This window comes from Bubalus kerabau, chromosome 6 (assembly GCF_029407905.1).
Source record: "Bubalus kerabau isolate K-KA32 ecotype Philippines breed swamp buffalo chromosome 6, PCC_UOA_SB_1v2, whole genome shotgun sequence".
NCBI classification, from domain to species: Eukaryota; Metazoa; Chordata; class Mammalia; order Artiodactyla; family Bovidae; genus Bubalus; species Bubalus kerabau.
In genome coordinates, this window is record NC_073629.1 from 17809133 (window position 1) to 17877493 (window position 68361).

General features: G+C 43.0%; 1 protein-coding gene across 1 annotated transcript; it reads right to left on the reverse strand.

Moving 5' to 3' along the window:
• Window positions 1-36567: 36567 nt before the first annotated feature.
• Window positions 36568-37733, reverse strand: LORICRIN (loricrin cornified envelope precursor protein). The gene has a single exon (XM_055586830.1). The coding sequence runs from the start codon at window positions 37731-37733 to the stop codon at window positions 36783-36785; it is 951 nt and encodes a 316-aa protein (XP_055442805.1). The 3' UTR covers window positions 36568-36782.
• Window positions 37734-68361: the final 30628 nt, after the last annotated feature.

A 68361-nucleotide genomic window follows, 5' to 3' on the forward strand; every position in this document is an offset into this window, starting at 1 on the left:
GATGCATATGAAAGGAATGGATTCTGTGAGCCCAGAGGACAGAATCTTTCCATATAGAATGCTAAATTCCTTAACTTGATACCTGATATTTGATGTTCAGACTGCCTGCTCCCTTTGTAGCAAACTTACATATAGTCAGACTTCCCCCCTGCCTCCTTGGAGCAGTTTTCTCAGAGCTACGGAGATGCTGTCTCCCAGGATTGGAGTCCTAAACATCCCACAAAATAAAATAACTCTCTACTTTCACGTTGTGACTATATTTTTTTTAGTCAACAGAGGGGAGCTGGGGCATCTCTTACGCACCCTCAGCACTCTGGTCACATGTCCCTTCTTCTGAGAGTCCATCTCTCGAGGCCCCCAAATTAGTAATCTCTTCTCTTCTTCTTTGGCACTCTGTCCTTATTTATTTCATGTGTTTCTCTTTGTGTAGGTGCATATCTTATTATCTGCCTTTCTTCCCCACCAGATTACAAGGGCTGCGAGAGTGGAGATCGTGCTCACTGCGTCCGTGTCTGTCTGCTCCTGGTGCACAGTAGTGTTACCACGTCCATGCGCTCTCTGCTTGCCGCACAATAGGCAATGAATCTGAGAGACGAGGTGTTGCGGCAAGGAAGGGACTTTAAGTGTGCAGCTGGCAGATTGAGAAGACGGCAGGCTAGCACCTCAAAATAACCATCTTATTGGGATCTGAATGCCAGCTTCTTTTATAGATCAGAGAGATAGAAACAAAGAGGAACGAAAGTCAAAAGGCAGAATACAGAGGGAGATGCAGTGGGGAAATAAAGTGAAAGGGTCTTCAGTCTTGCAAAACATCTCCAAGGGAATGTCCAGCCTTCAGATGGGGTGTGTTAGTCTCTTCTATTCACAGGTGGGCAGGGACAAACTATCTGTCCATAAGATGAAGAAAGGCACTTTAGTTTACAGTCAAGCAGAGGGGCAGGGTCCTCCAGGCAAGCCATTGAGTATAAATATAATAATAAAAGCAAGTCAAAGAAACAGTTTCCAACATGGAGTCAGAATTGACTTTCTCCCTGCAACAGGTGCTCAGGAAACACGCAGACACGTGGAATCCCAAGGTCCGGGGGGACAGGAAGTGTGGTTGTCTATTGACTTGTCTTACAGCAGGTAGCCAGTGTAGCTGGTTTCTCGCAGGCCCCACTGAGCTCTCACTGGTTCATCACATCAGGGTGGGGATGCAGAGTGTGAAGATGGAGGGACCAGGAGGCAACTTGCCTGGGATCAAACCAGATTGCAGTAGACCCTGGAAACAGATACCCATACCTGGCTGATAGAGAGGGCTGGGTTCTCAGTAATATTCAGTGGTCCTTTCTCCGGACTCTGCTAGGTACCTGATACACGTGATTTCATTTAATCCCCAAGACAGGTTAGTAGGATAGGAGCCGTCATTCCTATTTGACAGCTGAAGGAGCTGAGGCTCAGCTTGGAGAGACTGTCACTTTCTTAAGATTACACATCTAATGCATGGTGCTGCTGAGCTGAGTTTCTGTTCCTTTGTCTGCACAAATCAGGCTATCCTCTGGTTGCTCACACTATTTTTACAGCTAGTGACTAGAAGTGGACAGAACACCCAAGGATCCCTTGACTCAGGGTTCACTGGAGAAGTTACTTCCCTTGATCTAACAATATTCTTCAGTTAATAAGGTGATACATGTAAAACTATATAAATGATGTAGTTCTGAATTCATGTTGTAGCAACATCAATAATAATAGCATTGCAGTCCAAGATTGTATTACCTTTCGGTCACATTGACAGCCCCACTGGCCCAGTGGGTTGTTCCATCATAACTGCTGTTAACCCATCTCTCACCCCATTATTCCCTCAGCAGGCACATTTTTTCAACCTAAATGCAGGACTCTAGCCTGTTTTGATTTAGTGTGTTATTAATAGTGTTTCTTCATAGTAAAATTCTGTTGAAATCTTTTTGAATTTTAATGTTATCATCCTTCGTGAGTCATCACTTACTTCTTAATCATCAGCATTTTTATTCAAATCCTTCAGTATCATTCCCCAAACACCCACATATATTGGGCAATGAGCCCCAGGCTCTCCTACATACAGTGCCCCATTTGAACCTGTGAGGGGGGCACTGTGATCCCCATTTCACAGATGAGTGACTGAGAAGACATGCTCCAGAACTGTTGCAGGAAAGGGGACCCCTTCCAGGGCCCAAAACTGGGCTCTTGTCTAAGACTCGGAAATGAATTGTCCAAGGAGACACATGTGCTGACAAAGAAAGAGATTTTATTGGGAAAGGGCACCCGGGTGGAGAGTAGTAGGGTAAGGGGACCCAGGAGAACTGCTCTGCCGTGTGGCTTGCAGTCTCTGGTTTTATGGTGATGGGATTAGTTTCCGGGTGGTCTTTGGCCAATCATTCTAACTCAGAATCTTTCCTGGTGGTGCAGGCATCGCTCAGCCAAGATGGATGCTAGCGAGAGGGATTCTGGGAAGTGGATGGACAGGCAGTGTCTGCTTTAGACCTTTCCTGAACTCTTCCGGTTGGTGGTGGCTTATTAGTTCCACATTCCTTATCAGGATCTCCTGTCATAAAACAACTCATGTAGATGGTTACTATGGTGCCTGGCCAGGGTGGGCGGTTTCAATCAGTATGCTTCTCCTAACAACTCTGCGCCCCCCCCCCCTCCCCGCCCCCAAGAATGATGTGTGCACCACCAGGAAAGACTCTGAATTATAGTAACTGGCCAAAGACCACCCAAAAACTAATGCCATTACCATAAAACCCGAGACTTGAGCCATGCGGCAGAGCAGTTCTTCTGGGTCCCCTTACCCTACTGCTCTCCACCCGGGTGCCCTTCCCAATAAAATCTCTTGCTTTGTCAGCACGTGTCTCCTCGGACAATTCTTTTCCAAGTGTTAGAGGAGAGCCCAGTTTCAGGCCCTGGAAGGGGTCCCCTTTCCTGCAACAGAACTAAACTGAGTGCCCACTTGCATGCACCACCCCTGCCTTGTATGGTCTTTCCAGGAATCCACCTCCACTGGCTGCAAGTCTCTGCTGTTCATTACGACAACCACATACACGATGACAGATACTCTCGTTCAATCTCTGCTGGAGGGAGAGAGGAATTATGGCTGAAATGTGTGAATGTGTGTGTATGTGGGGGGTGTGTGTGTATGTGTGGTGTGCAGACACTATTGTTCATTGCTATCATTAGCCTATTTTCATTTTTGAGCACCCACAGGCATTATTTCAAAAACCACCAATATTCTCATGCATCCCAAATTTGGAATTTTTATTCTTGTTTTTCACTCAAGGCAAGCATATGCCTGAACTCCGTTCTTAATTAGCTTCCTTCTCTTAGTGCTTTTGTGTGCATGTGATGGGGTTCACATTGCAAGTACCATGGCTCCTTAATTCTTCAAGTTAACTATGGGCACGCTTGCCTGTTACTGAAGCAGGCACATGGGCATAGCATTTATTTATATAATAAGCTAAACATGACATGTACAAGGACTTTTCTGATGAGTGCATGGCATGTAGAGGGTTGATGGAGCTTCATGATCTGTACACTTCTAGTGTTTGAGGAAGTTAAAGGCAGGCTGTTGCTTAAAAATCACAGGAAATCTTGGCTTAGATTCTAGTTCCTGTGAATCCACAATACTTATTTAATCATCTTGGTTTTCTACTCTGTCAAGTTTAGGTAATAATGAAATTTTCTAGATTAGTATTTAAAGGAAAACGAGAGGGAGAAGTTGCAATGTTACACATAAGCTGAAGTATAAAATACTCATTCTTTACCAGTGGTAAAGAATCCGCCTGCAATGCAGGAAACGCAGGTTTGATCCCTGGATCAGGAAGATCCCCTGGAGAAGGAAATGGCAACCCACTCCAGTATTCTTGCCTGGAAAATCCCATGGACAGAGGAGCCTGGTGGGCTACAGTCCACAGGGTTGCAAAAGAGTCAGACACGACTTAGTGACTAATCTCATCTCTCACACTGAGCAAGCTAAAGGCAACCAATATTGCCTTCCTGCCACCCCCACCCTCAGCTTAGGGAGGTCTTCATTAGGAGATAGGTGGGAACAAGGTAAGGGAGGAGACCCACCAGGGAACTGATGTGAGGTGGTCATGGGGTATGGACCTCAGGGCCTAACGCTGTCTGAAATGTCCTCCCCGCCCTCTCCATTCCACCCCTCCATCAAGTTCTATTCATCCTTCAGTTCCCAGTCTAAATATCATGGCTTCAGAGAGAAACTCTCCCCCACCCCCGCTCCCCATGAGCTATACACTCATTCAGAAACTTGCCTTTTCCCAGCACTGCACGATTCAGAACTGAATCTTTAATTCTATTGTTATTTGATTTATACCCATCTTCCTCAATGGATGTTAGCTTTATGAGGGCAGGGACCTCCCTGGTGTACCCCTGGCACATAATAGTAGCCTAATAAATACTTGGGGACTGAATGAATGTCCTCAGTATCTTTTTTTGTGACTGTGGGGTTGAATCAGGTGACCTGGGCATTTTTCAGATCTGAGATGTTTTGGGGTCTAAGGGTCCCATAAGGGCTCTAATTCCAGAGGCTCTTGGCGGGGGAAGGTGCATGAGGAAACAGCAACAGAAGGGAACTGGAGTTCTGCTCTGGTTGGGCCAGTAGGTGACTCCCTGGGGCTGGGGCATGGGGAGTCCCTGGTGGATGTGTAGTTGGTGCATCTTGGCCAGAGCTGAATGTCTGGACCTGCTGGGTGAGGAGGCATGTTGCCCAGCTGGCACAGGTGCAGGAAGGAAGGGAAAAGGGCTGGAAATGCAAGTGCTGGCTGCAGAGGTGTGTTGGGTGTTGGAGTCCTGGTACTTCTGGTTCTAAGACCAATCTTGGCACATCAGGATGTGGAGTGGCAAGACAGCATGTCCTGAGACTTGAAGGTCGGAGAGGAGCCCCACCCAAGCTCCTGGAGGGGTTTCCAGCACTGCCTTGAGACAGTTTCTTACTTGCTCTTGGTCAGCTTCTGCTCCCCCTGTCGTCACAAATACTCCCATGTTTCACTTCCTTCCCCAGGCTTCCGTCCCCTCTTACTCTCAGCAGAGAAAGCTGGGGCCCATCCTGCAAGACATCTTTCAACTTCCTGTGACCTCGAAAAAAATGTTCTTGCAGCCACATTCCCACCTGCTGTGCCTCACATTTTTTCTTCCTTCACATCAGCCTCAGAAGGTGCTGAGTCCCTACTGCTATCAAGATCCAGCTCTCTGCTTCTCCTCTGTCTCCTCCTGTTAATGCTCTTTTGGAATCCTTCTTTTAACTCATCACCTATAACTCCAGAATTTATAATTTATAGACTAAACACCTTTCCTTAAGACTAGGTTCAAATTCTAACTGCGTGTATCTCCACTTGAATCTCTAGTAGCATCGACAACTTTGATGTCTAGATCTGAACTCTCTGCTCTTTCCTCTGAAACTGTTCCCACTGCTATCTCCCCCAGCTCAGCAAGTCAATGTCCTGTTTCTAGCTGCCATGGCCGAAGATTCTCGGGGCCATCACTGACTCCTTTCTTTCTCTCATTTCCCTCATCTGATTGGTTCTCCCTTCAAAATATATTTAGGATTACAATTCTAAATTCAGCCACTTCTCAGCACGTCCCTGGTTTACACTCTGGTTCTAGTCAGCATCCCCTATCACTTGAAATGCTATCGTAGCCTTCTAATTGGTTTCCCTTATCCTGCTGCTCCCCAGTATGCATGCTTAGTCTCTTCAGTCGTATCTGACTCTTTGCAACACTTACAGACTGTAGCCTGCCAGGCTCTCCTGTCCATGGGATTCTCCAGCAATAATACTGGAGTGGGTTGCTGTGCCCTCCTCCAGGGGATCTTCCCAACCCAGGGATTCAACCTGTGTTCCCTGCACTACAGGCAGATTCTTTACTGCTGAGCCACTGGGGAAGCCCGTCCCCTAGCCCTGGAGTCTATTCTTAACACAGGAGCCAGAGAGAACCTGTTAAGATACAACCAGGTCAGATCTGTCTCTCCTCTACTCAAGACTCTCTGATGGTTTCTCTCCCATGTCACTCAAAGTAAGAGCCAACGTCCTTTTACTATGACCTGAAAGGTCCTACTTAACTTCACTCCTAGTTTTGCCTCTGACTGCATCTCCTACTCTTTCTCCCCTTTCTCACTGCACTCCAGCCTTGCTCGCCTGCTTTCACACCCAGCAGACACTCCCTTCAGGAGTGTTTCATAGTCCAACTTTAGGCTGTTTCATACATTTGTGATATAGTTCAGTTCAATTCAGTTCAGTCACTCAGTCATGTCTGACTCTTTGTGACCCCATGAATTGCAGCATGCCAGGCCACTCCAGTGTTCTTGCCTGGAGAATCCCAGGGACGGGGGAGCCTGGTGGGCTGCCGTCTATGGGGTCGCACAGAGTCAGACACGACTGAAGCGACTTAGCAGCAGCAGGCCTCCCTATACATCACCAACTTCCAGAGTTCACTCAGACTCATGTCCATCAAGTCGGTGATGCCATCCAGCCATCTCATCCTCTGTCGTCCCCTTCTCCTCCTGCCCCCAATCCCTCCCAGCATCAGAGTCTTTTCCAATGAGTCAACTCTTTGCATGAGGTGGCCAAAGTACTGGAGCTTCAGCTTTAGCATCAGTCCTTCCAAAGAACACCGTTAGGTTAAAGAAAATACATGTGTTCTATCTTGGAATTGTGCCTAAATGATTAAATAAAAAAAAAAAAGGTTTGCATGCATTTAGGATCATTCTTTGTGCTGAACAATTCAATGAATTTTGCCAAATGCACAGTCATAATTTATAAATGCAGAGTCATGCAGAGTTGTTTCACTTCCCTGAAAATCCTTTGTAGTTAACCTACTCAACTCCTCTTCCAAAACCCTGGACCCAGGGCAACCACTGATCTTTTTACTGTCTCTGTAGTTTTGCCTTTTTCAGAATGTCATATGAGTGGAAGCATACAGGATATAGCTCTTGCACACTGGCTCCTTTCCCTTATTAATATACGTTTAAGGGTCACTCATGTCTTCTCTTGGCTTGATAGCCCATTTCTTTTTAATTGCTGAATAATATTCCATTGTATGGACATACCACATTTTGTTTAACTATTCACCTATTGAAGGATATCTTGGTTGCTTCTAGTTTTTGCTGATTACGAGCAAAACTGCTATAAATATTTCCATGAAAGTTTTTGTCTGGATATGTTTTCAAATCAGTTGGATAGATCCCTAGATGAATGAGTGCCAGAAAATATGATAAGCCCAAGCTTAACTTTGTGAGTGAGTGAGTGAGTGAAAGTGACTCAGTCATGTCCGACTCTTTGCAACCCCATGGACTACACAGTCCATGGAATTCTCCAGGCCAGAATACTGGAGTGGGTAGCCTTTTCCTTCTCCAGGGGATCTTCCCAACCCAGGGATCAAACCCAACTCTCCTGCATTGCAGGCAGATTCTTTACCAGCTGAGCCACAAGGGAAGGCTTAACTTTGTGAGAAACTGCCAAACCGTCTTCCAGAAGAGCTATATCATTTTGTGTTCCTAATACACTGAACAATGAGTGAAACTTCCCATTGCCCCACATCCTCACCAGTTTAGTTTTTTGAATTCTAGGAATTCCATTAGATGTGTAGTGATATCTTGTTATTATTTTAGCTTGTCATTCCCTAATGACAAATGATAGCATCTTTTCATATGCTTATTCATCACTTGCATCTCTTTTTTAGCACATGCAATGTCTGTTTAGGTATTTTGCCCATTTAAAAATTGGATTGCTTAGTTTTCTTGTTGAGTTTTAAGAGTTCTTTGCTTATTTTGGGTACAAGTCCTTTATTAGATATATGGTTTGCAAATGTTTTCTCCTAGTGGGGGATTTGTCTTTTCATTCTCTTATCCTTGTCATTCACAGAGTGCTAAGTCACTCAGTCATGTTCAATTCTTTGTATGGGCTGTAGCCCCCCAGGCTTCTCTGTCCATGGGATTCTCCAGGCAAGAATACTGGAGTGGGTTGCCATGCCTTTCTCGAGGGGATCTTCCCGACCCAGGGATTGAACCTTAGGTCTCCTGCACCGGCAAGCAGGTTCTTTACCACTAGAGCCACCTGGGAAGCCCATTTCTTAGAGGAGACATTTTTAATTTTAATGAAGTCCAGTTTTTAACTTTCCTTCTGTGAATTGTGCTTTGGATGTCATGTCTAAATAAATTGCCAAACCCAAGGTCACATGGATTGTTTTCTTTATTTTCTTCCAGATGGTTTATAGCTTCACATTTTACATTTAGGTCTAGGATTCATATTGAGTTATTTTTGTGAAAGCTGTAAAGTCTGTGTCTAGGTTAGGTTTTTTTTTTTTTTTTTGCTATCTAATGGTTCCAGCACAATTTCTTTAAAAGATTATCTCTTGTCTCTTGTTCATTGAATTGTCTTTATTCCTTTGTTAAAAGTAAGCTGACTATACCTGTGTGGGTCTACTTCCAGGCTCTCTCTTCTGTTCTATTGATCTATGTATCCATTCATTTGCAAGTACCGCAGTCTTGATTGCCGTGGCTTTATAACAAGTCTTGAAGTTAGGTAGTGTAAGTCTTCCAACTTCATTCATCTTCACTATTATGTTGGCTATTCTGGGTCATCTGCTTTTCTGTTTAAACTTTAGAATCAGTTTGGCAATACTTCTAAACTAGCTTGCTGAATTTTGATTGGGATTGCATTAAATCTATAGATCAAGTTGGGAAGAATGGACATCTTAACAATATTTTAATCTACAAACACAGAATATCTCTCCATTTATTGAAGTCATTTTTTTGATTTATTTCATCAGAGTTGTGCAGTTTTCTGCATGTACATCCTATGCCTATGTAGTTAGATTTATACTTAAATGATTTATCAGTTTTGCTGCTATTGTAAATTGTATAATTCAATTTTCATTTCATTTCTGGTATATAGGAAAGCAATTAATTTTTGTATATTAGCCTTATATCCTGTGCCTATGCTATGCTTATTTATTTATTTTCTTGGGTCAATTCTTTGGAATTTTCTACATAGACAGTCCCACCATTTGTGAACACAGACCTTTTTTTTTTTTTCTCTGTGTTTGAAGGAAACATTGTATTTCTGACTTTGAAGCACATATTGACAGCATTCTACACCAACGGCTCAATGTGGCATCGGGGGAGACTTATTTTTTTGTCATTTGCAGGGGTTGGTCCTAAGAACAGAAATCAAAGCTCTTATGAAAGGGGAGGTATGAAAGGTGGCATTTCTGAGAGATCAGCCCTACAATGGTGTAATTTCAATGTTTTCATTGAAATTTTACCTTGGGAGTAACAGAGAAACATCAAGGGGCTTACAGGCCATGTGTGTTTTCTTGTTCACTTGATTGATAGTTGGAATTGTATTCTGAAATCCAGGTTTGCAGATTATAACAAACTTTCCTTGGCAGAGAAAACCCAAAGTGACAGGCGCCCCAGTGAGGGGGCGCGCTTCTGCTGCTGTCCTCTTGCTTCGCTGACTGCCTCTGATCATCCTCCCCCACAGGGCCCTGTCCTCCGGCTGCTTGGAGTGTCAGCACTCTCCAGAGTTCTGTCCTTGTCCTTCTTGTCGGTCTCCTCTCTTGGTGCACAGACCAGCTCACCTGTTGTCATAGTTTTAATCTCTTATCTATTGAGAAAGCCTAATTCTGTGGGTCCAGCCACTATCCTTTGCTGAGCCCCAGGTGCACACATGCAGTGACCGGTGTGGCCGCTGTCCCGTGCGCCTAAGTCACACATGCAGTGGCCGGTGTGGCCGCTGTCCCGTGCGCCTATGCCCAGCCTTTTACAAGCTGGAAAACTCCTTATCACTTTTCCCTCCTCTTTTCCGCCCACATCCACCGTGGGAGGCAGTATTGTTACTGGTTCAATACTTATACGCTGGACAGAGCTGGAGCCAAGTCTAAGCCTCTGTTCCCAGATCTGCAAAATAGAATATGCTAGTGCACGACTTCTAAGCTACTGTGAGGACTGAATGGGATAATGCAGATGGAGTGCTAATATCAACCAAGAGCATAAGAAGCCTCAGCAAATATGAACTATTATTTACAAGCAATGAACTGGAAGTCTTCTGGTTTTGAGCTCAGAAACGTCCCCTGATTCTACTCCCTTTCTTTCTCATGCCAAGGCCTGAGGTAATGTCATCATTGCTCACCCAAGTACTTCATGAGTCATATTATTGGCTATTCATTTCTCATCCTACGGATGATATAACCTTTCTTAAAAACAAAAGGAAAGCAAAGGAACAAAAAACTCTCTGTTAGGCCTTGCTGTTTCCTTTTACCCACAGGATACAGTCGAAACTTCTTGTTCTGGCATACCAGGCCCTTCTCTCTGCATGCTTAGCTCCCCTAGTCCACATCTACTCCCTTCCTCATTCCCTTGTTTCTCTCCTGACTCAGCCAATGTAACTGTTCCCTGAACTTACCAGACCCTTCAGGTCAGTGCCTTTAACTGTGCTTTGAATGTGCTGTTCTGTCTCTTTGGACATTCTTCCTGTTGCTCTTCTGCCTGGTAACATAAATGTTCTTAAAAACCCAGCACAAACATCACATCCTCTGTTCATCCCTCCTCAGTCATCCAAGACAGAAATTCCCTCATCTGACACCCTGGGAGCTATTGTTTTTTGAGTTGTGTTGGATTTTGACTTATTTCTCTAATTTCCCTGTGAGCTTTTGAGGACAGACTACATTCTGTTATATTTCATAATACAGCCTCAATTTTTAAGGGATCAATAAACATTTGCAGCATGATTAATGAACTAAAAGCATTGTTGGTCGACTTGATTGTATTCCCACTGGAAGTTGAACTTAGAAAGGGCTAAGACCTGTGTGCCATTCATTTCTGTGTCTTCCGTGTCTAGCTGAGTTCCTGAATGTCATAGTTGCTTAATAGCTTGTGTGAGTGAGTGGGAAAATGAAAGCTGAATGTCACCATGGATAAAGACACAGGGCAACCCTCAGAGTAAAACTGCTTGGCTGATACTTTGTGGGTGGGGGCTCAGTCTGTGTTAGTCCCTAGCTAGCGACTCTCATGGGGGTTCCTTGGAATAGAATTGTCTTCTTCTATGGGAAACAGCTTTCTGGCTTTTCTTTCGGCTTCCTATTTCTGCACCTACCATCCCCTCCTCTAACATTATGGGTTTTCCCTTGAGTTTAAGGTGATGCCCACAGTTAAACAACAATAACAATAGAAATAAAAGTAAACCTGGTGATTTCGGATAGCTTAGCTAATCTCTCCAGGCTTTAACTTCATTTGTGTCTATAAGATGGCTGTGAGAAATTTGCTCTGTTTTCCACAATGATGGAGTGACAACCTTCTTAGCAAAAGGAAATTGTTTTTTGGTCTTAGTACACACACACACACACACACACACACATAATTTATTTAAAATTTATTTATTTTAATTGCAGGATAATTACTTTACAATATTGTGATGGTTTTTGCCATACATCAGTATGAATCAGTCTTAGGCATACATGGTTCCCCTCCATCCTGTAACCCCCCTCCCACCTCCCTCCCTAGAGGCTGTCACAGAGCACCAGCTTTGGATGCTCTGGCTCTTACATCAAACTACCCTTGGCTATCTATTTTAACAAAAGTCCGTTTAGTCAAGGCTATGGTTTTTCCTATGGTCATGTATGGATATGAGAGTTGGACTGTGAAGAAAGCTGAGTGCCGAAGAATTGATGCTTTTGAACTGTGGTGTTGGAGAAGACTCTTGAGAGTCCCTTGGACTGCAAGGAGATCCAACCAGTCCATTCTGAAGGAGATCAGCCCTGGGATTTCTTTGGAGGGAATGATGCTAAAGCTGAAACTCCAGTACTTTGGCCACCTCATGCGAAGAGTTGACTCATTGGAAAAGACTCTGATGCTGGGAGGGATTAGGGGCAGGAGGAGAAGGGGATGACAGAGGATGAGATGGCTGGATGGCATCACCGACTCGATGGATGTGAGTCTGAGTGAACTCCGGGAGATGATGATGGACAGGGAGGCCTGGCGTGCCGCGATTCATGGGGTCGTGAAGAGTCGGACACGACTGAACGGCGGAACTGAACTGAACGTATCTTTTAATCCTATTCTCTCAAATCATCCCACCCTCTCCTTCTCCCACTGAACTCAAAAGTCTCAGCTAATGTATTTCTATTTCTCTTAATATTTTGATATTTTCTTAAAAGACCAAGTGGCCTCAGAAAGTAGGTAACCAAGTGGCTCTCAGTAAGTGCCAGTGAAGAACCCAAAGTGGCTCGGCTGGAAAGGGCACAGATCTGCAGACTCAAGCCTGGCTGACTTCAAAGCCAGTGCATTTTCCTCAGTATAATATCCTCTAGTCTTAGGTACACTGTAGGGGACACTGTACCCCCAGGTCCTTTTTTTATGTGTGTGGAAAATGTGACTGATCCCACTGAGCCTTTGTCAGAGAATGCTAATCACCCATGAGGCTACCTGTGCAACCCTGAGACTGAATGAGGCAAATACTTGCTAGAGTGGGAAGGAGACCTCAAACTTTGGGGTTGTTGTTTAGTCGCTAGGGCTTCTTTAGTGACCTAGCTCTTTTGTGACCCCCATGGACTGTAGCCCGCCAGAGGCTCCAAGAGGAAGATAATGTGCAGTACCACCATTCACCAGCAGGGGGCAGGCGAGCCCCACAGCTGTGGGATCCACAGGGGCCATGTGAGGTGGACTTTGTTGCCCTGTTTTACAGAGACTGAGATAGGTTGAGTGGTCTGTCCTTGCATAGGTCACATAGGTTACATAGCCTTGCATATCCTGAGTCCCCAAATCGAATAATTTTTGCTGCACATCTTGGGCTGTTTCTGGCACATCATACTGGCTCTTTGGTAGATCTGACAATTTTACAAATGTGTATATGACATTTCCACATGCAGGTGGTGCTGGTGGTAAAGAACTGGTCTGCTAATGTAGGAGACGTAAAGAGATATGGGTTTGATCCCTGGGTTAGGAAGATCCCCTGAAGTAGGAAATGGCAACCCACTCCAGTATTCTTGCCTGGGAAATCCCATGGACAGGGGAGTCTGGCGGGCTACAGTCCATGGGGTCACAAAGAGTCGGACTCAACTTACTCATTTACCTGTCCAATCCACCAAAGAAGTGGCCCTATTTGACATTCCCAGTGATCAGGAGCTTATTACCTCCAAATGCTTTCTTCAGTAGTGGATGGAACAGATTTGTAGGGAACTTTCTGATGTTGCTTCTCCTGAAAGCTGTAGAATTTATGGAAGGTTTTATTTATTCATTTATCAAATAATCTCAGATATTTACTAAGTAGTTACAAAGTCCATGTCTTAGTCAATTTGAGCTGCCATAAAAAAATAGCACAGACTGGGTGAGTTAGCCAACAGATTTTTTTTCTCACAGTTTTGGAGGCTGGAAGTCTGAGATTGTGGTGCTGTTGCAGGACGGGGCACCCCTTCCAGGGCTCAAGAGTGGGCTAACACTCAAAAATGAATTGTCCAAGGAGACAGACTTTATTGGGAAGGGGGCCCAGGTGGAGAGCATTAGGGTAAAGGAACTCAGAAGGACTGTTCTGCCACATGGCTCACAGCCTTGCGTTTTATGGTAATGGGATTAGTTTCTGGGTTATCTTTGACCAATCATTCTGACTCAGAGTCCTTCCTGGTGGTGCACAGATTGCTCAGCCAAGATGGATGCCAGCGACAAGGATTCTGGGAGGTGGTTGGACACATGCTGTCTCCTTTGACCTTTCCTGAACTCTTCTGGTTAGTGATGACTTATTAGTTCTGTGTTCCTTACCAGGACCTCCTGTAATAGAATAACTCACACAAATGGTTACTACTGTGCCTGGGCAAGGTGGGTGGGTTTCAGTCAGTGTACTTCCCCTAACAGTGCCACCACGATCAGGTTCTGGGGAGAACTCTCTTCCTGGCTTTCAGACAGCTGCCTTCTTGCTGTGTCCTCTCATGGTAGAGAGAGGGAGAGAGAGCCCACCGCTTCTTATAAGGGCACTAATCCCATCACAAAGGCCCCATCCTCATGACCTCATCTAAACTTAATTATTTCCCAAAGGTCCCATCTCCAAATACTGTCACATTGGGAGTTAGGGCTTCAACATTTGAATTTGGGGAGGAGGACTTAATTAAGTCCATAGCTGTTCAGATACCAATTAGTATAAAGTTATATCCTGTAACATTGTGATTTATAAGATATATGTGTTTGTTCTTCCTCTCTGATTCTGACACAGAGCTCCTAAAAGCTTCAGAATTTCCTGTGATGAGAGCTTTAAAAGTGTTTTTGCTATATTAATTAGGGGACTTGCAGAAAGCACCTAAGTTTGGGGTTTGCTTGCCAGTGGAGCAAACCATGTGATTAGAGAGTTAAAAATTTCAGTTCTGCCCCCATCTCTAGGGAGGGTAGAGGGGCTGGAAAATGAGTTCAGTCACCAATGGCCAATGTTTAATCAATCAAGCCTGTGTAATAAAGTGTCCATTACACATTTGATATTTCTAAAAATAGAACTACCACAAGATCCACCAATTTCACTTCTGAGTATATATCCAGAGAAAACATAATTAAGAAAGATACGTGCACTCTGATACATGCACATCACTATTTACAATAGCCAAGATATGAAGTAACTTAAATGTCCATTGACAGAGAAATGGATAAAGATGTGGTACATATATATAATGGAATATTACTTAGCCATAAAATAGTATGAAATGATGTCATTTTCAGCAACATGGATAGAATTAGAGATTATCATACTAAGTGAAATGTCAAAGACAAATATCATATGCTATCATTCATGAGTGAAATCTAATAAAAATTATACAGATGAACTTATTTACAAAACAGAAACAGACTTACAGATTACAAAAAGAAATTTATGGTTAATAAAGGGGAAAAAAGATGCTTACTCCTTGGAAGGAAAGTTATGACCAACCTAGATAGCATATTCAAAAGCAGAGACATTACTTTGCCAAAAAAGGTCCGTCTAGTCAAGGCTATGGTTTTTCCTGTGGTCATGTATGGATGTGAGAGTTGGACTGTGAAGAAGGCTGAGTGCCGAAGAATTGATGCTTTTGAACTGTGGTGTTGGAGAAGACTCTTGAGAGTCCCTGGGACTGCAAGGAGATCCAACCAGTCCATTCTGAAGGAGATCAGCCCTGGGATTTCTTTGGAAGGAATGATGCTAAAGCTGAAACTCCAGTACTTTATCCACCTCATGTGAAGAGTTGACTCATTGGGAAAGACTCTGATGCTGGGAGGGATTGGAGGCAGGAGGAGAAGGGGACGACAGAGGATGAGATGGCTGGATGGCATCACTGACTCGATGGACGTGAGTCTGAGTGAACTCTGGAAGATGGTGATGGACAGGGAGGCCTGGAGTGCTGTGATTCATGGGGTTGCAAAGAGTCGGACACGACTGAGCGACTGAACTGAACTGAATTGAACTAAAGGGGAAGCATGAGAGGGAAGAATAAATGAGGAGCTTGAGATTAACATACATACACCACTATGTACAAAATAGATAACCTCCCAGGGCATATTATATAGCACAGGTAACTCTCCTCAGTATTCTATAATAACCTACATGGCTAAAGAATCTGAAAAATAATGACTGTATGTATAACTGAATCACTTTGTTGAACACCTGAAACCACCACAGCACTATAAATCAATCCTATTGTTGTTCTTAAGTTGCTAAGTCCCGTCTGACTTTTTTGCAACCCCATGTACTATATAGCCCAGCAGGCTCCTTTGTCCATGGGATTTCCTAGGAAGTATACTGGTTGTCGTTGTTCAGTTGCTCAGTCGTGTCCGACTCTTTACAACCCTATGGACTGCAGCACGCCAGGTTTCCCTGTCCTTCACCATCTCTTGGAGCTTGCTCAAACTCATGTCTATTGAGTCCGTGGTGCCACCCAACCACCTCATCCTCTGTTGTCCCCTTCTTCTACAACCTTCAATCTTTCTCAGCATCAGGGTCTTTTCTAATGAGTCGGCTCTTTGCATCCGGTGGCCAGAGTATTGGAGGTTCAGCATCAGCATCAGTCCTTCCAAAGAACATTTAGGGTTGATTTCCTTTAGGATCTCCTTGCAGTCCAAGGTACTCTCAAGAGTCTTCTCCAGCACCGCAGTTCAAAAGCATTAATTTTTTGGTGCTCAGCCTTCTTTATGGTACAACTCTCACATCCATACATGACTACTGGAAAAACCATTGCTTTGACTATGTGGACCATCATCAGCAAAGTAATGTCTCTGCTTTTTAATGCACTGTCTAGGTTTGTCACAGCTTTTCTTCCAAGAAGCAAGCATCTTTTAATTTCATAGCTGCAGTCACCATCTGCAGCTATTTGGGAGTCCAAGAAAATAAAGTCTGTCACTGTTCCCATTGTTTCCCCATCTATTGACCATGAAGTGATAGGACCAGGTACCATGATCTTTGTTTTTTGAATGTTGAGTTTTAAACCAGCTTTTTCACTTTCCTCTTTCACCTTCATCAAGAGGATATTTAATTTCTCTTCACTTTCTGCCATAAGGGTGGTGTTATCTGCATATCTGAGGTTGTTCATATTTCTCCTGGCAATCTTGATTCCAGCTTATGCTTCATCCAGCCCAGAATTTCACATGATGTACTCTGCATATGAATTAAATAAGCAGGGTGACAATATACAGCCCTGATGTACTTCTTTCCCAATTTGGAACCAGTCCGTTGTTCCATGTCTGGTTCTAACTGCTGTTTCTTGACCTGCACACAGGTTTCTCAAGAGCCAGGTAAGGTGGTCTGGTATTCCCATCTCTTGGAGAATTTTCCACAGTTTGTTGTGGTCCACACAGTCAAGGGCTTTGGCATAATCAATGAAGCAGAAGTAGATGTTTTTCTGGAATTCCCTTGCTTTTTCTATGAGCCAACAGATGTTGGGAATTTGATCTCTGGTTCCATTTTCCTTTTATAAATCCAGCTTGAACATCTAGGAGTTTTCCATTCACATACTGTTGAAGCCTGGCTTGGAGAATTTTGAGCATTACTTTGCTAGCATGTGAAATGAGTGCAATTGTGTGGTAGTTTAAACAGTTTTTGGCATTGCTCTTCTTTGGGATGGAATGAAAACTGACCTTTTCTAGTCCTGTGGTCCCTGCTGAGTTTTTCAAATTTGCTGACATATTTACCGCAGCACTTTAACAACATCATCTTTTAAGATTTTAAATACTCAACTGGAATTCCATCACCTCTACTAGCTTTGTTCATAATGATGTTTCCTAAAGTCCACTTGCCTTCGCACTCTGAGATGTCTGGCTGTAGGCGAGTGATTGCACCATCGTGGTTATTTGAGTCATTAAGATCCTTTTGTATAGTTCTTCTGTGTATTCTTGCCACCTCTTCTTTATATCTTCTGCTTCTGTTAGGTCCATACCATTTCTGTCCTTTATTGTGCCGATCTTTGCATGAAATGTTCCCTTGGTATCTTTAATTTTCTTGAAGAGATTTCTAGTCTTGCTCATTCTAAGAATACTGGAGTGGGTTGCCATTTCCTTCTCAAGGTCATCTTTCTGACCCAGGGGTTGAATCCATCTCTCCTGCATTGCCAGGTAGATTCTTTATCACTGAGCTATCAGGGAAGTAAATCAATTATACTCCAATAAAATAAAATCCCCAGAAGTACTGGGCTTTGGAGAACTTCTGGGTGGGTGAACATGTGGGGATTTCAGAGAGTGGCACCCTGGAGAGGGCACGGGAGCTCTGTACCCTTTCCCCATACCTTGCCCGTGCATCTCCTCTATCTGGCTCTTCTGAGTTACGCCTTTTTGAATCAACCTGTAATCTAGTAAATAAAATGCTTCTCTGAGTTCTGGGAGCCACTCTAGCAAATTATTAGTAATTGAATCCAACTGGAGGTCTTTGGAACCTCCAATCTATAGCATAGGCAACAATCTGCGTGTGTGACTGGCATCTGAAGTGGTGGTAGTATGTCAGTCTTATAGGACTGACTCTTAACCAGTGAGCTCTGATGCTATTTCCCGATAGATGGTGTCAGAAGCTTCCCTGGTGGCTCAGATGGTAAAGAATCTGCCTGCAATGTGGGAGATCTGAGTACAATCCCTGGGTTGGAAAGATCCCCTGGAGAAGGGAACGGCTACCCACTCCAGTATTCTGGCCTGGAGAATTCCATGGACTGTTTAGTCCATGGGGTCGCAAAGAGTCGGACACAATTGAGTGACTTTGACTTTCACACACTCACAGTGTCAGAATTGAGTTGAATTGTTAGGACACTCTGGTGTCACAGAATCACTTGGTGGTGTTGGAAAACTCACACATCAGAATTGATGTCAGATATTAACTCCCTTCTGTTCTTTGTATGAATTTGAACTTTCCACCATATGCGTTTGGACATTTTCTGCCATGCTGTTGGTTGGAAATTGAATTAGTCAGGATAGACTTCACTAGCTAACAAAGCCCTCCAAATTACAGGTCTTAATGCAACAAAGATTGACTTGTCACTCATGGCAAGTCTGGTATCGGTCAGTGTGGATTCTTACTAATCTGTCAGTCAGGGTTATTCTAAGTGATAATCCAACACTAATATGTGACTGTTGAATACAGCAAACATATCAATAGGCAAGCAATGCAGACTGGTAAGTGCTACCATGGAGGTATATGAAGCCCTAAGGTAACATAGGTGAGGGATTGGAGCATTGAGAAAGTCAACCTAGAAGAATAGGAAGTAACTAGGTGAAGGATGAGAAGGGTTCATATGAAACCATCAAGAAAAACCATTGAGTATCTTGGAATGGGTAGCATTTGACATGATTGGGGAGCAAAGAGTGTGAGTGGGATTAGTGTGAGATGGGGCAAGCAGGTGAAAGGTGTGGGTGGCCTTCTGAGAGAAGCTGAAGAGTTGGGATTAAAGGAAGGGATAGCTCACAATAGAAATGAAAACACACGTTTCAACTCTTTTGATAAATTAATATTTTTTGAGCACCAACAATGAGCTGGGCACTTGTACCTACATTATTTCATATTGGAGTTTCCTCTATGTTTGAGTGATTATCTGCATTTTGTGATTGAAAAGGAGCTTTGGGGAAATTAAGTGCAGTTCTCTCACACCACATTGAGAATGCTTTTTGCTGTGTCTCACCCCCTGGCCACCAAGATACAAAACACTAGATTAACCAACATCCCTGCCCTATGAAGGTCAAATCTTAGAACAAGCCATTGTCAGAGATGGAGGCACTCTGAGGTAAAATCAACTGTGTTTTTTTAAAGAATGCACCTTGGATCATCTTGAGTGTGAAAATTAACAGAGAAACTTAAATTAAAATAAAGTTATGAGACCAGAAGCGGGAGCTCCTAGGCCTTACAGCAACAGTGGCACCCCACTGGAAAAAGAAAAACTTCCTCTTCTTGCCTGGCAACAGTTCAGCCAATGAGAGACTGTCATAGCTTAGCCAATGAAAAGTCACTATATTTTAAACTCTCAGTTCCTCCAATGGATTCTTTTCTGCTACAGCCCTCCCAAATTCCTTTCCCCCCTCTAGAAAAGCATTTTCCTCTTCTTGCCATGTGGGGACATGCACGTAGCTTGCTGTGGTTGCAACCTCCACATGACAATTCTTTGCTGATCCTGAATAAACCAATTTTTCCTGGGCAAATAATTGGCTTTCTATTTAAGTCAATACATATCAGCAATACTGTGGGTAATCTTTAAAATTTAAATTCCTAGGTTCCACTCCAGAGTCTCTGAGAGGTAAAGGTTGAAAATCTGTATTTATTATTATCACTGTGGTTAAGTTTTGATGAACGTGAAAGAGGAGAGTGGAAAAAGCTGGCTTAAAACTCAACATTCAAAAAACGAAGATCATGGCATCTGGTACCATCACTTCATGGCAAATAGATGACAGACTTTGAAACAATGCAAACAGTGATAGACTTAACTTTCTTGGGCTCCAAAATCACTGCAGCTAGTGAAATCAACTGCAACCATGAAATCAAAAGACGCTTGCTCCTTGGAAGAAAAGCTGTGACAAACCTAGACAGCATATTAGAAAGCAGAGACATTACTTTGCCGACAAAAGTCCTTATAGTCAAAGCTATGATTTTTCCAGTAGTCATGTATGGATGTGAGAATTGGATCATAAAGAAAGCTGAGTGCCAAAGAATTGATGCTTTTGAACTGTGGTGTTGGAGAAAGCTCTTGAGAGTCCCTTGGACTGCAAGGAGATCCAACCAATCAGTCCTAAATGAAATCAACAATTCATTGGAAGGACTGATTCTGAAACTGAAGCACCTATACTTTGGCCACATGATGTGAAGAGTTGATTCATTAGAAAAGACCTTGATGCTGAGAAAGACTGAAGGCAGGAGGAGAAGGAGATGACAGAGGATGAGACAGTTGGATGGCATCACCAACTCAGTGGACATGAGTCTCAGCATACTATGGGAGATGGTGATGGACAGAGAAGCCTGGCATGCTGCAATCTATGGGGTCACAAAGAGTAGGACATGGCTGAGTGACTGAACAACAAAGTTTTATGTGCACACAAAGAGTTAGAAGTGCAGATCTAGTTCATCGCTTCTTTTTTACACTTGAGAAATTTAGTTCAGAGATGATACTGAATAACTTGTATAAGCACACGCAGCTTTCTCTTGAATTTGCACTGGGATTTGGATCTTAAGTCATCCAAGCCAGTGCTCTAGGTCCAAATGCAGCCTTGAGGAGTGACCTTAGATAAATGAGTTAGACTACTTTGGACTTCAGTGTCATTTATAAAATGGCAATAGTTTCCACTTTGTGTACATCACAGGAGTCAAAGAAGGATATAGCTGTGAAGTGCTTTGTACATTTTGTCTTTGTTATTGCATTGTTGTGCGTATGAAATCAGAGCTCTGAATATGGAGCAAAAGACCAGGAGAAGAGTAGCCAAAAAAGTAAAATCATTCATAATAGATAAATCTGGAAAAGAAAAGAAACTGACCAGAAAGGCTAATCTTTGGCATTATGAATGTGTGCATGACCTTCTTTTAATTGTAGTCAATTAAGTCAGATTTTCCTTTCAGCAAAGAATGGGGGCAAAATAGATGGAGTCAGAGGTCATTGCTTCAGAAGAGATGTGTGGTATTAGTATTAGTATTAGCATGTTCTACTAGTGTTCCAAAAATTTCCAGATGTATAAAAATTCTTATAGTTTATTGAAAGAAGGACCCATATGTGAATGCATTTTGTAAAGCTAGGTTATTCTTGACATCAAAACCAGAAATAGGCAATAAAACAAAATTGCAAGCCAGTTTCTTTAGTGTATACAGATACAAAAATGCTAAAGAAAATTATTAGTATTCTAAATGCACAAAAATGATATGCAATAACCTGATTTTCACTCCAGGAATACAAATTCCTGTTCATGAATATAGAGAACTCTTATGATTCAACTAGAAAAAGGCAGTCAACCTAGTAGAAAAATGGGCAAAATATATGAGTAGGCATTTTGTAACAGAAAATGTCACTGGCCAATAAATATATGAAGAAACTTAGTCTTATTAGTTATTATGCTGATAATCAGCTAACTATATAATTTGAGACATCTAAAAAGCAACAGCAGAATTAACCTAAAGTTAAAACCTTAAGATATGCATAAATTGGACTTCCCAGGTGGCCCTTGTGGTAAAGAAGCCTGCCTGCCAAGATAAGAGCTGCAGGAGACTCAGGTTTGATCCCTGGGTCGGGAAGATCCCCTGGAGGAGGACACGGATACCCACTCCAGTATTCTTGCCTGGAGAATCCCATGGACAGAGGAGCTTAGAAGCCCATGGTCCACAGGATTACAAAGAGTCAGACATGACTAAAGTGACTTAGCATGCATGCCTGAATTAGTAACAGTTAAAATATCTGACAATATCAAGTACTGATAAGGACGTGGAAAAACTGGAACTCTTATGTAGCACTGCTGCTGCTGCTGCTAAGTCGCTTCAGTCGTGTCCAACTCTGTGCAACCACATAGACGGCAGCCCACCAGGCTCCCCGTCCCTGGGATTCCCCAGGCAAGAACACTGGAGTGGGTTGCCATTGCCTTCTCCAATGCATGAAAGTGAAAAGTGAAAAGTGAAAGTGAAGTTGCTCAGTCATGTCCAACTCTTCCTGACCCCATGGACTGTAGCCTACCAGGCTCCTCCGTCCATGGGATTTTCCAGGCAAGACGACTGGAGTGGGTTGCCATTTCCTTCTCGTAATGGAGATTTAAATGGTAACAACCACTTTGAAGAACAAATGGCATTGGTAAGAATAAAGTTGAAGAGGTATGTAGTCTAAAATTTGGCAATTCTGCCAATTCTAGAAAAACTCTTACACATGTAACAAATAAATATATAATAAAATGTTACAGTAGCATTCTAAAACTTGAAAATAATTCAATATCATCAACAATACCGTGAATAAATAAAATATACTATGCTATAGCCAAATGTAGACTACTAAACCCCTGGAGGAGGGGGCTTACTCCAGTGTTGGAGTCCAGTGATGGCAGCTCACTCCAGTGTTCTTGCCTTGAGAATCCCCATGGACAGAGGAGCCTAACAGACTACAGTCCATGGGGTCACAGAGTCAGACACGACTGAGTGACTAAGCACAGCACAACACAGAATACTATACAGCAGTGAAAATCAATGAAAATTAGTTTTATGCTTCAAAATCGGTGTATCTCAAAACTTAATATTGAGTGAAATAAGCATATCATAGAAGATAACAAAGTATGAATCCATTTATGTAAACATAAAAATGTGGTCAAAATGAAACATATGATTTAGGTATATATTACACATATTGTCAATATTTACTGAAATGATTTTCATAAGTGCAAAGTGAAGTGGAATTAGAGGTTGTTACTGGAAAGAGGTACCCAACAGATTTCCAAACTACTGGTTATTATCTATTTCTTAAGATGTGTGTTGAGTAGATTTTAATTGTTGAGCTTTTTGTTTCATTATTACTTTAAGACTGTAACTACACAATACTACCCCTCGAATATGTGAGACATTTAACAATTCTTAGAGAATGAAACACAAATAAGTATTTTTCCCACAAAAATAACTATAATGCAAGGAAAACAGCTTCATAAAATTAAGGTGATCTGCTAATAATGTAATTGCCTGCCAGAACAAAAGTTAACAGTCTTCTAGAGAAAGAAAGTAAAACCCAAAGTCCCAACATTACTAGACGTAGCTCCATGCACAGCCCCCTAAAAAAGTAGATCAAGAATTAACCAGCAGGTAGAGTTAGCAGACTTTAAAGCAGTTAACAATATGATAAAGAATTGATAGGAAAAAATGGTCAAAATGGGTAATTAGATGTAAATTCTCAGCAGTAAGATGGACTCCTTACAAAAGAAACAAATGGACATTCTAAAATAAAAAGTACAATATTTAAATGAAAAAATCCAGCAGATCAGCTTTACTGAATTCAGCAGGAGAATCAGGGAACTTAAAGATCAATAGAAGGAGAAGGAAATGGCTACCACTCCAGTATTCTTGCCTTGGAAATTCCATGGGCAGAGGAGCCTGGCAGGCTATAGTCCATGGGGTCTCAAAAAGTAATCACGACTGAGTGACTAAAAAAAAAAAAATCAATAGAAATTACTCAAACTGAAATAGATGAAGGAGAGAGAATGAATAAAACATAACAGAGTGCTTAAGACCTGTGGGATTAGCCAACAAATATGTAGAGGCCCAGAAAGAAGGGAAAAGAGGCAAATGTTAGCTGAAGCAATGGCTGCTATCTTTAAAAATAAAAATGAAAGATATTTTGTTTGTAGGGATAAGAGCCATTTAAAAAAGGATTGCCCAATTACTTCTTTTACCTTACATTTCTATTAACTCCTCTAATGATATACGAATAGATGGATTTGGTAATACTAATAAAAAACAATCCTTATGGACATCAATAGTATCTAAATATGCATGACCAAATATAAATATCAAAATTAATGACAAAAGATTTTCTGGTCTTCTTGATACTGGATCTGATATTACTATTATTTCCAAATATTTATGGCCCAAATCTTGGCCTATACAGAGAATTTCTTGCCAATTTGCAGGAGTTTCTCAAACCAAAGTACAAGAGGTTTATCAAAGTGTCCAAATATATCCACGTGAGGGACAAGAAGGCCAGCCTGCAACATTATGACCTTACGTGATAGATGCACCCTTTAATTTAATAGGAAGAGATTTACTTATGCAATGGCAAACTCAAATATATACTCCACATTTTCCCTAGGGGCCACTGCTCATTTAACAAATGATACAATTATTAAAATAACTTGGAAAAATGACGAGCCTATTTGGACAAAGCAGTGACCCCTTACAAAAGAGAAATTAGAAGCTACTAAAGAACTTATAGATACACAATTGAAATTAAAACATACTGAGAAATCTTATTCCCCTTAAAATTCTCCCATTTTTGTAATAAAAAAAAAAAAGGAAATCTAGCAAATGGCATCTTTTTTTTATTTTTTATTTTTTTAAAATTTTATTTTATTTTTAAACTTTACAATATTGTATTGGTTTTGCCAAATATCAAAATGAATCCGCCACAGGTATACATGTGTTCCCCATCCTGAACCCTCCTCCCTCCTCCCTCCCCATACCATCCCTCTGGGTCGTCCCAGTACACTAGCCCCAAGCATCCAGTATCGTGCATCGAACCTGGACTGGCGACTCGTTCCATATATGATATTACACGTATTTCAATGCCATTCTCCCAAATCATCCCACCCTCTCCCTCTCCTACAGAGTCCAAAAGACTGTTCTATACATCAGTATCTCTTTTGCTGTCTCATATACAGGGTTATTGTTACCATCTTTCTAAATTCCATATATATGCATTAGTACACTGTATTGGTGTTTTTCTTTCTGGCTTACTTCACTCTGTATAATAGGCTCCAGTTTCATCCACCTCATTAGAACTGATTCAAATGTATTCTTTTTAATGGCTGAGTAATACTCCATTGTGTATATGTACCACAGCTTTCTTATCCATTCATCTGCTGATGGACATCTAGGTTGCTTCCATGTCTTGGCTATTATAAACAGTGCTGCGATGAACATTGGGGTACACGTGTCTCTTTCAATTCTGGTTTCCTTGGTGTGTATGCCCAGCAGTGGGATTGCTGGATCATAAGTCAGTTCTATTTCCAGTTTTTTAAGGAATCTCCACACTGTTCTCCATAGTGGCTGTACTAGTTTGCATTCCCACCAACAGTGTAAGAGGGTTCCCTTTTCTCCACACCCTCTCCAGCATTTATTGCTTGTAGACTTTTGGATTGCAGCCATTCTGACTGGCGTGAAATGGTACCTCATAGTGGTTTTGATTTGCATTTCTCTGATAATGAATGATGTTGAGCATCTTTTCATGTGTTTGTTAGCCATCTGTATGTTTTCTTTGGAGAAATGTCTATTTAGTTCTTTGGCCCATTTTTTGATTGGGTCATTTATTTTTCTGGAATTGAGCTGTAGGAGTTGCTTGTATATTTTTGAGATTAGTTGTTTGTCAGTTGCTTCATTTGCTATTATTTTCTCCCATTCTGAAGGCTGTATTTTCACCTTGCTTATAGTTTCCTTTGTTGTGCAGAAGCTTTTAAGTTTAATTAGGTCCCATTTGTTTATTTTTGCTTTTATTTCCAGTATTCTGGGAGGTGGGTCATAGAGGATCCTGCTGTGATGTATGTCGGAGAGTGTTTTGCCTATGTTCTCCTCTAGGAGTTTTATAGTTTCTGGTCTTATGTTTAGATCTTTAATCCATTTTGAGTTTATTTTTGTGTATGGTGTTAGAAGGTGCTCTAGTTTCATTCTTTTACAAGTGGTTGACCAGTTTTCCCAGCACCACTTGTTAAAGAGATTGTCTTTAATCCATTGTATATTCTTGCCTCCTTTGTCAAAGATAAGGTGTCCATATGTGTGTGGATTTGGCTTTCTATTTTGTTCCATTGATCTATATTTCTGTCTTTGTGGCAAATGGCGTCTTTTAACAGATCTTCAAAAAGTTAATACATCTACGAAACCTATGGGTACATTACAACCAGAAATTCCATCACCTACCACTATTCCTCAAAACTGACATATTATTATTATAGATTTACAAGATTGCTTTTTTACTATACCTTTACACCCTCTAGAGTGAGAGAGATTTTCGTTCTCTCTTCCTTATCCTAATCAGTCGGGCCTCATAAATGGTATCAATAGACTGTGTTGCCTCAAAAAATGATGAATTCTCCCTCCATATGTCAATATTATATAGCCAAAGCCCTTGAACCTATGAGAAAGCTATTTCCTGACTTTCTTTTTATTCATTACATGGGTGATATACTGTTTTTGGCTCTATCTGTTTTAGAAACTCAACAAATGTTTGACATAGCTCAACAATGCTTAAGAGCTTCTAGATTAATCATTGCCCTAAAAAGTTTCAAACCTCTACACCTTACCATTACTTGAGATTTATTGTTAATAGACAACATATCACTCCCCAACTAACACAGATTCGTGTTGATAAATTATCAACCTTAAATGATTTTCAAAAACTTTTAGATGACATAAATTGGATTAGACCCTCTTTAGACATTGCAAATTATCAACTAACTAATTTATTTAACATTTTAAAAGGAGATCCCGATTTAAATAGCCTTCGTTCACTTTCACAAGAGACACGAGAAGAACTCTGGTGCAAAATAAATTGCAAAAGCAGTTTCTTACTCATATTAGTCTTAATTTACCTCTAGAGTTATTTATACTCCCCTCTCTCCATTCTCCCACAGGACTTCTTACCCAACAAGAATACCCAATAGAATGGATCGATACCCATTTTAGAGAGACAAGATCACTTACACCCTATTTGATTTGATCACTCTAATCATTATCAATGGAAGAAATAGAGCTAAGACTCTAACTGGCTCTGATCCTCATAAAATTGCAATACCTATTATTAAATTTCAATTTGAGAATGCATTACAAACTTCTAGCGATTTCCAAATAGTCTCTCTGGAATATTTTAGAGAAATTTCATTTCATTATCCTTCTAACAAACTCTGGAATTTCTTAAAAATACTGAATTTATTATCTCTCACATTGTCACATCACGACTTATTCCTCATTTCAGTTCAGTTCAGTCACTCAGTCGTGTCCAACTCTTTGCGACCCCATGAATCGCAGCATGCCAGGCCTCCCTGTCCATCACCAACTCCTGGAGTTCACCCAAACTCATGTGCATCGAGTCGGTGATGCCATCCAGCCATCTCATCCTCTGTTGTCCCCTTCTCCTCCTGCCCCCAATCCCTCCCAGCATCACAGTCTTTTCCAATGAGTTAACTCTTCGCAAGAGGTGGCCAAAGTACTGGAGTTTCAGCTTTAGCATCATTCCTTCCAAAGAAATCCCAGGGCTGATCTCCTTCAGAATGGACTGGTTGGATCTCCTTGCAGTCCAAGGGACCCTCAAGAGTCTTCTCCAACACCACAGTTCAAAAGCATCTATTCTTTGGTGCTCAGCTTTCTTCACAGTCCAACTCTTACATCCATACATGACTGCTGTAAAAACCATAGCCTTGACTAGACGGACCTTTGTTGGCAAAGTAATGTCTCTGCTTTTGAATATGCTATCTAGGTAGGTCATAAATTTCCTTCCAAGGAGTAAGCGTCTTTTAATTTCATGGCTGCAATCTCCATTACCTCAAGCTGATATTTTCTATATAGGTGGGACTAAAAACTCCAAAGCCTCATTCTGGTCTCTCAAAGAATATAAAGTCTTTTATACTAAATTTCACTCTGCTCAACAAAATGAATTATATCCTCTCATTCACGTTATTTACCTACGTTCTTATCCTATTGATATAGTTTCTGACTCCTTATACTCAGTTTTGTGTTAAGAAATATAGAAACTTCTACCATAAATTCTAATCAATCTATTATCCAAAAACTTTTTCTTGAACTACAATCTATTTAGGAACTGTACTTCCCCTATTTATATTACCCACATTCTTGTCTTCCTGGCCCTATGGCCCATGGCAATGAACAAGAGGATAAACTTGTCTCTTTCGCTACTCCTAAAGAACAATATGCTCTATTAAACAATAATGTTGGCTCATTATATAAAATTTATAAAATTCCATACTGACATGCTAAAAAAACATTAATAATTGCTCTACTTATAGGCCCATACATCTTCGACCCATTACACAAGATATCAATCCTCAAAGATTACAACCCCCCAATGAACTATGGCAAATGGATGTAACTCATTGCTCTGAACTTTCTTCCTCTTCCTTCTTACATGTCTCGATTGATACAAATTCTTCTTTTATATGGGCCACACCTCTCTGAGGTGAAGAAGCTACACGACATTTTATAACCCACCTGTTAGCTTGCTTTGCAGTAATGGGAACACCTAATTCTATAAAAAGACAATGGCCTTGCCTATATTTCTAGGCAATTAAACAATTTTTACATTCATTCTCTATTAGATTACAGATATTCCTTATAATCCACAAATACAAGACATAGTTAAACAAGCACATCACACACTGAAACTACAAATAAAAAAAATTTAAAAAAGGGGGAATACACAGGAACACTTCTATCTTCCTTATCCAGAGCAGACTTTACTAGATTCCAACGCAGTATATTCTTTAAGCCTATCAGTTCAGTTCAGTTCAGTTCAGTCACTCAGTCGTGTCTGACTCTTTGCGACCCCATGAATCGCAGCACGGGGCCTCCCTGTCCATCACCAGCTTCTGGAGTTCACTCAAACTCATGTCCATCGAGTCGGTGATGCCATCCAGCCATCTCATCCTCTGTCGTCCCCTTTTCCTCCTGCCCCCAATCCCTCCCAGCATCAGTCTTTTCCAATGAGTCAACTCTTCGCATGAGGTGGCCAAAGTACTGGAGTTTCAGCTTTAGCATCATTCCTTCCAAAGAAATCCCAGGGCTCATCTCCTTCAGAATGGACTGGTTGGATCTCCTTGCAGTCCCAGGGACTCTCAAGAGTCTTCTCCAACACCACAGTTCAAAAGCATCAATTCTTCGGCGCTCAGCCTTCTTCACAGTCCAACTCTCACATCCATACATGACTACTGGAAAAACCATAGCCTTGACTAGGCGGACCTTTGTTGGCAAAGTAATGTCTTTGCTTTTGAATATGCTATCTAGATTGGTCATAACTTTCCTTCCAAGAAGTAAGTGTCTTTTAATTTCATGGCTGCAGTCACCATTTAAGCCTTTAACTATTGTTAATACAGCTTTATTTGTTTTAATTTTTTTAAACTTATCACAAGGAGATATTTTGACAAAAGCAGAAAAATATTTTGAGGCATTGAAGGACACCTCCCTTCCTCTGCCCATTTGGTATCAAGATGGGTTGACCAAACAATGGAAATCTGGAAAATTAACATTACAGGGAAAAGGGTATGCTTGTATTTCTCCGGATGGATCCAACAAAATCAGTTGGCTCCCTCTTCAGAAAATCCGCCCCAGGGGAGCCAGCGACATTCAAGATAGAGAAGAAACAGCAAAATCCCCAGGAGGAGGAGTTTCCAGTACAAGCCATGGCAGCTTTAAAAATTTCCAAGAAACGCCACACTCGACGTCATCAACCTTATGATCTCCCTACTTGGGGACAGATAAAAACCCTTACTAATCAAGCTGAAAATCTGGTTTCTCAATAGGGAATGCCTCGGAATCCTGAAAATATTTTTGTCGCTAAGCTTGCTTAGCTTGCTTTTGCTTACTCCGCTCAGGCTGACTTGATTAATCACACTTATTGGGCTTATGTACCTATCCCCACCCCCCCTCACTTTATTGCAGGTTGCAGAATGGACAGATATAGGACCGGTCGTATCCACTAATGACTCAACACATATGCTCCCTCCTTGGAGCTTGGAGGGGCCCTCTCATCCTGAGGAAGAAGGAAGACTAACATTTCTCTAGTGTTCTTGCCTGGAGAATCCCAGGGACGGGGGAGCCTGGTGGGCTGCCGTCTATGCGGTCGCACAGAGTCGGACACGACTGAAGCGACTTAGCAGCAGGAGCAGCAGGCTATGAACTCCTTCCTTTATGCATGGGCCCAGCAGAATTATGTATTAATGTTAGTCGACAATCGTGGGCTTTTGTCCTGCCTCCAAAAAAGAACTTCTGCACATTGCTTGGACTGTTTACTGCCCTGTCCATTTATAAGAACCATGTCAATACTACCAAAACTCTAGGAAAAGGACAAAAGTTGGAATGTAAGGGGTTTACTTATAAGGACTTTAAATATACTCCTCTTTATAGGGATAGATGTCAAGCTAAATCAGGGAAATAAATGTTTGTAGCCAATTACACCATTGTTGATTGGAGACCCCATGGTATATGGCTATCTAACTGCTCAGATGATATTAATAGTACTATATGTGATTATGTTACTCAAGTAGCATAGAAGATTATCAACAGTTCAATGAAACACTTCCATGACAAAAGACTCCTTGGCTGGCTTGATGGTGAAATGGCACCTTCTCGCCCTCAAATCGTTCTCAATAAACAAATTGGGCCTGAACAATGGGACATCTGAAAACTTGCTGCACCTACTGAAAAACTTGGAACTTGGACTAGATATTTCAGAGAGACCAGTCATAGTCATAGTAATTATTCCTCCCGTTATAATCATATACTTTATACAAGCTTGTGTTCCCCTTCCTTTTGTTATAGCCATAGGAAACTTACAATTTAATAAACTTTATGTTGTGTGACCTGTATAGATTGCATATTGTATACTTGTCTTAATACCTCTATTTCTCTAAAAAACAAATCCCTTTTGATCCTTCGATCTCGATGTAGTCTGTGGTTACCAGTAAATCTCCAACGACCCCGGGAAGAGGGTCCCATGGCAGGACTTGCTTCCCGGTTACTCACTAAATTACTCCGACGACCTAAGCGATTCGTTGGATGGTTAATTCTTGGCATTTTGGGTTAATAGCCATTTTCACCACTGCTGCTGTTGCAGGCATTGCTTTACAAACTTCAATTCAAACACAAAACTTTATTCAGAATTGGACTACAGGTGCTCATACTATGTGGGCCACAGGCTCAGATAGATAAAGTTCAGGATAAAATTCAGAAATTAAAAACATCCAGTGGGTTGGAGACCAATTAATAGATTTACAAAAACAAATATTATTAAATTGTGAGGGGAATTCTACTCAATTTTGTATCACTCCTGTTCGATTCAACCATAATGCTTACAATTGGGAACAAATCATATTTCATCTGCAAGATATACATAATAACACTTCCTTAAATATACAATTGTTGCAAAAGGAAAGTTCTGAAACCTTCTCTAAGACCCTACCCTCTTCCAACTATTTGGAAACCTTAGCTGAACAGCTAAGTGATCAATTATCTGGGCTGGACCCTCGAGGATGGTTTCAAAGCATTACACATAGTATTGGATCTGGAACTATAATGCTGATAATTGTCCTGGTGATTATATTTGTAGTATACTGCTGCCTTTCAACTAAAATTGTTCAAACTAAAATTGGTGAGGGCCTTCTTCACAAAAGTATCTACAGTCACCCCCAATTGTGAAAAAATAAAAAAATGGGGACTTGTCAGGGGACATTCAGCTTTAAGGGATCCAATATGTTATTCTTTTCTTTTATGTGCTGTTTCTCAAGGATTCTCTATTCCTTGTCAGTTCCTGGAAAATAGGAATGAGCAGAGCTGCACACAGTTCTCAGGACTGAAATCATGAGAGAGGGCACCTGCTTGGATTCCTTTCAATGACTCCCTTCAGTGACCTTACTTAAATGTAATCTATTCAGTTATACCCCTCTTACTCAGGATATGGAATGCTTTCTGGCCCTTTGAAGACTGTTATTTGCTTGGCTTTGTTTTTGCTGTTTTTTTTTTTTTTAACTGCCTAAAGCTGCTTTGTATGAAGATATATAAACATGCATTTCTGCAAATAAAGCACCTTTGTTTCACTTGAGACTTGGGTCCCCTGCATCCTTCTTCTTGTCAACTCCAGCCCCCAGGTCCCGGTCTATAAAGACCATGACAGTGACTCTATAAATAGAAGAGCTGAAGAGGGATAATCTGTCTTTTTGTCCTTAGCAGTGACTGGGTAGGGAGGATACCTTGGCTTCTTGAGGCAGCAGATATGTTGCTTTGAGTAAATCAGTGTTAGCTTTTGCATTGAGCTGGTAGACTTAGGATACGAAATGGGGCCTGCAGAGTTCCTGACCAGACTGATGTTTTACATCTCTTTTGAGGGCTATACAATTAACAGAGCAACAGTAGCTTCTTCCTTGTTAATGGGAATGCATCCTGTGTTTCCTCATGATCTCTCTGGTATTTAACATTTTAATATAATGTAACACATGCTTACATTATATTTTCTGAAGTTGGCTAAAGCTCTATGAGAGCAAGAAATAGCTCCTCTACTTCCTGCGGCCCCGACAGGTACTTAGTAAACGGTCTTACACTGTAGAGGCTCATAAATATCTGATAGGGCTGCTTTTTCTGCTGTGCATCGGGGTGACTTGAGTTGCTTCTAATGTGCAGCCACCTACTTGTAGACCGTGAAGACTAGGCTACAGATTATGAGAGATAGCATCTTCTCAGGGCAGTCCTGTCTGTAAAATTTTTTTTAATTGAGATATAGTTTGTATACAATGTTGTATTAGTTTCAGGTGTATAGCAAAGTGATTCAGTTAAATGTATATATATATACACATTCATGCTTAGATTATTTTCCATTCTAGGTTATTACAAGATATTGAATCTAGTTCCCTGTGCTATACAGTAGGTCCTTGCTGGTTGTCTACTCCATATATTGTAATGTATGTATATTTTAATCCAAAATTCCTGATTTATCTCCCTCTTTCCCCTGTGGTAACCATAAGTTTGTTTTCTGTGTCTGTGAGTCTATTTCTGTTTTGTAAATAAGTTCATTTGTATCGTTTTTAAAGATTCCATATATAGGTGATATCATATGATATTTGTCTCTCTCTTTCTGGCTTATTTCACTTAGTATGATAATCTCTAGGTCCATTCATGTTGCTATAAATGGAATTATTTCATTCTTTTTTATGACAGTAATATTCTGACAAGTATATATATCACATCTTCTTTATGGATTCATCTGTCAAGGGATACTTAGGTTTCTTCCAAGTCTTAGCTATTGTAAATAGTGCTGCTATGAACATTGGGATGCGTGTATCTTTTCAAATTATAGTTTTCTCTGGATATAGTCCCAGGAATGGGATCACTGGATCATGCAGTAATTCCAATTTTACTTTTTAAAGGAGCCTCCATACTGTTCTCCATAGTGGCTGTACCAATTTACATTCCCACACACACTGTAAAAAGGTTCATTTTTCTTCACTGACCCCAGCATTTATTTGTAGAATTTTTGATGATGGCCCTTCTGACTGGTATGAGGTGAGACCTCCTGGTAGTTTTGATTTGTATTTCTTTACTAATTAGTGATGCTGAGCACCTTTTCATGTGCCTGTTGACCATCAGTATGCCTGCTTGGGAGAAATGTCTGATTAGATCTTCTGTCCATTTTTGATTGGGCTTTTTTTTTTTTTTGATATTGAGCTGTATGAGCTGTTTGTACATTTTGGAAATTAATCCCTTGTTGGTCGCATAGTTTACAAATACTTCCTCACAGTCTGTAGGTTATTTTTTGTTTTGTTTATGCTTTCCTTTTCTGTGCAAAAGCTTTTAGGTTCAATTAGGTCCCATTTGTTTACATTTGTTTTTATTTCCATTACTCTAGGAGATGGTTAAAACTCAACATTCAAAAAACTAAGATCATGGCATCCAGTCCCATCACTTCATGGCAAATAGATGGAAAAACAATGGAAACAGTGACAGACTATTTTCTTGGGCTCTAAAAATCACTGCAGATGGTGACTGCAGCCATGAAATTAAAAGATGCTTGCTCTTTGGGAGAAAAGTTATGACCAACCTAGACAGCATATTAAAAAGCAGAGACATTACTTTGCTGATGAAGGTCTGTCTAGTCAAAGCTATGGTTTTTCCAATAGTCATGTATGAATGTGAGAGTTGGACCATAAAGAAAGCTGAGCGCCAAAGAATTGATACCTTTGAACTGTGGTGTTGGAGAGTCTCTTGGACTGCAAGGAGATCCAACCAGTCAATCCTCAAGGAAGTAAGTCCTGAATATTCATTGGAAGGACTGATGCTGAAGCTGAAACTCCAATACTTTGGCTACCTGATGCGAAGAACTGACTCACTGGAAAAGACCCTGATGCTGGAAAAGACTGAAGGCAGGATGAGAAGTAGATGACAGAGGATGAGATGGTTGGATGGCATCACTGATTTGATGGACATGAGTTTCGGCAAACTCTGGGAGTTGGTGATGGACAGGGAAGCCTGGTATGCTGCAGTCCATGGGGGTCACAAAGAGTCAGACACAACTGAGCGACTGAACTGAACTGAGGAGACGGTTCCAAAAAAAGATCATTGTGATTTATGTCAAAGAGGTATCTGCCTATATTTTTCCAGGAGTTTTAGAGTACCCAGTCTTACATTTAGATCTTTAATCAATTTTGAGTTTATTTTTGCATATGATGTTAGAGAATGTTCTAGTTTCTTTATTTCACATGTAGCTGTCCAGTTTTCCCAGCACCACACTTGTTGAAGAAACTGTCTCTTCTCCACTGTATATTCTTCCCTCCATTGTTGTAGATTGTGTGCATGCTCATTGTAAATGGAATTATTCTTTTCTATAGCTGAGTAATAGTCCATCATATATATATATATATATATATATATATATGTATGAGATATATATATTACATCTTCTTTATCCATTGTTCTGTCAATGGACACTTAGGTTGCTTCCAAATCTTAGCTATTGTAAATAGTGCTAACTCTTTGCAACCCTTTGGACTGTGGCCTGCCAGGCTCCTCTGTCCATGGGATTTTTCGTGTTAAATTTTATCAAAAGCCTTTTTCTGTATTTATTGAGATGATCATATGGTTTTTATTCTTCAATTTGTTAATGTGGTGTATCACATTGTTTGACTTATAGATGTTGAAAAATTCTTGCATTCCTGAGATAAATCCCACTTGATTGTGGCATCTGATCCTTTTAATATATTGTTGGAGTCGGTCTGGTAGTATTTTGTTGAGGAGTTTTGCATCTATGTTCATTAGTGATACTGATCTACAATTTTTTTTGGTGATATCTTTGTTTGGTTTTGATATTAAGGTGATGGTGGCCTCAGAGAATTAGTTCGGAAGTATTCTTTCCTCTGCAATATTTTGGAATAGTTGGGCTTCCCTTGTGGCTCAGCTGGTAAAGAATCTGCCTGCAATGTGGGAGACCTGGGTTCGACCCCTGGGTTGGAAAGATCCTCTGGAAAAGGGAACGGCTACCCACTCCAGTGTTCTGGCCTGGAGAATTCTATGGATTGTATAAACCATGGGGTCACATAAAGTCAGACACAACTGAGCGACTTTCACTTTTTAGAGGAATAGGTGTTAACTCTTTGAATGTTTTGTAGAATTCACCTGTGAAGATATCTGGTCCTGGACTTCTGTTTGTTGGGAGTTTTAAAATTGCTGATTCAATTTCAGTACTGGTAATTGGTCTGTTGATATTTTCTACTTCTTCTTGGTTCAGTCTTCAGAAATTATATCTTTGTCCAGTTTCCTCGAGGTTGTCCATTTTATTGGCATATCATTGCCCATAGTAGTCTCTTATGATCTTTTCCCCCCAAATTTTCCTTACTTAAAAAAAAATATATATTTATTTGGCTGCGTTTGGTCTTCAGCTGTGGCACATGTGGCATGAGGGATCTACCAGGGATGGGACCTGAGTCCCTTGCATTGCAAGGCAGAGTCTTAACCACTGGACCACTAGGGAAGTCCCTCCTGTGATGTCGTGTATTTCTGTGGTGTCAGTTGTAACTTCTCCTTTTTCATTTCTGATTTTATTGACTTGGGCTCTCTCTCTCTCTTTTTTTTCTTGGTGAGTTTGGTTAAAGGTTTATGAATTTTGTTCTTTTCAAAGAACCAGCTTTTAGTTTCATTGATCTTTTCTTTCCTTTTTTTTAGTTTTTATTTCATTTATTTCTGCTCTGATCTGTATAATTTCTTTCCTTCTACCATCTTAGGATTTTCGTTGTTCTTCTTTTTCTAGTTGCTTCGGGAATAGGGCAGCCTTGTCTCAAAAAAAAAAAAAAAAAAAAAAAAAAAAAATCACTGAGCTCAAAGAAGAGACCCATGATTGCTACCAAGCTACCGGGGACCGTTTACTGAAGTCTCTTCCCAGGATTTTTGTGCTTTGGGATCACCTCATGATTTTACGCCATAAATCAGATAATTCATGCCTTTGGGCCTTGGTTGCCAGCCATTCTCCCCTCCCCTGCTAACTCTCATCTAACCACCCACTCTCCCCCAACAAGATAAATATTGTTGTATGAATGTCCCTGTGGATGAATGGAATGGATAAAAGGAGAATGGGACGGAACGAATGAACTTAGAAGCTGCAAAGATGCCTGGAAACGCAGAAATTCTCATGAATTGCAAATTTATTGACTGAGAAGGTACTGGAATTAGGAGGTAGTTGTATAGAAACCAGGGAGGGAAAACTGCAGAACAAGACGCAGCTCCAGAGCTCAGTGGCTTCTTATGGTGGATTCAGATAGAAGGGCCGAGAAACCTCAGGGCAATATCATGAGAGCGGTAAGCCCATCGACGCCCACGGAGAACACCTCCAGCCTCTTCGTCTCCGTGGAGCCCGGGGGGGCCTTACTTGCCAGGCCAGGTAGGCGCCTGCTTCTGCTGGGTCTGATGGAAGACTGGGACGCCCTTGCCGCCCCCGGAACCACCCCCGGAGGAGCCGCCGCCGCAGCCGGAACCGCTGCCGCCCCCACCGCTAGAGATGCAGCCGCCGTCACCCCCGGAGGAGCCTCCCAGGCAGACGGATCCACTGCCGCCCCCACCGCTGGAAAAGCAGCCGCTGCCCCCGGAGGAACCGCCGCCGCAGCCGGCGCCGGATGAGCCTTCTCCGTAGCTCTGCTGGGGCAAGCACGGGGTCTGGGAGGTCTGGGAGGACGAGAAGTATCCAGAGCCACCCCCGGAGGAGATGCCGCCGCAGCCGGAGCCGCCCCCGGAGGAGATGACGCCGCAGCTGGAGCCGCCCCCGGAGGAGATGACGCCGCAGGCAGAGCCGCCCCCACTAGAGACGCCTCCGTAGCTCTGGCACTGGACCTGCTGGCCGGAGGAGCCACCGCCGCCGCTGGAGTAGCAGACGGTACCGGAGGAGCCGCCGCCGCTGGAGTAGCAGCCGCCCCCGGAACCGCCGCCGCCGCTGGACTGGCAGACGGTACCGGAAGAGCCGCCGCCACTGGGGTAGCAGACGGTACCGGAGGAGCCGCCGCCGCTGGAGTAGCAGCTGCCCCCGGAACCGCCGCCGCCGCTGGACTGGCAGACGGTACCGGAGGAGCCACCGCCGCTGGGGTAGCAGATGGTACCGGAGGAGCCGCCGCCGGAGGAGTAGCCTTCGCAGCCAGAGCTGCCGCCGCCCCCGGAATACTTGATACTTTCACCTGAGCAGCTGCCGCCGCCACCACCCCCGGAACCGCCGCAGCTACCAGAGCCACCGCCGCCGCCGCTATAGAAGACGCCGCCGCCGCCGCCAGAGGTTTTCCCACAGCCCACTGGGGGCTGAGGGGTGGGCTGCTTTTTCTGGTGAGACATCTTGTCTAAGGAGGAACAGAACCCTGGAAGAAGAGCAGAGAGCATCAGTGGGCCAGCTGCAAAAGGATGCGGCGGCAGAGGCAGCTGCATCCATGGAAACGTCCATCATCCTCTGAGCAGCACTGCCTCGGCCAGGCTTGATGCTCTTTCTGATCGGATTGGGAAGAGCACTCAGCTGGGACTCCTGGATTAGTGCTTTTAGAAAAGGGTTGTGTTTCTCCTGAGAAAGTCTTTACCAAGTTTTAAATAGCCCACTTAGTGGTACCCATTTCTCTTTCTTTCCCAGCTTTGCTTCAGGCCTCTGCTGTGTGATCTCCCGGCAAATGACCCACACATTTTCTGTTTCCTCATTTCCTGTAAAATGAGATGGGTCGAGTATTTCACTCCTTGCTCTCTGATCCCAACACAGAGTGCAAATGGAAAATTACCACAAACCTCCACCTAGGGTAGGGGATTTTATCCACTCCTGGGACAACAGAGGGAGGTTTGTTCCAATGCCAGAGGGCTGTTGCACCCCATTCTTTGCAAAAAAGAATTAGTTTAAACTCTTGGTCTGTTCCACTGACCTCAGCCATGATCACCCACCAGTTACCAGAAAAGGCAGTCTCCCCCATTGTCCTGTCTGGAAACAGGAGAAAGGATCCCAGTGATCCTTTGGACCAACATCTCTGACTAGGATATATCAAGCAATGCTTACCAAGAAGGCAAGCTGGGTTGAGGGGACCAAACTAGCAGGAATTGTGTCCAGCATCTCACAAGTCATTACCCTCTCAGAACATCTTGTGTAAAACAGGCAATGGGTTCTTATGACTGCTAAAATCTCCCCATCTGCAGCATCCTCTGAATCATTCTTCCTGTTCTCTGAAAGTACACTCAACTTCTCTTCCTTACAAATTCACAAAGTCCATCCAGCCCATCCACAGGCTGTCTGGGACAGTCTCTGCAGAATGCACTTCTATGCCGGGGACAGGTCATGTCTCTTATAGGGGTGCCAGAGAGACAGGAAGATAGTCTTGTCTTTGTGGCATTTACATTTTGGCCAGATCAGAAACACCATCTGTACAGCAGTAGCTCAGCTCTCTTTCCTGCCTGAAGCCCCTCTGAACATGGATGCAGTTGGAAGAGCAGAGGTCCTGTAGGTTCTAAAGGGGAGAGAGGCCTTGCCCACCTGTCCCCTGGTCCACATAGCCCATGCAAGCCTGGGTGAAACTGACTTGGAAGATGAGAGCCAGTAGAACTCACACTTACCCAAAGCACCAGGAAGGATGAGTGAGGAGAGGAGATGCTGGCTGTGTGAGGAGCACTGGAGCTTCTGAGGTTTTATACTCTCTCTGAGTTCTGACTCATCAGCTATCGATCTGGACCAGCCTTTCATGTTTGGCCTCAGTTACGTGACCTTTGGCTGTCACCCCACCTCCCTGTGATTGTAGTCATGGGGTGACCCATTCATGAAGATTTTGGCATTCTTGAGATGGGCAGCCTCCTATATGACTGGCCCCTTCTCTGATGCAACTGTAAAGCAGGCTGGCTAGCAGGGATGGTCAGCCAGAGTGGATGTTAGACATTTTTTGCAAAACTCCTGGCATGGTGCACATGCCATCACCAGAGGGCTGTGCTTCAGGAATAGGTCTCAGACTCTTCAAGCAACCTGAGAGAGTCCCACTGGAGTTCTTAGTCTTTGGTCCAAGAAGTAGGAACTTTCACATCCCACTCTTTGGCTCCTGGTCCTATTGCTTGGAACGTCTTAGAATTTTAGAGAGGTGCTGTTTCTTCTTTGCCAAGTTTCTCCCCCGGGGTTTCACATGTGCCTCACTGGGATGTTCCTGTCTTGTTTCCTGTCTAGAGAGAGTGTGTAAGCACCTAGCACCCACTTCTGGGTTGCACAGCATGGACAGCGCCATAAGTAATGGGGCACTGGTAGCAGTTTTGATTTACTCCTGAAGACAATGAATGTCTAAAACTACTGATCTTTACTATTGACTTTCCTTGTAGAAGAACAAGCTAAAGAGATAGACCATGTGGTTCTTCCCACCAAGGCCATTCAGCTCTGGGGTCTTGTCTGGTGTGGTAACACTGACCTCAGTGTAAGAGGCAGCCATGGAATGGAATGGACTTGAGATTAGGTGGCTGGATTTGGGTGCTCCCTGTGCTACTTGCCAGCTGTATCAACCTTGGGTAAAGTCACAGTACCTTATGCAGTGCCTACACACCGGAGGCACTTGGTAAGCATTTGTTGATTATTGAACAAACTTTCTGATACTCAGTTACCTTGTCTATCAGATAACTGTAATTGTTGTTTTACTGAAGCCATGAGGGAGTCCACAGATGGTGTGAGGCAAGCTCTTATCTAGGAAAATAACTTGGAAATTCCTGGCTGACCCTGGACCAGTAGCATCAACTCTGTGTATGAGAAACAGCATTTTGTCCTCTTCTTTCATCATTGGAGCTCAACTGCTCTTGTTTCAGATATCACATTTGAAGTTAGTTCCACCCAGATACGTGTTGAAATGACAGCTCCAATAATACATTGACAGTTAATTATGGTGGCGTTTTAATGATCTGCATGATCTGATTAGACTGTGGCCTTCAGAAACTTGTGGCAGTAGTTTAGTTTGGAGAGCATGAATCCAGGTGAACCCAGGAGGAGCCCAGGTGCTCCCCTCCTGAGAGAATACCCAGGAGGGAAAAGTCCGGATCTGCTGGAGAAAGCATGTTTCAACTTGAAGCTGAGGCATCGTGGAGGTTTTGGAGGGGAAAAAAACACTCCAACTAGCTATGGGTATAATAAAAGACACATAATAAAGGACAGCTTTATTTTGTTGGGTTCACTGGAGAAGAGAAGATGTGGACCAGGTTCCCACACTGATCTGTGGACCCATGTTGGCCCCTTACTGTGTGTACCCAAGTCCTTAGGAAAATGTAAGTAAAAAGATGTCAGCAGACGGTTTGTGAGAAGGAAAGTCTAATTCAGAAATCATGAGCCTCCTACCTTTCTTGGGCGTATATTAAGGCTTTGTTCCTTTTAAAAGTGATGTTGACAAGAGGTCCAAGTTGTTTCTTTCATGTCCTTATTTGTCAAAATGAGAATTTGGCTATCATATTATTTGGCTATCACAGTTTTTATGAGGGCGATGTTACTTCTTTATGAAATTCTAAAGTTTGGGAACCTCAAGTGCAGGTGACTCCAAAGAGCTAATAATCTTGAAATTGCCTGTATTAGTTTGGAGCATTTATGTTCTTATAAGAAAGATATGATATTTTCTTTCTATCAGATTTAATATCCTAATGCTTTATTCATTAATCCAGCCAACTGTTTTGCCGAAAGCTTCAACTTTCGTTTCAGGTTTGAAAGATTTGTTAACAAAAGAAACTACTTGTTAAACACAAATAAATAATTTCAATATTTAATAGAGAATTATCTAACTTACTTTCAATATGCAATCATTAGAAGAAGAGAGAAATAGAAACAGTAGAGGAATGTAATAGCACATACATCACCCAACTGGGACCAAGTAGCATCCAGATTCAAACTGTGCTGGGAAGCCCCACCAACCCCACCAGTAACAGCAATCTGGAGTCTCAGTTGGAAAAAGATACTGGATGACACATCCACCCTACGGGTGAGACTTCAAAATTGCAATTTTGGGGGGTCCTGCTTATAATTCCAGGCCACAAACTGATATCGTCATCAGTTTGTGAACAAATTGCAGCTCTGGTTTCACATTAATCTTTTTTTTACAATACTGTTTGTTTTATCTTGTGAGTCAGAGGATTTTGTTAAGCCCCAGGTGTGGTTGGCTAGACCTCCTCCAGGGCTCAAGAATTCTAAAACCTGCTCCCTGTCTTTTCTATATTGCTGCTGGTTTTACTAGAAAAAATCGGGGCACTCATGAGCAGGCACATAGTCATGGCACTGACCAGGCAGGTCAGAAGCAAGGTCAGAGGTCTGCTCTGCTTTTTTGTCTGTGAAGCCTGAACAAGACTACTTCCATTTAATTTCTCTAATACCAACACCAGTGTACTGGGCAGTGTGCTAAGGAGTACAGAGGAGTTTTTTAGAGCTGTGCATGGATCCCCTTGGTAGATTTGGGGGAGGGGTACTCCATGCCTGCCTCTGCTACTCTGCATGACGTTTAATAAGGAAAATCTTCTAACTGGTACTTTCTTAACATGAGGAGGAGGCTGAGGCAACATGATATTGAGAGCTGTGCTGGATCCCATGGCTCTGAGTTAACCTTGCCTCAGGTGTGAGGTATGAACAGGATTCTCCATTTTATCCCTTTCAACCAGAAGTAGGGGGATAATCTGTGTGCAAGTGGTTGATGATTACATATTGTCTTTATCAAGGAGGAAATGATGAAAGTTTGTAGAATTAGAACACTTAAGTATTTGGAATTTTGCAAGACTTGGCATGTCAGATTTCTAAAATTTGTAGCTTTTAGACACTTAAATCTGCATATGTGCTTGTTAGTACATCTGGGTTCTGTAGCCTCACAAATGAAGTCATGAGTCCTGCTTATAACTGTATCCTTAGAGGGGATGGCCCTTACAGCAAATCTTTCATAGCTAGGCATTAGCAGGTGCTCAGTAAATACTGATGGTAAATTGAAGGGAATTATTGAGACTCATTGACTGACAGCCCTGCAGGAGGCAGGACCTGGTCCCTGTCCCCAGGCAATCCCCAGTGTGAGGGGACATCACAGCTCTTGAACTGAGGAACCCTCAATCTGATAGAAGCCTGCTCATCACCATCTTTAAGTACCTAAATCTTCATATTTGCATTCTCATGACTAGTGTTGACAACATACCTGAGGAAAAAAAGGGCTTGTAAAGAATAAAATGGACACAGGGCAGGGGTTCAGGAGCACTGGCAGGTCAGGCATAGAATTTGCAAGTCCTTGGTGTTGTTTATATTCAATGGGAAAAGTTTTCTCTTAGTCACAGACCAGGAGGCATCTCAGAGGCCCAGACACCCCCCTGGGTTGCCATTTGTGTCCTCTCTCCAGCCCTCCTGGTCAGCAGGTTCTGTTACTTAGAGATCAGGCAGAAGGACAGCACTATAGCAGCTCCTAGCTGCTGGAATTCCTTCTCCAGGAAGCTTCCCTGGGTTCATCCGAACCACTGTTTCCATCTCTCTTGCCACTTTCCTTTTCAAAGGTCTTAAGGAATGATTGTACCTTTACAGCCTTCTAGTGGCACAACCAGAAGCCTTGTCCTCTTTGTCAAGTTACAACTGACAAAGCTTGAGATCAGGGTCTCCTTTAGTTCTTGACGGCCCACTGGGACCTTCTCAGGATGTGTTTACTCTTGAGATGTATCTCTCTCAGGTGCTCCTGGAGCGCATACTTGCAGGGAGGAGGAGGACGGTGGCTGAGATGTTCTGCATTCCCAGGGAGCTTGTAGCATGTGGGGTGAGCCACGTACCTACGGACTTCCTGTCTGGACAGACACTTGGGTTTATGGACTGCTGTCAAGTGTCTTATTCATTTCTCACAATGGTCCTGTGTGCTCGGGGATATCTTATCTTCATTCTCCAGCTGAGGAAGTGCCTCAAGGAGGCCAATGCAATTGCTCAAATTCCCAAAGCCAGGATTTGGATTCAGTTCTTTTGACTCTAAACCTTGTGTTCTTTCTAAGCACTGCATACCTCTTCTTTTGGATTGATGTGGGCAGAACAAAGGGATTGCACCCCCTCTCCTTTCAAGTCAGGCCCAGGTTTGTGCCCTCTGGGAAGTAGGGGACAGAGGAACCTTATATGGGCTCTCCTAGCTCCCCAGGGACTCTGTATGCATTGGTGGATGGCAGCAGCTGGAAGGACAGTGGAGGTCACCCAATCAGCTTCTGTCATTTGTAGAGGTAGACGACAAACCCAAAGCCCAGAGAGGCTAACGCACTTCCCAAGGCCACACAGAAGGGCCAAGAGCAGAACCTGGGTCTCTCCTCCCAGCTCAGTACTCCTACTGCAGATCCAAGAGGTGACAGTCTGCTCTCTCCTGACAAGAGTACCTCCAGGTGTCGGCAGTGAGACCAGAGAGTTGTTAGAATGACAGTAAAAGTCTTTCAGAGCTGAGCAGACTCGCTCAAGGAAGCTGCTGGGCCTGCGTGCTCTAGCCTCTGGGCCTGGAAGTTAACTGCTGATGTCATGAAGCCCTTTCACAGGTGGGCAGCTGCTCTGTAGCCTGAGGGCTCAGGGCCTACTTCCTGGGCTTACACATAAAGTTTATAGAAGGGAGGAGCAGCTGCTGCTGCTGCGTCACTTCAGTCGTGTCCGACTCTGTGCGACCCCATAGATGGCAGCCCACGAGGCTCCGCAGTCCCTGGGATTCTCCAGGCAAGAACACTGGAGTGGGTTGCCATTTCCTTCTCTAAGGCATGAAAGTGAAAAAATAAAGTGAAGTCGCTCAGTCGTGTCCAACTCTTCGCAACCTCATGGACGGCAGCAGTGAGCAGCATTTGTGGGCCCGATCTCCTGCCCTGAAATCGGCAATGTCACTTGACCCCTCTAAGGACTTTCATACATGGTGGTGATAGCAGGTCCAAGCGTGCTGGCTCTTTGACCACCTTCTCCACTGGTGTCTGTGGGTGGATAATCCAGGTTGTTTTAACTGAATCCCAAGTCAAATGGAATCTTGGAAATCAATATGACACAGAGGGAAAAGCAAAAGCATTTCAAATCCATAGCTTTAAAGGCTTTTTGGCCTAAAGGTTTAATCCTAGTTTTTTTTCCTTTGTTTAAATTATTTTTTATTGAAATATAGCTGTTTTACAATGTTGTGTTAGTGTCTTACTGTACAGCAAAGTGAATCAGATGTATGTATGTGTATGTATGTATATATATATATATATATATATATATATATATCTCCCCTCTTTTTTTGGGATTTTCTTCCTTTTTAGGTCAACACATAACACTGAGTAGAGTTCCCTTTTCTATACAGTAGGTTCTCATTAGTTACCTATCTTATACACAGTAGTGTATATAAGTCAATCCCAATCTTCCAGTTAATCCCCCCAACCCTTTGGCATCCATATATTTATTCTCTACCTCTGTGTCTCTGTTTCTGCTTTGCAGATAAAATTGTCTATGCCATTTTTCTAGATTCCACATACATATCTTAATATATGATATATGTTTTTCTCTTTCTGACTTACTTCACTCTGTATAATGGTCTCTAGGTCCATCCATGTCTCTACAAATGACCCAGTTTTGTTCCTTTTTGTGTCTGAGAAATATTCCTTTGTATATTTGGACCACATCTTATTTGCTCATTTAATCCCAGTTTTTCAGGCATGTGCTGCTTTAGTGACAATGCCAAGGCACTTCTTTTCTGGGAGTCATTGAAAAGCAGGGCAAGGTGAGTGCTCCCTCCACTTTGGTTTTGAATCCTCTTTGGTACTTATGTGCTGCTTTCAGAAATTGCCTCCTCTGCCCTGGGCTTTGGGTGTAACTTCTCTCTTACTCACAAACTGTTGATAGGATTTACTACTGAAGATCAGAATCTAGATCCAGTCTCTGTCTTGGCCAGGAAAGCTTGTTCCTCAGACTTTCTGGCTATTCTTAATTTTCATTCTTCCAATGATACTCTTAATTTCAATAGCTGAACCCGTTGAAATTAGGTGGATGACTTGGGGCAAATCTTCTCACTGCCTACAGAGTAGAAAATGATCAGTTTGGTTGCAGAGTCTCTAGTGAATTTTTCTTTTGTTTCATCCATGTGCTCAGAGAATCCCAAGGTGAGAGACTATAGGACCATTGTTCACATCTGTGTAGGTTCCCAGCGTCTTTCCTTCTGCGCTATGAGCACCGTCCAGGCAAGATTAGATCCTCCTAAATCTCCAAATCTCCACAAGGCTGGGCCTCAGTGTGAATATTTGATAAATATTTCATCAACCAAGAAGATGATCCCAGGGCTATTATAATCTGGTTTATTTTTCCATGGAAAGTAGCTTATATAAATTGGCCATGGCAAACGCCTCTCCCTTGCCATCCCCCATCTTCCCTCCAAGGCACCTCATTGCCCCATTGTCTCCTTCTTCTTATTTTCAGAATCTCCCTTGGATTATGACTTCCAGAGATCCTGACCACCTGAGATCCAGTGGTCAGCTTTCTGGCTGGACCTGAAGCAACGCCAGTTGACCTGTGAAGTTTGCAGTCTCTGCTCTGTTCTGAAGGATAGGGATCGGAAACTTTTCTGAGGACGTGGGATCAGGGAGGACCTGTGCTCTAAACTGGACCAACCACCAGTGACTTGACTTGGGGTCAGGGAGAACCTGTGCTCTAAACTGGACTAACCACCAGTGACTTGTGAGTCTGGGCCATGCACTATCCCCCAGACCTGTTTCTTCATCCATAAGGTCAATCTGACTTAGTCCTGTACTGGTTTCCTTTTGGGCAACCTCTCCTTCCCCCGCCCCTGGCCAAGTCCACTCTTTGGACAGAGAGGAGGGAACGATGAGGAGGGTCAGAGGCAGTGATAGGGAAAAAACTAGATGGAATGACAAGAACACAGGCCTCTTGGAAAAGAGCATCAGTTCAGTTCAGTTCAGTTCAGTTGCTCAGTCGTGTCTAACTCTTTGTGACCCCATGAACTGCAGCACACCACGCCTCCCTGTCCATCACCAACTCCCGGAGTTCACTCAAACTCACGTCCATCGAGTCGGTGATGCCATCCAGCCATCTCATCCTCTGTCGTCTCCTTTTCCTCCTGCCCCCAATCCCTCCCAGCATCAGAGTCCTTTCCAATGAGTCAACTTTTCACATGAGGTGGCCAAAGTACTGGAGTTTCAGCTTTAGCATCATTCCTTCCAAAGAACACCCAGAACCGATCTCCTTTAGAATGGACTTATTGGACCTCCTTGTAGTCCAAGGGACTCTCAAGAGTCTTCTCCAACACCACAGTTCAAAAGCATCAATTCTTTGGTGCTCAGCTTTCTTCACAGTCCAACTCTCACATCCATACATGACCACTGGAAAATCCATGGCCTTGACTAGGCGGACCTTTGTTGGCAAAGTAATGCCTCTGCTTTTCAATATGTTATCTAGGTTGGTCATAGAAACTCTCATACTCCCTGGATGCCAGCCTCCTCCTCAAATCAGAGGCATTTTGGGAGCTTTTTTCCCCCAAGAGCATTTTGGCCCCTGAGCTAACTATGGAGGAGGAGGAAGGGGGACAGCAGGAGGGCTGGGTGAGGAGAGTTGGCCTGTGTTATGAGTAACATTTGCAGTGTATCATTACCCAAGGTGGATGTAATTACACTGGATTAAGAAAAGCATGTGAACACACTGTGATGCTTTAGAACCTCCTGCAATTAACATCTATTCTTTTAGGTCTCAGAGGAAGGATTAATTTGGCTCCTGAATGTTCCTTTGCAGTGAATCCCTTGGTGGTGGAACTGGCCTTCTTACCCTCTAGTAGTGAGTTATTCTGCTGTAAAATACAAATGAAAAAAAAAAAAAAAAAAGAAAAAAGCCTCACTACAAATAATTTGAAAACAAAGCAAAGAAAAACAGTCACCTATAATTCCAGTATTCAGATAGAACTGGTGTTAAGGTTTTGGTGATTATTTTTATCTTCCTCTTTTTTCTTTTCATTTATCCTTCACTTTTATATAAACTCTCAGTTTGGGGTGCTGATTTTCCATGTGACTTTGTTATCATGCGCATACCATCGTGTTCCTAAAACACCTCTGATCTGAGCCCGAGGCTGGCACCCAGGGAGATGGGAGAGTTTCTGTGCTCTTTGCCACGGTGTCTTAACCACTAGTTTTAGTGGCTGTGTTCCACTGCCCATTCTGAGTCTTACCGCTTGGACCTTCCAGCTATTCTGGAACCTCTGAACCCTTGAGACCTCATTACTGAATTTTGTTGGGTCTTGGTTGTCTCCCTGATGGGCTGCTGGTGGGACTTTCTATGTAGTATGGCTGCACAGTAGCTGAGGAGAAGAAAGGTTTGTTGTGTGAGTGCCATCCTCCCCCTCTACTTCTCATCTCCCCTGACTCTCCTTGTGCAGGACCCAGTGCCTCAGTTTTTCTAGACTCTGTCTAGCTCCACAGTATCATTGTTTCCCTCCAGAGGTTTTCATCTTGTCTCCTTCAATGTCATCTTCTCTTCACAGGCTTCTGGGTCACCATTCCCTTGGGAACATGTGATCGGAAGCAACTTCTTTTAATGTGTGTGAGAGAGGATATGGGAGGGGAGGCTGTGGGGAGGGCAGAGGAGTATGCATTTGGAAAAAAAGTCACCAGTGTAATGGGAGCTGAGTGCCTGAGGGGGCCAAGGGAGGCAGAGAAAAGAAGCAGCTGGAAAATTCTTCTTGGAAGAGGTGAGTTTTATGTTAGGATTGGAAAGCAGTGAAAACCATAGATAGGTTTCCCCAGATTTAGGCTTTGGGTCTCGTATTGCCTTCATGTGTACGTGTATGTGTACGTGTGATATGTGTACATAAGTCTGTGTCGTGTCTGTCTCCTCTCCCTGTGCCCAACTTTTTCTGGTAGAACCTGTTCCCTCTCTCCTTGGACAGGATTGTGGGCACTCCTTCTTGGCCCTGAGATTGCTCTCGACCCTCACTTGTTAACCAGCTCTCAGTGTCCGTGACAACAGTATTGTGTGCGTGAGACTGACCCACATCTTGCATCACAACCTGTTTCTTTAGCCGTGGCAGTGGATTTGCTCTATTATGTCATTCTTCTGCTCAAAATCTCCAGTGTCCCCACATCAGGATGAAGCCTAGGGTTCTTAGTTCAAAGGGTCTTTTGTGGTTCAGTTTCTGCTCAACTCTGACTGTTCCCCTTATACTCATAACTCAGTTGCTTCAGTCGTGTCTGATTCTTTGCAACCCCATGGACTGTAGCCTTCCAGGCTCCTTGACCATGGGATTTTCCCTGCAAGAATACTGGAGTGGGTTGCCATGTCCCCCTCCAGGGGACTATTCCCCTAGAGAAGCATTTTGCTCCAGAGAGATTCAGACCCTTTCCTCTGCTGAGCCATGCTGTGTTTAAATTTTTTCCGGAGATTTTCCCTGCACCTGTGAATGCCCCTTTTCCTCAATGTGCCAAGCTTCTATTTTCCTTTCAACATTCTATTACATATCACTCCTCCAGGAAACCTTTCCCAGCACCCCAGTCTGATGGCGAGAACACTTCGCCTTGCAGGACAGGACCCTGTCTCCCACTAGACTGAGGTCTTCTTGAAAGGGCTACTGGATCTTGATCACTATCCCGCACATCAAGGATTCAGCATAGTGTTTGGCACAGTCCACAGGGAAATGCGTGTAGAATGGATGGGTGAATGAATGAATTGCTCTTCATCTGCCCACTCTGGGAATTGTCAGTGACCTGGATAGTAGCTGTTTCAGCCTGGGTGGGGTGGATATTAACTCTTCGTCCTATTTTCACCTCTCCAACAGGACTGTTTGCTCCTGCAGGTCAGGGATGGCACTGTAGCTCTTAGTAAACCTGGAGCCTATGGATGCACTAGGCTCTGAGTCAGTGTTTATTGAAAAGAGAAGGGGAAAAAAAAAAAAAAAGAAAAAGAATGAGGTAGAGAATGGAGGAAAAGAGAGAAAGAAGGGACCACAGGATTGTTTCAGGATTTATAACAACGCTGGTTTGTATCTGGTCTGAATGTCTTTCTCTCTCTATCCAAATTTGAGTTCTCTGATCTAATTCTGGCAACTCCAAGAAATTACATAAGGCCCCTAAAGGGGGAGATAATTGAGATTAGATAGTTTTAGAAGTTTTAAAGTGAATGTCAGGATAGGCTTTTGAATTACTGATGTGATTTCTTTATCAATATAGTTAATATATATTAACCTACAAGTACCCATCCTTAGAGGTTAATATACTCAAGTGTGGATGTGAGATAAGTACGAATGTGAGAGTTGGTCTATAAAGAAGGCTGAGAACTGAACAATTGAAGCTTTCAAATTGTGGTGTTGGAGAAGACTCTTGGAAGTCCCTTGGACTGCAAGGAAATCAAATCTTTAATCCTAAAAGAAACAAATCAACCCTGAATATTTATTGGAAAGGCTGTTGCTGAAGCTGAAGTTCCAATACTTTGGCCACTTGATGTGAAGAACCGACTCACTGGAAAAATTCTGATGCTGGGAAAGATTGAAGGAAAAGGAGAAGAGAGCAGCAGAGGATGAGATGGTTAGAGGGGGTCACTGACTCAATGGACATGATTTTGCAAAAAGTCGGACACTACTTAGCTACTGAACAATAACACCAGCACTCATCTTTTCTCTTAGAGTTAAAATTCTTTCTCCTTCTCTTCCCTTCCTCTTTCCAAACAGGGTAGAGAGAATAATGAGCATCTGATTGAAGTATGAGATGTTACTCAAGATTACAGAAGGCATTATGGATGCAAGATAGACACCAGAAGAAAATCTCTTTTTGTGGAAGAAAGTAGTATTTTTCCTATGGGAAGAGGTGAGGTGGTAAGTAGGTGTGTCCTGGGGAAGGAGAGATAGACCAACAAGAAAGAGATTCTAACAGGATTATGAGTCAAAGCAAGAATGCTCAATTTCTGTGCCATAAAATTTGCCAATAGAATTAAAAGAATAATTCAAGAATGTGAAAATACTTGCTTGATTTCTGCTTATATTGATGAAAAGATTAGCTTATTGTTAGTTAACAGGATAAAATGTTGAGATTGGCTTGAACAACTAGCCTGACTGAAATCAGCTGAGAACAACTAGAAAAACTGGCCAAGATATAAAAAGGCTTGTGTTTGAAGGCACTGGAGAGTTTCCAAGGCAGTGAAGATTTTAGAGCCAAGATCATGGATAGAAAGAAAGCAAAGTCAGTCCTGTATGCTGTGCCACTTTTCCACTGGGAACTTTAGAAATTAAAGCACCAGCTGAGAATATGATCAGAAAGTGGTGGTTAGGAGACTGAGAAGATGAACAGTCTTTGAGCTTTATCACAGAGCTTGAGGGACAAACATTGGAATTCACAAAGCCAGACACCAAAGTCTATTCTGTATGTTTTCATGGCATGACTAAACTAAGATGTTGCAGGAAAAGTTTTTCTCTTTGATGGATAGGGTGGAGATAGTGATATGGAAACCTGAGAGCAGCTTTTGTTATGTTGGTAATATTTTACTTTTTGATCTATAGGCTACAATACAAAAATATGTTCATGCTGTGATAATTCATTAAGTTTTACAGTTAAGAGTTACATACTTTTATGTAAATATATTAACCTTGTACTGAGTGTATTTAAAATTCTACAAGCAATAAATGCTGGAGAGGATGTGGAGAAAAGGGAACGCTCTTACACTGTTGGTGGGAATGCAAACTAGTATAGCCACTATGGAGAACAGTGTGGAGATTCCTTAAAAAACTGGAAATAGAACTGCCATACTACCCAGCAATCCCATTGCTGGGCACACACACCGAGGAAACCAGAATTGAAAGAGACACATGTACCCCAATGTTCATCGCAGCACTGTTTATAATAGCCAGGCCATGGAAGCAACCTAGATGTCCATCAGCAGATAAAGAAAGCTGTGGTACATATACACAATGGATTATTTACTCAGCCATTAAAAAGAATACATTTGAATCAGTTCTAATGAGGTGGATGAAACTGGAGCCTATTATACAGAGTGAAGTAAGCCAGAAAGAAAAACACCAATACAGTATACTAACGCATATATATGGAATTTAGAAAGATGGTAATGACAACCCTGTATGCAAGATGGCAAAAGAGACACTGATGTATAGAACAGTCTTTTGGACTCTGTGGGAGAGTGGGGAGGGGGTGTGTGTGATGATTTGGGAGGATGGCATTAAAAAATGTATAATATCATATAAGAAATGAATTGCCAGTCCAGGTTCGATGCAAGATACAGGAAGCTTGGGTCTGGTGCACTGGGATGACCCAGAGGGATGGTATGGGGAAGGAGGTGGGAGGGGGGTTTAGGATGAGGAACACGTGTACACCCAAGGCGGATGCATGTTGATGTATGGCAAAACCAATACAATATTGTAAAGTAAAAAAAAAAGAAAATAATAATTAAAAAAATAAAATCAATGATATAAAATTTGTCAAAATATTTATATATATATATTAATATCTGTGATTATGGTTTCAGTGTGTCTGCCCTCTGATGCCCTTTTGCAACATCTACTGACTTACTTGGATTTTTCTTGCCTTGAACGTGGGATATCTCTTCATGGCTACTCCAGCAAAGCGCAGCCACTGCTCCTTACCTTGAACGAGGGATATCTCCTCATCACCGCCCCTCCTGACCTTGAACTTGGAGTAGCTCCTCTAGGCTTTCCTGCGCCTGCGCAGCCACCGCTCCTTGGACGTGGGGTTTCAGATCAACTCCCTGCCAGTTCCCAGTGGGAGCTGTCAGCGAAGCACTCCTGAGCCATGCCCTGTGGGGCAACCCAAGACGGGCGGGTCATGGTGGAGAGGTCTGAGAGAATGTGATCCACTGGAGAAGGGAATGGCAAACCATTTCAGTATTCTTGCCTTGAGAACCCCATGAACAGTATGAAAAGGCAAAATGATAGGATACTGAAAGGGCAACTCCCCGGGTCGGTAAGTGCCCAATATGGTACTGGAGATCAGTGGAGAAATAACTCCAGAAAGAATGAAGGGTTGGAGCCAAAGCAAAAACAATACCCAGCTGTGGATGTGACTGGTGACAGAAGCAAGGTCCAATGCTGTAAAGAGCAATATTGCATAGGAACCTGGAATGTCAGGTCCATGAATCAAAGCAAATTGGAAGTGGTCAAACAGGAGATGGCAAGAGTGAACGTCGACATTCTAGGAATCAGCGAACTAAAATGGACTGAAATGGGTGAATTTAACTCAGATGACCATTATATCTACTACTCTGGGCAGGAATCCCTTAGAAGAAATGGAGTAGCCATCATGGTCAACAAAAGAGTCTGAAATGCAGTACTTGGATGTAATCTCAAAAACGACAGAATGATCTCTGTTCATTTCTAAGGCAAACCATTCAATATCACCGTAATCCAAGTCTATGCCCCAACCAGTAATGCTGAAGAAGCTGAAGTTGAATGGTTCTATGAAGACCTACAAGACCTTCTAGAACTAACACCCAAAAAAGATGTCCTTTTCATTATAGGGGACTGGAATGCAAAAGTAGGAAGTCAAGAACCACCTGGAGTAACAGGCAAATTTGGCCTTGGAATACAGAATGAAGCAGGGCAAAGGCTAATAGAATTTTGCCAAGAGAACGCACTGGTCATAGCAAACACCCTCTTCCAACAACACAAGAGAAGACTCTACACATGGACATCACCAGATGATCAACACAGAAATCAGATTGATTATATTCTTTGCAGCCAAAGATGGAGAAGCTCTATACAGTCGGCAAAAACAAGACCAGGAGCTGACTGTGGCTCAGACCATGAACTCCTTATTGCCAAATTCAGACTTAAATTGAAGAAAGTAGGGAAAACCACTAGACCATTCAGGTATGACCTAAATCAAATCCCTTATGATTATACAGTGAAAGTGAGAAATAGATTTAAGGGCCTAGATCTGATAGATAGAGTGCCTGATGAACTATGGATGGAGGTTCGTGACATTGTACAGGAGACAGGGATCAAGACCATCCCCATGGAAAAGAAATGAAAAAGGAAAAATGGCTGTCTGGGGAGGCCTTACAAATAGCTGTGAAAAGAAGAGAAGTGAAAACAAAGGAGAAAAGAAAAGATATAAGCATCTGCATGCAGAGTTCCAAAGAATAGCAAGAAGAGATAAGAAAGGCTTCCTCAGTGATCAATGCAAAGAAATAGAGGAAAACAACAGAATGGGAAAGATTAGAGATCTCTTCAAGAAAATTAGAGATACCAAGGGAACATTTCATGCAAAGATGGGCTCGATAAAGGACAGAAATGGTATGGACCTAACAGAAGCAGAAGATATTAAGAAGAGGTGGCAAGAATACACAGAAGAACTGTACAAAAAAAATCTTCACGACCAAGATAATCCCAATGGTGTGATCACTCAGCTAGAGCCAGACATCCTGGAATGTGAAGTCAAGTGGGCCTTAGAAAGCATCACTGCGAACAAAGCTAATGGAGGTGATGGAATTCCAGTTGAGCTATTTCAAATCCTGAAAGATGACGCTGTGAAAGTGCTGCACTCAATATGCCAGCACATTTGGAAAACTCAGCAGTGGCCACAGGACTGGAAAAGGTCAGTTTTCATTCCAATCCCAAAGAAAAGCAATGCCAAAGAATGCTCAAACTACCACACAATTGCAGTCATCTCTCATGCTAGCAAAGTAATGCTCAAAATTCTCCAAGCCAGGCTTCAGCAATACATGAACCGTGAACTTCCAGATGTTAAAGCTGGTTTTAGAAAAGGCAGAGGAACCAGAGATCAAATTGCCAACATCCGCTGGATCATGGAAAAAGCAAGAGAGTTCCAGAAAAACATCTATTTCTGCCTTATTGACTATGTCAACACCTTTGACTGTGTGGATCACAATAAACTGTGGAAAATTCTGAAAGAGATGGGACTACCAGACCACCTGACCTGCCTCTTGAGAAATCTGTATGCAGGTCAGGAAGCAACAGTTAGAACTGGACATGGAACAACAGACTGGTTCCAAATGGGAAGAGGAGTACGTCAAGGCTATATATTGTCACCCTGCTTATTTTACTTCTATGCAGAGTACATCATGAGAAATGCTGGGCTGGAAGATGCACAAGCTGGAATCAAGATTGCCGGGAGAAATATCAATAACCTCAGATATGCACATGACACCACCTTTATGGCAGAAAGTGAAGAGGAACTCAAAAGCCTCTTGATGAAAGTGAAAGAGGAGAGTGAAAAAGTTGGCTTAAAGCTCAACATTCAGAAAACGAAGATCATGGCATCTGGTCCCATCACTTCCTGGGAAATAGATGGGGAAACAGGGGAAACAGTGTCAGACTTTATTTTGGGGGGCTCCAAAATCACTGAAGATGGTGATTGCAGCCATGAAATTAAAAAATGCTTACTCCTTGGAAGAAAGTTTATGACCAACCTAGGTAGCATATTCAAAAGCAGAGGCATTACTTTGCCAACAAAGGTCTGTCTAGTCAAGGCTATGGTTTTTCCAGTGGTCATGTATGGATGTGAGAGTTGGACTGTGAAGAAAGCTGAGCACCAAAGTATTGATGCTTTTGAACTGTGGTGTTGGAGAAGACTCTTGAGAGTCCCTTGGACTACAAGGAGGTCCAATAAGTCCATTCTAAAGGAGATCAGCCCTGGGTGTTCTTTGGAAGGAATGATGCTAAAGCTGAAACTCCAGTACTTTGGCCACCTCATGTGAAGAGTTGACTCATTGGAAAAGACTCTGATACTGGGAGGGATTGGGGGCAGGAGGAAAAGGGGATGACAAAGGATGAGATGGAGTGAACTCCGGGAGATGGTGATGAACAGGGGGGCCTGGTGTGCTGAGGTTCATGGGGTCGCAAAGATTCCGACACGACTGAGCGACTGAAGTGACTGGTTAATATCTGATTAAATTATTCATGTATTTACTTGTTCTCTATGATTCATTATGATGTTTTACTCCTCTTAATCCCCACTGGATCCTATGTGGATTACTGAAGAATTACACACAGTGAGGTGTGCTTGCCACTGCTGAATCACGTGTCCTCTTTATTTTAGTAGCTATGCACTAGTTTTTTTCTTTTAGGAAAACACTGAAGTTTGTGCTAGACTGTGTGTTTGGATACTGAGTTCTTTTCTTACTAATCTTGGAATTTGAGGTAAGTCACTTGATTTTACCTTAAAACAAGATGTAAAATAATTTCAACCTCAGTTATTGGATTAGCATATGAGAAAGCCAAATTCCAACCTTAGACCATGAGTGAATTTTATTTTTTAAACTTTTTATTGGAGTAAAATCGACTTAGCCTTCTTCAGTGGCTCAGTGGTAAAGAATCTGCCTGCAATTCAGCAGACACAGGAGACATGGATTGGATCCCTGGGTCGGGAAGCTCCTCTGGAGGAGGAAATGGCAATCCACTCCAGCATTCTTGCTTGGTAAAATCCCATGGACAGAGGAGCCTGGCGGGCCACAGTTTATAGGGTTGTAAAGTCAAACATGACTGAGCATACATACATACACTTAATTGATCTACATTGCTCTGTTAGTTTCAGGTTTACAGCAAAGCAAACCAGTTATACATATACATATATCCACTGTCTTTTAGTGGAGAAGGAAATAGCAACCAACTCCAGTATTCTTGCCTGGAAAAATCCCATGGACAAAGGAGTCTGGTGGGCTATAGTCCATGGTGTCACAAGAGTCAGATACGACTTGGTGACTAAACCACTCTTTTTTAGATGCTTTCCCCATGTATGCCATTACAGAGTATTGAGTAGAATTCTGTGTGCATTTTTATTTTTTAAAATTATAAACATTTTTCTTTAGATCTTTATATAATACCTAGTACCTTATGCAAGTCTATAGGAGATTTTTTCATTCACAGTTGGGTGTTTACCTCCAGTTTCTGAATTTCAGAGTCCCTGAGGTCAATGGTACATTTCACTTGGAATTATCTTCCTCCAGGAAATATGAGAGTGAACATTCTTAATTGGGAGGAAGGATTAGGAAATTCAATCTGGGAATATAAACCACTCAACTGAGTGTTTGGAAAGGAGAAGCAAGAGAAGAGGTACTTTCCCTCCCTATCCCCATCCCTCTCTTGGAAAAGTGACTTATGGTTGAAGATTGTGGGAAGAGGTAGGAAATATTTACTATACAGGTGTAAATATATAATTGGGTGATAATTTGCAGAGAATGAAGAAAATGCCATTTAAATGTTATTTCTGACCTTCAAAAAGATCTTCAGATCAGATCAGATAAGATCAGTCGCTCAGTCGTGTCCGACTCTTTGCGACCCCATGAATCGCAGCACGCCAGGCCTCCCTGTCCATCACCAACTCCCAGAGTTCACTGAGATTCACGTCCATTGAGTCAGTGATGCCATCCAGCCATCTCATCCTCTGTCGTCCCCTTTTCCTCCTGCCCCCAATCCCTCCCAGCATCAGAGTCTTTTCCAATGAGTCAATTCTTCTCATGAGGTGGCCAAAGTGCTGGAGTTTCAGCTTTAGCATCATTCCTTCCAAAGAAATCCCAGGGCTGATCTCCTTCAGAATGGACTGGTTGGATCTCCTTGCAGTCCCAGGGACTCTCAAGAGTCTTCTCCAACACCACAGTTCAAAAGCATCAATTCTTCGGCGCTCAGCCTTCTTCACAGTCCAACTCTCACATCCATACATGACCACAGGAAAAACCATAGCCTTGACTAGACGAACCTTTGTTGGCAAAGTAATGTCTCTGCTTTTCAATATGCTATCTAGGTTGGTCATAACTTTCCTTCCAAGGAGTAAGCATCTTTTAATTTCATGGCTGCAGTCACCATCTGTAGTGATTTTGGAGCCCAGAAAAATAAAGTCTGACACTGTTTCCACTGTTTCCCCATCTATTTCCCATGAAGTGGTGGGACCAGATGCCATGATCTTTGTTTTCTGAATGTTGAGCTTTAAGCCAACTTTTTCACTCTCCACTTAATATTTTCACTTATTTGCTAATATGGATAGATTGTCAAACTAAAATTTTATTTTAATTTTATAACACTTGATATATTTTTCAGAAATGTTTATAGTTATGTACTACTTTTAATGTGTATTAGAACAGGCACTACAGATTTATGACTTTTATGGATATTATTATGGATATCCATATAGTCAAAACTGTGTTTTTTCCAGTAGTCATGTATGGATGTGAGAGTTGGACCAAAAAGAAAACTGAGCACCAAAGAATTCATGCTTTTGAACTGAGGTGTTGGAGAAGACTCTTGAGAGTCTCTTGGACTGCAATGAGATCCAACCAGTCAATCCTAAAGGAAATCAGTCCTGAATATTCATTGGAAGGACTGATGCTGAAGCTGAAACTCCAATACTTTGGCCACCTGATGCGAAAAACTGACTCATTGGAAAAGACCCTGATGCTGGGAAAGATTGAGGGCAGGAGAAGAAGGGGACAACAGAGGATGAAGTGGTTCGATGGCATCACCAACCTGATGGACATGAGTTTGAGTAAACTCCGGGAGTTAGTGATGGACAGGGAAGCCTGGTGTGCTGCAGTCCATGGGGTTGCAGAGTTGGACATGACTGAGCAACTGAGCTGAACTGACAGGTAACTAGATCTCACATGCCACAAGAAAGGATTGAGTGGAAAACGAGAAGTAGGTGGCAAAGGATGAGATTGTTAGATAATATCACTGACTCAATGGACATGAGTTTGAGCACACTCTGGGAGATAGTGAAGGACAGGGTAGCCTGGCATGCTGCAGTCCATGGGGTTGCAAAGAGTTGGACATGACTGAGCAACTGAGCTGAACTGACAGGTAACTAGATCTCACATGCCACAAGAAAAGATTGAGTGGAAAACTAGAAGTAGGTGGCAAAGGATGAGATTTTTAGATAGTATCACTGATCACTGACTCAGTGGACATGAGTTTGAGCATGCTCTGGGAGATGGTGAAGGACAGGGTAGCCTGGTGTGCTGCAGTCCATGGGGTCACAAGGAGTAAGACACAACTGAGCGACTGAACAACAACAATGGGTATTATTGCTTAGAATGAGGAAAGAGAAAGTAATATGCAATCATATGCCTTTTCCAATAAATTTGGCTAAGTAAACACAATGAGTCAACCTAGAGAAAAGTATTAATAATACAGATGATGCATGGATATGGGAAAACCTATGAAGGAGGTATGTAAATTACTGAGGTTTCAGAAACCCTAGACTACTATGTGGACCCTACTGTCTCCATTTGGAGGGTTCCAGACATCCTTCTGCTTGGAGAAGGCAATGGCACCCCACTCCAGTACTCTTGCCTGGAAAATCCCATGGAAGGAGGAGCCTGGTAGGCTGCAGTCCATGGGGTTGCTAGGAGTCGGACATGACTGAGTGACTTCACTTTCACTTTTCACTTTCATGCATTGGAGAAGGAAATGGCAACCCACGCCAGTGTTCTTGCCTGGAGAATCCCAGGGACGGGGGAGCCTGGTGGGCTGCCGTCTATGGGGTCGCACAGAGTCGGACACGACTGAAGCGACTTAGCAACAGCAGCAGCAGACTTCCTCCTGGGTTATACAGACTGCGCTGTACAAGTCTGGTCCCCATGTTTAGTTAAGGACAGAGGGAAGGGTCAGAAGTGTGAGGGCAAGTCCACCTCTCTCTCTCCTCGACCTGAGGGAGATGCAGATTCAGGAGCATCTGTTTTTGGAGGCAGGCCAGAGAAGACACACTTCACACAGACACACCGTGACGTAGGCTGCATATCCTCTGGGACCCTAGTCCCAAGTCTTGTGCCTCAGCTTCTTCTGTTCTGCCTTCAGTTCATTCTCAAAAGTGGGTTGTGATGAGACCCTGGGGACTGAATCAGTGTCAGGAAATGTGAGGCAGCCTCCCAGTGTTGTCACTAGCTGGCTGTGGGACCACACGTAATGTGACTGAATCTTTCCCAGTCTATCTCCTCATGGGTAACATGGTTTTGCTCTGCCTGTGTTTTGTGGATGTTGTGAGGATTAAAAAATATCTATTATTCTGGAAATCTATTAGAAAATAGTGTTTGATTAGATGCTTGCTGAATTCAAGAAAAGATTGTACAATTCATTTAAATCAAAGTATAGACATCTGATAGTAGTTCAAATGGGTCTTCACTGGGGCACACAGTTTATTAGGATCAGAATTATAGTGGAAAGGATGACGCTCTTATGGTGAAATGTCAGGAGTCCTTGAGAGGATGACAGTGGAAAAGAGATCTGGGGAAATCTTTCCGAGCAGATTTTCTCCATGGGTTTACCTTCCTTAGGGTTGGAGGTTTGAGTAGCCGGCCCCTTTGTCCACTTCCCTCCCATGTTCTGCTCTGAGTCACTCATTTAGTACCGAACACCATTATTACCAATCATAGCAACTACTGTTTGTTGAGCACATACTGCGTGACAGACACTATGTTAAATACTCGAGTGTTTATTAATCTAAACCTCACCACACCCTGACGGACTATTACCCACATTCTACTAATGACAAAAGTGAGGTCTGAGGAGCATAAAGGCCTTGCTCAAGGTCATACACTCCGAAGTAACTGAGCAGGATTATAGGCAGGTCTGTCTGACTCCAAAACTCAAGTTTTTCAAACTCTTCCATCCTGTGTGACACAATTCTGCGTCAACATCTAGCATCAGCTAGTATTTCCTGAGAGCTGTCCAGTTGTCTCATATTGCTCTGAACAGGGACAAAATACACATACACAAATCTCTTTTCAGGCCAAGATGTCTGAGCATCACAGAAAACAAGTATCTTTAGAAGCTGGAATTCAGGCTGACTTATTAAGCTTCCACGATAAGATAAGGGGAAACCACTGTGGCTCCCTCCAGCAGGGGATGTCCGGGATTTCAGACCCCAAGTCAACCTGGCTTTGGGTTGGATGGAAAAGAGGTTCTCAGCCAAGTCAGATATTGCCCATCCCATAATAAAGCCTCTTCTAACACTAGGTGCCCCTTTTCTGAACCCCTAGAATATTCTGAGCTTATGATTATTATTTAAAAAATCATTTTCTGTATTGTGTTTACACTATATGTTAATATCTGTCTCCCTTGTTGGACTAAGATCTCCTTGAGGGTAGAACTGAAACTTGATCCTTGAACCTCCAGTACTTAGCCCAGTGTCTGTCATATAGTGGTGCCCTGTAGAGGGGGGTTGAATAAAATGAGGGAAACATCATAACCAAGGTGATTGAACCCAACAGGGGGCAGGTAATCAGAATTTGGAGAGAATAAAGTATAAAAGGAAAGAGTAATAATTTTAGGAGATTCTTGCAATTTGTGGCCTGAGGAGGATGTTATTTCATCAGAAGATGAGCTTGTCCTGGTGAGTAGGTCATCCAGTGCTGGTTGGGAGCCTTTAGGGGCACCACTAACTTCAGCATCATTATCATCACCGCTTAAGAGTTGGCTACAGAAAAACATAGGGAAGCCACACTTCATCCTGAGCCTTGCTTAAGCAACTAAGCCTGTGTGCCACAACTACTGAGCCCGAGCTCTAGAGCTGCAGCTACTGAAACCTGCAGACCTAGAGACTGTGCTCTGCAATGAGAAGCCCTTGCAAAGCAACCGAGAGTAGCCTCCGCTCCCCGCAACTAGAGAAAGCCCGAGCAAAGCAGTGAAGATCCAGTGCAGCCAAAAATACAATAAATAAAAACTGTTAGGAAAAAAATGCTTTTCATTATGCCTAAACTCCCAGTGACTCAAATGTGAGACAACAGAGATGCTTCAGATGGAATTAACTGGTTCAAGTTCAACGTAATTGTTGTCTTGCTGGAATGAGTGTCAGAAATGCCAGTGAGCTCCAGAGATTCCATGGCTGCTGTGGTGGCTCTGTTTAGATACCCTGTTATAGGCACAGTGATTTGTTATTCTTTAAAATATATTGTTTCTGATTCCCAACCCTAATTATGCACCTTGCTATCTGTGGCAGAACAGGCTGAATGTTCCTCTGCAGGGCTCAGTGTCTGTGGGGGTGTTGAACAGGTGTGGCTGTTGGGGCCTGGCTGCCATCACTGGAATGTGGCCTCACACTCCTATTTGTTGGCTTCTCCAGGTAGGAAATGACAACTAGCAGGGCCAGGCTCTCATAGGTCTGGTCAAGGCTTGCCTAGGGTGGGCTAAGAGACTCTAAGAGCCTACCTTGGCAGACTTACCTTATTTTTCTTCCCATCCTTCTATCTTTCAGAGGCGTATGGGAAATTGTCATAGTGGACAAACCAGAAATACAGTAGACAAGGGAGGCTGAGATCCAGAACAGACAGCTGTGATTGGGGAGGGATGAATAGAGTCCTATAGACCTGTCTGGGAAGTATCATCCTAGTCGCTGCCCTCATTCCAGTTCACATACCCTTCCCTCTGCTTGTCCTAAGCCAGAGGCTGCAGCAAAAATAGGGGAGGGATTTTGGTCTCCTTTGTAATCAATTACCTTTGACTACAAAGGTAATCAGCCCTAGATCTAGATTGCTTTCTGCAATGTGCCTAGTTTTAACCTAACACCTCTCTTTTCATTATCTCCAGCCCCACTGCCACCATGTATATAGCACTGTTCCTTTCCATGGGACATCAAACGCCAAATACTATATGTTACCATCTGTTACAAAAGCTTCATGTTCCCACATCCCCAGTACTATCACTGGCACCTCTGCTCATTCTCACCATCACCACTGCTACCTGCATCAGCTCTGTCATGCCTATCACCTTCCCCTCTTCCACCAACACCACCACAATTGTAAGCACTGCCACTGCCAGCTCCACCGATTCTCACCATCACCGCCCTTTCCACCACCTCGGTCACCTTCATGGTCCCCACCGTCACTACCTCCACTGCCACGGCCTAGATCATATTCAGCAGCTTTAGCGCTACTACCGCTGCCATTCCCCACCCCCACCCCCAGCTCCACCACGAGCATTGCCACAGCCCCCGCTACACCATCCATTCCCTTCTTATCACCGCTGCCACTGCATCACGACTGCTTCCCATTCTCACCACCTCTACAGCCAGCGTGGACAAGCGAAGATTTAAGGGTTGCTTAAGAACTGTGTTCAAACAATTAAAAGAGAAGAATAGTTAAAGTTACTAAGTATGGGTAAAGAAGCTAGGGTTAGAAAAATGGATGGAATTAAAAAGAATTATAATGACAGTTGGGTAAATGTCAGCAAAGTTTTTCATGGACCTAGGGGAGACAAAGGCTTTGACTGTGTGGATCACAATAAACTGTGGAAAATTCTGAAAGAGATGGGAATACCAGAGCACCTGACCTGCCTCTTGAGAAATCTGCATGCAGATCAGGAAGCAACAGCTCGAACTGGACATGGAACAACAGACTGCTTCTGAATCGGGAAAGGAGTTCGTCAAGGCTGTATATTGTCACCCTGCTTATTTAACTTATATGCAGAGTACATCATGAGAAATGCTGGGCTGGATGAAGCACAAGCTGGAATCAAGATTGCTGGGAGAAATATCAATAACCTCAGATATACAGATGATACCACCCTTATGGCAGAAAGTGAAGAACTAAAGAGCCTCTTGATGAAAATGAAAGAGGAGAGTGAAAAAGTTGGCTTAAAGCTCAACATTCAGAAAACTAAGATCATGGCATCTGGTCCCATCACTTCATGGGAAATAGATGGGGAAACAGTGGAAACAGTGGCACTATTTTTTTGGGCTCCAAAATCACTGCAGATGGTGACTGCAGCCATGAAATTAAAAGATGCTTACTCCTTAGAAGGAAAGTTATGACCAATCTAGACAGCATATTTAAAAAGCAGAAACATTACCGTGCCAACAAAGGTCCGTCTAGTCAAGGCTATGGTTTTTCTAGTAGTCATGTATGGATGTGCAAGTTGGACTGTAAAGAAAGCTGCTGTTGCTGCTGCTAAGTCGTTTCAGTCGTGTCCGACTCTGTGCGACCCCATAGACGGGAGCCTACCAGGCCCCCCCGTCCCTGGGATTCTCCAGGCAAGAACACTGGAATGGGTTGCCATTTCCTTCTCCAATGCATGAAAGTGAAAAGTGAAAGTGAAGTTGGTTGGTCGTGTCCGACTCTTGGCAACCCCATGGACTGTAGCCTACCGGGCTCCTCTGTCCATGGGATTTTCCTGGCAAGAGTACTGGAGTGGGTTGCCTGAAGAATTGATGCTTTTGAACTGTGGTGTTGGAGAAGACTCTTGAGAGTCCCTTGGACTGCAGGGAGATCCAACCAGTTCATCCTAAAGGAGATCAGTCCTGAGTTTTCATTGGAAGGACTGCTGTTGAAGCTGAAACTCCAATAGTTTGGCCACGTGATGCAAAGAGCTGACTCATTGGAAAAGACCCTGATGCTAGGAAAGATTGAGGGCAGGAGGAGAAGGGGACGACAGAGGATGAGATGGTTGGATGGCATCACCGGCTCAGTGGACATGAGTTTGAGTAAACTCCAGGAGTTGATGATGGACAGGGAGGCCTGGTGTGCTGCAGTCCATGGAGTCACAAAGAGTCGGACACGACTGAGCAACTGAACTGAATTGAACTGAGGGGAGATAAGGGGGCTTCCCAGGTGGCACTAGTGGTAAAGAACCAGTCTGCCAATGCAAGAGATATAAGGAACTTGGGTTTGATCCATGGGTTGGGAAGATCCTTGTCTGGAGAATCCCCATGGACAGAGAAACCTGGTGACAGTCCATAGGGTCACAAAGAGTTGGACACAACTGAAGAGACTTAATATGCATGAGCACAGGGGTGACATACGGGTGAGAAGTTTTATGATAAAATCTGCAGTAATGTGGAGCCCACTGAGTTTGCTTGCCTAAGGTGACAATGAATACTCACTGAGACTTGAATCCCTCTATAGAATCCCTTAAAAGTTGCAATGTAAGCTATATATCTTCAATCCTTACAGTATTTGGGGACACATTTAATCCTGAATCATCTGGTTTCTTCTGGCTATTTTTATAAGTTTCTGATCACTCTACAATACTTAAATACATTATCTTTGAAAAATGTAGGACATTTTAGATCAGGATGATATTCTTCCTGGTCATCCTTCCCAGACCTTGTTCCTAAATCTTTGTTGCCTTTGCACAGGCAACCAGAGTTATACTTTGGTATGATTTTTTTGGTAGGTCATTTTCTTGCCATTATATACACATTTAGAAACAATATAGGATTGTACGTACATTTTACATGAATAGCATATTTTATGTGTCTTTCTGCCCCTTGCTTTTTTTTTTCACTCAACAATAAATTAGTGGACTAACTAAGAGGATGAACTCTGGTGCCAGACTGCCTGGATTCACATCATAGCTTTGTCACTTGCTATGTGCACTATCTAAATTATTACACTCCCTTAGTCTCCAGTTTCCTTCTTTGTTAATTGGGATTATAGCATACCGATACCCACAGAGTTCTTGTGAGGATTAAATGAGTTAATGTAAGCAATAATTATGTAAGCACAGTCTATTTAACCATTCCTAAATGGATGGACATAGAGATTGCTCCAATTTTCATTAATGCAAACAAGGCTTTCATGTATATTTTTATATATGCCACTTATACACATGAATGATAGTTTTCCAAAGGGAGAGAAGTAAATTTGCTGTATTTATAATATTAAAGGCTTTATTAGAAAAACATAATTATAATGAGTAGATAGCTGCCTCTTATTCCTCCCACCTGTTGGTTTTTAGTTCTACTTTCTTGAGCATCCTGAGCCACACAGCAATTCTGAAGTAGTAGACTCCAGTGGTTAGAACTAATAATCTCAGTTAATCTGAACTTTGGGGTTAGTGTGGCAGCACATTTTGGGGAGGCTTACTAAGTATTTATGTATAATAACTCATTTAATCATTATGATATAAGTATGCTGACTATTGGGACTTCCCTGGTGGCTCAGTGTAAAGAATCTGCCTGCCAATGCAGGAGGGAAGGGTTCGATCCCTGGGTTGGGACCATCTCCTAGTGTAGGAAATGGCAACTCACTCCAGTATTCTTGTCTGGGAAATACCATGGACAGAGGAGCCTGGCAGACTCCAGCCCATGGGGTCGAAAAACAGTTGGACACGACTTAGTGATTAAACAACAACAACAACAGTGACTATCTCCATTTTACTCCTGCAGAAATGGAGTCAAAGAGAAGTGCAGCCCCATTATTCTGGGTCACACTACTACAAGTGGTAGATCCTTTATACAGTTATGAATGCTGAGTCCTCAGTCCACTTCTTAGTATTCTGCTCAGCATATAGAAAATACTCAGCAAGGGTTAGCATTATTCTAGGGTTGACTGGTTTATTATTAAGGCTCAGAATTATTATTCTTACCATTAACTTCACTGTCCTCAGACTGTGATTGCACTCATCTCTGGGGACTCTTCTTTCATTTGTCTTAACAAAATGATATGAAATTGTGGTTTCAAGCTTTGGGTGACCAGTCTTGCTGATTCTACTCTATAGTCACAGACCACATTATTAACCTTTGAAAGCACTTGCTGAGATTAACACCCCCCCCACCCACTGCGTTTGACCACAAAGAAGATAATTGCAAATATAGTTAGATGCAAATGTAGGTGCATATAAATATTAATTTGTGATGGAGCAGAAGCTGGTGGATGCGGAGTTGAGTTATGCTAGATGCCCAGGGAAGAAGTGAATGAGAGGAACCCTCTACCTGGGACTTAAGCTCAGCTGGTTTGAAATGTTGGAGCGAGGTGGACTAGAAAAGAAATTTCCTCCTGATCCAGAAGATCGTGCCAGAGCAAGAAGAAATGGCACTCACTCACCGAACATTTATTCTGGGGTAGAAGCTGGAGATACAGAGATGAGACATAGACCCCCCAGGAGCGCACCTGGAAGCGCGGGAGACAGACACGCGGATGAGTGATTACGCTTCGTGGTGACACACGAGCACACTTTCTAGCGGCGCAGAGTGGCGGGGCTCAGAGCTCGTATCCTTCAGAATATGTCAGAGGGACGAAAGGGCAGAGGAGGATTCAAGACAGAGGGAAGGACGTGTGCGAACTCTGGATGTAACATGGCGGAGCACGTGCAAGCTGTCACGGATTTGCGTGGACGGCGCATGCGCAGAGTGGAGGGCGAAGCACCACCGGGTTGCATCACCGAGGGACCTGAAAGCCTTGTTGAGGACTATTTATTGACTTTTATCTTAAAGGATATGGGCGAGCACCAAAGGAATTTTAGAAAGGAAAGCGGTTTGATTGTATCTTAATTTTATTAGCAAAGTTGTTTCTTCAAATATTGGCACCGAGAGGAAAAGCTGAGCTACGGGGAGGTGGGAGAGGACTTGGAGAAAAACACCGTGGGCAAAGTTCCAGGCAGGGGCTTGGCAGCGGCCCCAGAAAATGTTAGAAGGTGGACCTTGCAATGATGATTGCTTTGACTGGCTTCCTTGTCATGTGGAACAAACGAATCAGTGAATACTTTTGCCTTGATCAGTTGTCACAGAGTTGTTTCATTTAATATTTAACTTGTGATTTTGGCATTGTTATTACTCCCATGGCGCAGCTGAGTAAATGAAGACTCGGGGGCTGAGGGAGTTCCTTCAAACCACACAGTGTGTGAGTGCTAGAGAATTCATTTGGAGCCCTGCACCGGCCAGGAAAAGTGAGTGCAGAGTCTATTGTGCACGAGCTCTGATGGAGCATAACTTTGTGTAGTTGCAGAAGGCAGTTATGCCCAGGGATGATTGGTTCTGCGGTAAAGCAGTCCCATGGGGCTCCGCCTGGGGTCTGAGGTGATGACCAGATGTTCTGCTAAGGTGGGGCGCGGGGAGGCTCAGAGCGCCCACGTGTCCTCCAGGCGGTTCCCCTCCCTCCAGGGCAGAGGCAGCAGGTGAGAGACCCCCAGGGTTTGCAGGGAAGGAGGGGCCTGTTTCTTTCATCACAAAGGAAGGGCTAGATCAGCGTCAATCGTAGCCCCTCAGGTGCTGCCTTTCTTCTACAAAATTTTGGCGACAGAAAAAAAAAAAAAAAAAAAAAAGAGAGAGAGATTTCTTACCTGCTCAGCTGTCATAATGAGTGGGTGGTGGAGGGGCAGTGGTGAACTGGGGTACAGCCCTGCCCCACCCTGCAAGATTTCCTGCACATCAAGACCCTGGGTTTCTCTAACTTGACAGGCAGCCACACCTCTGAGTTGAGAAAAGGGGGGAATGGCTTCCACACTGTAATTCTTTAGTACTTCAGATACTTTCATGTACCTCACACAGCATGGCAGCCATCTGGACAAGGGTTTCACAAGTAGGACCTGATTTGATCTCCACAATAACCCTGAGAAGTGGATTCTGATACCTCCCTCTAACAGATAAGAATATGTGATGCACACGATTGTTACTGTCCATTGCTGTTCACTGCACACAGACCAGGAGCTGTTCTGGTTGCTGGGGAGACAGCAGAGAACACGGCCACCCGGACCTGGTAATAGTGGTACGGTGCAGGCTGCTCCCAGGAAGGAAAGAGATAGTAGGCTTGAATTTGTTTGAGAAACCACAAAGTGCTGCCAGCCTCCAGGGACATCCTGGCAGGAATAAAGGCCCAGCACACTGTTAAAGTTAGATAACCCTGTGGATTAGAAAACCTCAGAGACCCATCACTCATGACTGCCCCACCATAGCACTTCAGCCATGCTGATGACGATCTTGGCCTGCAAGGTTCTACGGATCAGACAGAGCACTATTACTGGTTGCCCAATTTTCACAGGCTGTGAGGGGAAGCCCTCTCGGCCATATTCGAGCTCCCCCACCATGTCTGCCTGGGGCTGGGAGGACGCTCAGCAGAGAAAGGCCTGATGCTCATCCTGGTGTGGCTCTGGGACCTGCTCCCGACTACTCTGTCCTGAATTCCTGTTCCCTGGACATGTGCTCAAAGGTCTGAGAAGTACAAGCACGTGGAGAAAGCTAGAGGGGCTTCACAAATGGACTTTACGAATTGTGATGACTTGTCATCTGCTCTTCCCTCAAATGCCTCAGTCATGAATTGTTTATTGTATTTTGTTTGTTTGTTAACATATTGTTCCTCAACCCACAGCAAGGGTGTACC

Excerpts from the sequence above, each read along its gene's own strand:
- LORICRIN (XM_055586830.1), bottom strand. The coding sequence starts at position 37,733 with ATGTCTCACCAGAAAAAGCAGCCCACCCCTCAGCCCCCAGTGGGCTGT.